Here is a 72,089-nt window from a genome sequence, read left to right as displayed (position 1 = left end):
TCATCTCATCAAAGCGAATGTTCCAACTCCGAGATGCTTGCACCAGCCCATAAATCGAGCGTTGGAGCTTGCACACTTTGTCAGCATTCTTAGGATCGACAAAACCTTCCGGCTGTATCATATACAATTCTTCCTTAAGGAAACCATTAAGGAATGCCGTTTTGACGTCCATTTGCCATATTTCGTAATTATAGAATGCGGCAATTGCTAACATGATTCGGACGGACTTCAGCTTTGCTACCAGTGAGAAAGTCTCATCGTAGTCAACCCCTTGAACTTGTCGATAACCCTTAGCGACAAGCCGAGCTTTATAGATGGTCACATTACCATCCGCGTCTGTCTTCCTCTTAAAGATCCATTTATTTTCTATGTCTCGCCGTTCAACGGGCAAGTCAGTCAAAGTCCATACTTCGTTTTCATACATGGATCCTATCTCGGATTTCATGGCTTCTAGCCATTTGTCGGAATCTGGTCCCGCCATCGCTTCTTCATAGTTCGAAGGTTCACCGTTGTCTAACAACATGATTTCCAAGACAGGGTTGCCGTACCACTCTGGTGCGGAACGTGTCCTTGTGGACCTTCGGATTTCAGTAGGGGCTTGATCAGAAGTATCTTGATCATTTCCATTAACTTCCTCTCTAGTCGGTGCAGGCACCTCAGGAACATTTTCTTGAGTTGCGCCATTTTCCGGTTCAAGAGGTAATACTTCATCAAGCTCTACTTTCCTCCCACTTACTTCTTTCGAGAGAAACTCTTTCTCCAGAAAGGACCCATTCTTGGCAACAAAGATCTTGCCTTCGGATCTGAGGTAGAAGGTGTACCCAATAGTTTCTTTTGGGTATCCTATGAAGACGCATTTTTCCGACTTGGGTTCGAGCTTTTCAGGTTGAAGTTTCTTGACATAAGCATCGCATCCCCAAACTTTTAGAAACGACAGCTTAGGTTTCTTCCCAAACCACAATTCATACGGTGTCGTCTCAACGGATTTCGACGGAGCCTTATTTAAAGTGAATGCGGCAGTCTCTAAAGCATAGCCCCAAAAAGAAAGCGGTAAATCGGTAAGAGACATCATAGATCGCACCATATCTAACAGAGTGCGATTACGACGTTCGGACACACCATTACGCTGAGGTGTTCCAGGCGGCGTGAGTTGTGAAACTATTCCACATTTTCTTAAGTGTGCCCCAAACTCGTGACTCAAGTATTCTCCTCCACGATCTGATCGTAGAAACTTGATTTTCCTGTCACGTTGATTTTCAACCTCACTCTGAAATTCCTTGAACTTTTCAAAGGTTTCAGACTTGTGTTTCATTAAGTAGATATACCCATACCTACTTAAATCATCAGTGAGGGTGAGAACATAACGATAGCCACCGCGAGCCTCAACACTCATTGGACCGCACACATCAGTATGTATGATTTCCAATAAGTCGGTTGCTCGCTCCATTGTTCCTGAGAACGGAGTCTTGGTCATTTTACCCATAAGGCATGGTTCGCACGTGTCAAATGATTCATAATCAAGAGACTCTAAAAGTCCATCAGCATGGAGCTTCTTCATGCGTTTGACACCTATGTGACCAAGGCGGAAGTGCCACAAGTATGTGGGACTATCATTATCAACCTTACTTCTTTTGGTACTCACATTATGAACATGTGTAGCATCACGTTCGAGATTCATAAAGAATAAACCATTCACCATAGGAGCATGACCATAAAACATATCTCTCATAAAAATGGAACAACCATTATTCTCAGATTTAAAAGAGTAGCCATCTCGAATTAAACGAGATCCCGATACAATGTTCATGCTCAAAGCTGGCACTAAATAACAATTATTAAGGTTTAAAACTAATCCCGAAGGGAGATGCAGAGGTAGCGTGCCGACGGCGATCACATTGACCTTGGAACCATTCCCGACGCGCATCGTCACCTCGTCCTTTGCCAGTTTCCGCTTATTCCGCAGCCCCTGCTTTGAGTTACAAATGTGAGCAACTGCACCGGTATCAAATACCCAGGAGCTACTACGGGCACTAGTAAGGTACACATCAATTACATGTATATCACATATACCTTTTGTTTTGCCGGCCTTCTTATCCGCTAAGTACTTAGGGCAGTTCCGCTTCCAGTGACCGCTTCCCTTGCAATAAAAGCACTCAGTCTCGGGCTTGGGTCCATTCTTTGGCTTCTTCCCGGCAGCTTGCTTGCCGGGCGCGGCAACCTCCTTGCCGTCCTTCTTGAAGTTCTTTTTACCCTTGCCTTTCTTGAACTTAGTGGTTTTATTGACCATCAACACTTGATGTTCCTTTCCTGACTTCTACCTCTGCTGATTTCAGCATAGCAAATACTTCAGGAATGGTCTTTTCCATCCCCTGCATATTGAAGTTCATCACAAAGCTCTTGTAGCTTGGTGGAAGCGACTGGAGGATTCTGTCAATGACCGCATCATCCGGGAGATTAACTCCCAGCTGAGTCAAGCGGTTATGCAACCCAGACATAGTGAGTATGTGCTCACTGACAGAACTGTTTTCCTCCATCTTACAGCTAAAGAATTTGTCGGAGACTTCATATCTCTCGACCCGGGCATGAGCTTGGAAAACCATTTTCAGCTCTTCGAACATCTCATATGCTCCATGTCTCTCAAAACGCTTTTGGAGCCCCGGCTCTAGGCTGTAAAGCATGCCGCACTGAACGAGGGAGTAGTCATCGAAACGTGCCTGCCAAGCGTTCATAACATCTTGTTCTGCAGGGAGAACGGGTGCGTCACCAAGCGGTGCTTGTAGGACATAATCTTTCTTGGCAGCTATGAGGATGATCCTCAGGTTCCGGACCCAGTCCGTATAGTTGCTGCCATCGTCTTTCAGCTTAGTTTTCTCTAGGAACGCGTTGAAGTTGAGGACTACGTTGGCCATTTGATCTACAAGACATATTGCAAAGATTTTAGACTAAGTTCATGATAATTAAGTTCAACTAATCAAATTATTAGTGAACTCCCACTTAGATTAGACATCCCTCTAGTCATCTAAGTATTACATGATCCGAGTTAAACTAGACCGTGTCCGATCATCACGTGAGACGGACTAGTCAACATCGGTGAACATCTTCATGTTGATCGTATCTTCTATACGACTCATGCTCGACCTTTCGGTCTTCTGTGTTCCGAGGCCATGTCTGTACATGCTAGGCTCGTCAAGTCAACCTAAGTGTTTGCATGTGTAAATCTGTCTTACACCCGTTGTATGTGAACGTCTGAATAAAACACCCGATCATCACGTGGTGTTTTGAAACAGCGAACTGTCGCAACGGTGCACAGTTAGGGGGAACACTTCTTGAAATTATTGTGAGGGATCATCTTATTTACTACCGTCGTTCTAAGTAAACAAGATGCAAAACATGATAAACATCACATGCAATCAAATAATAAACGTGACATGATATGGCCAATATCACATAGCTCCTTTGATCTCCATCTTGGGGCTCCATGATCATCTTGTCACCGGCTTGACACCATGATCTCCATCATCATGATCTCCATCATCGTGTCTCCATGAAGTTGCTCGCCAACTATTACTTCTACTACTATGGCTAACGCGTTTAGCAATAAAGTAAAGTAATTTACATGGCGTTTCTTGATGACACGCAGGTCATATAAAAGAATAAAGACAACTCCTATGGCTCCTGCCGGTTGTCATACTCATCGACATGCAAGTCGTGAATCCTATTACAATAGCATGAACATCTCATACATCACATATAGATCATTCATCATTCATCACAACTTTGGCCATATCATATCACAAACCACTTGCTGCAAAAACAAGTTAGACGTCCTCTAATTGTTGTTGCAAGTTTTACGTGGCTGAATTAGGGTTCTAGCAAGAACGTTTTCTTACCTACGTTAAAGCCACAACGTGATTTGTCAACTTCTATTTACCCTTCATAAGGACCCTGTTCATCGATTCCGCTCCAACTAAAGTAGGAGAGACAGACACCCGCCAGCCACCTTATGCAACTAGTGCATGTTAGTCGGTGGAACCGGTCTCACGTAAGCGTACGTGTAAGGTTGGTCCGGGCCGCTTCATCCCACAATACCGCTGAAGCAAGAAAGGACTAGTAACGGCAAGAAAGTTGACAAATCTACGCCCACAACAAATTGTGTTCTACTCGCGCAAGAAGAACTACGCATAGACCTAGCTCATGATGCCACTGTTGGGGAACGTTGCAGAAAACAAAAATTTTCCTACTCGTTTCACCAAGATCATCTAGGAGTTCATCTAGCAACGAGTGATTAGATGCATCTACATACCTTTGTAGATCGCGAGCGGAAGCGTTCAAAAGAACGGTGATGATGTAGTCGTACTCGACGTGATCCAAATCACCGATGACCAGCGCCGAACGGACGGCACCTCCGCGTTCAACACACGTACGGAACAGCCACGTCTCCTCCTTCTTGATCCAGCAAGGGAGGGAGGAGAGGTTGAGGGAGATGGCACCAGCAGCAGCACGACGGCGTGGTGTTGATGGAGCTGCAGTACTCCGGCAGAGCTTCGCTAAGCACTATGGAGGTTGAGGAGGTGTTGGGGAGGGAGAAGGAGGCAACCAAAGGCCGAGGCGTTCAGGTATGAAGTCCCTCCTCTCCCCCACTATATATAGGGGTGCCAAGGGGGGTGGCCGGCCCTAGGAGATCCAATCTCCTAGGGGGCGGCGGCCAAGGGGGGTTTCCCTCCCCCCCAAGGCACCTAGGAGGTGCCTTACCCTCCTAGGACTCTTCCCCCTTAAACCCTAGGCGCATGGGCCTATGTGGGGCTGGTGCCCTTGGCCCATTAGGCCAAGGCGCACCCCCTTACAGCCCATGTGGCCCCCCGGGACAGGTGGACCCACCCGGTGGACCCCCGGGACCCTTCCGGTGGTCCCGGTACAATACCGATAACCCCGAAACTTGTCCCGATGCCCGAAACAGGACTTCCCATATATAAATCTTTACCTCCGGACCATTCCGGAACTCCTCGTGACGTCCGGGATCTCATCCGGGACTCCGAACAACATTCGGGTTACTGCATATACATATCCCTACAACCCTAGCGTAACTGAACCTTAAGTGTGTAGACCCTACGGGTTCGGGAGACAAGCAGACATGACCGAGACGACTCTCCGGTCAATAACCAACAGCGGGATCTGGATACCCATGTTGGCTCCCACATGCTCCACGATGATCTCATCGGATGAACCACGATGTCGAGGATTCAATCAACCCCGTACGCTATTCCCTTTGTCTATCGATATGTTACTTGCCCGAGATTCGATCGTCGGTATCCCAATACCTCGTTCAATCTCGTTACCGGCAAGTCACTTTACTCGTACCGTAATGCATGATCCCGTGACCAGACACTTGGTCACTCTGAGCTCATTATGATGATGCATTACCGAGTGGGCCCAGTGATACCTCTCCGTCATACGGAGTGACAAATCCCAGTCTTGATCCATGTCACCCAACAGACACTTTCGGAGATACCCGTAGTCTACCTTTATAGTCACCCAGTTACGTTGTGACGTTTGGCATACCCAAAGCACTCCTACGGTATCCGGGAGTTACACGATCTCATGGTCTAAGGAAAAGATACTTTGACATTGCAAAACTCTAGCAAACGAACTATACGATCTTGTGCTATGTTTAGGATTGGGTCTTGTCCATCACATCATTCTCCCAATGATGTGATCTCGTTATCAATGACATCCAGTGTCCATAGTCAGGAAACCATGACTATCTGTTGATCAACGAGCTAGTCAACTAGAGGCTCACTAGGGACATGTTGGTGTCTGTTATTCACACATGCATTACGATTTCCGGATAACACAATTATAGCATGAATAAAGACAATTATCATGAACAAGGAAATATAATAATAATGCTTTTATTATTGCCTCTAGGGCATATTTCCAACAGTCTCCCACTTGCACTAGAGTCAATAATCTAGTTACATTGTGATGAATCGAACACCCATGGAATTCTGGTGTTGATCATGTTTTGCTCTAGGGAGAGGTTTAGTCAACGGATCTGCTACATTCAGGTCCGTATGTACTTTACAAATCTCTATGTCTCCATCTTGAACATTTTCACGAATGGAGTTGAAGCGACGCTTGATGTGCCTTGTCTTCTTGTGAAACCTGGGCTCCTTGGCAAGTGCAATAGCTCCAGAGTTGTCACAGAAGAGCTTGATCGGCCCCGACGCATTGGGTATGACTCCTAGGTCGGTGATGAACTCCTTCACCCATATTGCTTCATGTGCTGCCTCCGAGGCTGCCATGTACTCCGCTTCACATGTAGATCCCGCCACGACGCTTTGCTTGCAACTGCACCAGCTCACTGCCCCACCATTCAAAATATACACGTATCCGGTTTGTGACTTAGAGTCATCCAGATCTGTGTCGAAGCTAGCGTCGACGTAACCCTTTACGACGAGCTCTTCGTCACCTCCATAAACGAGAAACATTTCCTTAGTCCTTTTCAGGTACTTCAGGATATTCTTGACCGCTGTCCAGTGTTCCTTGCCGGGATTACTTTGGTACCTTCCTACCAAACTTACGGCAAGGTTTACATCAGGTCTGGTACACAGCATGGCATACATAATAGAACCTATGGCTGAGGCATAGGGGATGACGCTCATCTCTTCTATATCTTCTGCCGTGGTCGGACATTGAGCTGAGCTCAATTTCATACCTTGCAACACAGGCAAGAACCCCTTCTTGGATTGATCCATATTGAACTTCTTCAATATCTTATCAAGGTATGTGCTTTGTGAAAGACCTATGAGGCGTCTTGATCTATCTCTATAGATTTTGATGCCTAATATATAAGCAGCTTCTCCAAGGTCCTTCATTGAAAAACTTTTATTCAAGTAGGCCTTGATGCTGTCCAAGAGTTCTATATCATTTCCCATCAAAAGTATGTCATCTACATATAATATGAGAAATGCTACAGAGCTCCCACTCACTTTCTTGTAAACGCAGGCTTCTCCATAAGTCTGTGTAAACCCAAACGCTTTGATCATCTCATCAAAGCGAATGTTCCAACTCCGAGATGCTTGCACCAGCCCATAAATCGAGCGTTGGAGCTTGCACACTTTGTCAGCATTCTTAGGATCGACAAAACCTTCCGGCTGCATCATATACAATTCTTCCTTAAGGAAACCATTAAGGAATGCCGTTTTGACGTCCATTTGCCATATTTCGTAATCATAGAATGCGGCAATTGCTAACATGATTCGGACGGACTTCAGCTTCGCTACCGGTGAGAAAGTCTCATCGTAGTCAACCCCTTGAACTTGTCGATAACCCTTAGCGACAAGCCGAGCTTTATAGATGGTCACATTACCATCCGCGTCTGTCTTCCTCTTAAAGATCCATTTATTTTCTATGGCTCGCCGCTCAACGGGCAAGTCAGTCAAAGTCCATACTTTGTTTTCATACATGGATCCTATCTCGGATTTCATGGCTTCTAGCCATTTGTCGGAATCCGGTCCCGCCATCGCTTCTTCATAGTTCGAAGGTTCACCGTTGTCTAACAACATGATTTCCAAGACAGGGTTGCCGTACCACTCTGGTGCGGAACGTGTCCTTGTGGACCTTCGAATTTCAGTAGGGGCTTGATCAGAAGTATCTTGATCATTATCATTAACTTCCTCTCTAGTCGGTGCAGGCACCTCAGGAACATTTTCTTGAGTTGCGCCATTTTCCGGTTCAAGAGGTAATACTTCATCAAGCTCTACTTTCCTCCCACTTACTTCTTTCGAGAGAAACTCTTTCTCCAGAAAGGACCCATTCTTGGCAACAAAGATCTTGCCTTCGGATCTGAGGTAGAAGGTGTACCCAATAGTTTCTTTTGGGTACCCTATGAAGACGCATTTTTCCGATTTGGGTTCGAGCTTTTCAGGTTGAAGTTTCTTGACATAAGCATCGCATCCCCAAACTTTTAGAAACGACAGCTTAGGTTTCTTCCCAAACCATAATTCATACGGTGTCGTCTCAACGGATTTCGACGGAGCCCTATTTAAAGTGAATGCGGCAGTCTCTAAAGCATAGCCCCAAAAAGAAAGCGGTAAATCGGTAAGAGACATCATAGATCGCACCATATCTAACAGAGTGCGATTACGACGTTCGGACACACCATTACGCTGAGGTGTTCCAGGCGGCGTGAGTTGTGAAACTATTCCACATTTTCTTAAGTGTGCCCCAAACTCGTGACTCAAGTATTCTCCTCCACGATCTGATCGTAGAAACTTGATTTTCCTGTCACGTTGATTTTCAACCTCACTCTGAAATTCCTTGAACTTTTCAAAGGTTTCAGACTTGTGTTTCATTAAGTAGATATACCCATACCTACTTAAATCATCAGTGAGGGTGAGAACATAACGATAGCCACCGCGAGCCTCAACACTCATCGGACCGCACACATCAGTATGTATGATTTCCAATAAGTCGGTTGCTCGCTCCATTGTTCCTGAGAACGGAGTCTTGGTCATTTTACCCATAAGGCATGGTTCGCACGTGTCAAATGATTCATAATCAAGAGACTCTAAAAGTCCATCAGCATGGAGCTTCTTCATGCGTTTAACACCTATGTGACCAAGGCGGCAGTGCCACAAGTATGTGGGACTATCATTATCAACCTTACTTCTTTTGGTACTCACATTATGAATATGTGTAGCATCACGTTCGAGATTCATAAGGAATAAACCATTCACCATAGGAGCATGACCATAAAACATATCTCTCATAAAAATGGAACAACCATTATTCTCAGATTTAAAAGAGTAGCCATCTCGAATTAAACGAGATCCCGATACAATGTTCATGCTCAAAGCTGGCACTAAATAACAATTATTAAGGTTTAAAACTAATCCCGAAGGGAGATGCAGAGGTAGCGTGCCGACGGCGATCACATTGACCTTGGAACCATTCCCGACGCGCATCGTCACCTCGTCCTTTGCCAGTTTCCGCTTATTCCGCAGCCCCTGCTTTGAGTTACAAATGTGAGCAACTGCACCGGTATCAAATACCCAGGAGCTACTACGGGCACTAGTAAGGTACACATCAATTACATGTATATCACATATACCTTTTGTTTTGCCGGCCTTCTTATCCGCTAAGTACTTAGGGCAGTTCCGCTTCCAGTGACCGCTTCCCTTGCAATAAAAGCACTCAGTCTCGGGCTTGGGTCCATTCTTTGGCTTCTTCCCAGCAGCTTGCTTGCCGGGCGCGGCAACCTCCTTGCCGTCCTTCTTGAAGTTCTTTTTACCCTTGCCTTTCTTGAACTTAGTGGTTTTATTGACCATCAACACTTGATGTTCCTTTCCTGACTTCTACCTCTGCTGATTTCAGCATAGCAAATACTTCAGGAATGGTCTTTTCCATCCCCTGCATATTGAAGTTCATCACAAAGCTCTTGTAGCTTGGTGGAAGCGACTGGAGGATTCTGTCAATGACCGCATCATCCGGGAGATTAACTCCCAGCTGAGTCAAGCGGTTATGCAACCCAGACATAGTGAGTATGTGCTCACTGACAGAACTGTTTTCCTCCATCTTACAGCTAAAGAATTTGTCGGAGACTTCATATCTCTCGACCCGGGCATGAGCTTGGAAAACCATTTTCAGCTCTTCGAACATCTCATATGCTCCATGTCTCTCAAAACGCTTTTGGAGCCCCGGCTCTAGGCTGTAAAGCATGCCGCACTGAACGAGGGAGTAGTCATCGAAACGTGCCTGCCAAGCGTTCATAACATCTTGTTCTGCAGGGAGAACGGGTGCGTCACCAAGCGGTGCTTGTAGGACATAATCTTTCTTGGCAGCTATGAGGATGATCCTCAGGTTCCGGACCCAGTCCGTATAGTTGCTGCCATCGTCTTTCAGCTTAGTTTTCTCTAGGAACGCGTTGAAGTTGAGGACTACGTTGGCCATTTGATCTACAAGACATATTGCAAAGATTTTAGACTAAGTTCATGATAATTAAGTTCAACTAATCAAATTATTAGTGAACTCCCACTTAGATTAGACATCCCTCTGGTCATCTAAGTATTACATGATCCGAGTTAAACTAGACCGTGTCCGATCATCACGTGAGACGGACTAGTCAACATCGGTGAACATCTTCATGTTGATCGTATCTTCTATACGACTCATGCTCGACCTTTCGGTCTTCTGTGTTCCGAGGCCATGTCTGTACATGCTAGGCTCGTCAAGTCAACCTAAGTGTTTGCATGTGTAAATCTGTCTTACACCCGTTGTATGTGAACGTCTGAATAAAACACCCGATCATCACGTGGTGTTTTGAAACAGCGAACTGTCGCAACGGTGCACAGTTAGGGGGAACACTTCTTGAAATTATTGTGAGGGATCATCTTATTTACTACCGTCGTTCTAAGTAAACAAGATGCAAAACATGATAAACATCACATGCAATCAAATAATAAACGTGACATGATATGGCCAATATCACATAGCTCCTTTGATCTCCATCTTGGGGCTCCATGATCATCTTGTCACCGGCTTGACACCATGATCTCCATCATCATGATCTCCATCATCGTGTCTCCATGAAGTTGCTCGCCAACTATTACTTCTACTACTATGGCTAACGCGTTTAGCAATAAAGTAAAGTAATTTACATGGCGTTTCTTGATGACACGCAGGTCATATAAAAGAATAAAGACAACTCCTATGGCTCCTGCCGGTTGTCATACTCATCGACATGCAAGTCGTGAATCCTATTACAATAGCATGAACATCTCATACATCACATATAGATCATTCATCATTCATCACAACTTTGGCCATATCATATCACAAACCACTTGCTGCAAAAACAAGTTAGACGTCCTCTAATTGTTGTTGCAAGTTTTACGTGGCTGAATTAGGGTTCTAGCAAGAACGTTTTCTTACCTACGTTAAAGCCACAACGTGATTTGTCAACTTCTATTTACCCTTCATAAGGACCCTGTTCATCGATTCCGCTCCAACTAAAGTAGGAGAGACAGACACCCGCCAGCCACCTTATGCAACTAGTGCATGTTAGTCGGTGGAACCGGTCTCACGTAAGCGTACGTGTAAGGTTGGTCCGGGCCGCTTCATCCCACAATACCGCTGAAGCAAGAAAGGACTAGTAACGGCAAGAAAGTTGACAAATCTACGCCCACAACAAATTGTGTTCTACTCGCGCAAGAAGAACTACGCATAGACCTAGCTCATGATGCCACTGTTGGGGAACGTTGCAGAAAACAAAAATTTTCCTACTCGTTTCACCAAGATCATCTAGGAGTTCATCTAGCAACGAGTGATTAGATGCATCTACATACCTTTGTAGATCGCGAGCGGAAGCGTTCAAAAGAACGGTGATGATGTAGTCGTACTCGACGTGATCCAAATCACCGATGACCAGCGCCGAACGGACGGCACCTCCGCGTTCAACACACGTACGGAACAGCCACGTCTCCTCCTTCTTGATCCAGCAAGGGAGGGAGGAGAGGTTGAGGGAGATGGCACCAGCAGCAGCACGACGGCGTGGTGTTGATGGAGCTGCAGTACTCCGGCAGAGCTTCGCTAAGCACTATGGAGGTTGAGGAGGTGTTGGGGAGGGAGAAGGAGGCAACCAAAGGCCGAGGCGTTCAGGTATGAAGTCCCTCCTCTCCCCCACTATATATAGGGGTGCCAAGGGGGGGTGGCCGGCCCTAGGAGATCCAATCTCCTAGGGGTGCGGCGGCCAAGGGGGGTTTCCCTCCCCCCCAAGGCACCTAGGAGGTGCCTTACCCTCCTAGGACTCTTCCCCCTTAAACCCTAGGCGCATGGGCCTATGTGGGGCTGGTGCCCTTGGCCCATTAGGCCAAGGCGCACCCCCTTACAGCCCATGTGGCCCCCCGGGACAGGTGGACCCACCCGGTGGACCCCCGGGACCCTTCCGGTGGTCCCGGTACAATACCGATAACCCCGAAACTTGTCCCGATGCCCGAAACAGGACTTCCCATATATAAATCTTTACCTCCGGACCATTCCGGAACTCCTCGTGACGTCCGGGATCTCATCCGGGACTCCGAACAACATTCGGGTTACTGCATATACATATCCCTACAACCCTAGCGTAACCGAACCTTAAGTGTGTAGACCCTACGGGTTCGGGAGACAAGCAGACATGACCGAGACGACTCTCCGGTCAATAACCAACAGCGGGATCTGGATACCCATGTTGGCTCCCACATGCTCCACGATGATCTCATCGGATGAACCACGATGTCGAGGATTCAATCAACCCCGTACGCTATTCCCTTTGTCTATCGATATGTTACTTGCCCGAGATTCGATCGTCGGTATCCCAATACCTCGTTCAATCTCGTTACCGGCAAGTCACTTTACTCGTACCGTAATGCATGATCCCGTGACCAGACACTTGGTCACTCTGAGCTCATTATGATGATGCATTACCGAGTGGGCCCAGTGATACCTCTCCGTCATACGGAGTGACAAATCCCAGTCTTGATCCATGTCACCCAACAGACACTTTCGGAGATACCCGTAGTCTACCTTTATAGTCACCCAGTTACGTTGTGACGTTTGGCATACCCAAAGCACTCCTACAGTATCCGGGAGTTACACGATCTCATGGTCTAAGGAAAAGATACTTTGACATTGCAAAACTCTAGCAAACGAACTATACGATCTTGTGCTATGTTTAGGATTGGGTCTCGTCCATCACATCATTCTCCCAATGATGTGATCTCGTTATCAATGACATCCAGTGTCCATAGTCAGGAAACCATGACTATCTGTTGATCAACGAGCTAGTCAACTAGAGGCTCACTAGGGACATGTTGGTGTCTGTTATTCACACATGCATTATGATTTCCGGATAACACAATTATAGCATGAATAAAGACAATTATCATGAACAAGGAAATATAATAATAATGCTTTTATTATTGCCTCTAGGGCATATTTCCAACAATCTCCACGGAGAGCCCCGAACCTGGGTAAATTCGCCGGCGTGCATGTCTTAGCCTTATCCCGTTTCCAGGCACCAGCGATGTCTTATTGACTCCCACAATGATAAGCCATCCGTTGGCATATGTCGCACCTACCACCCGACATTTGGCGCCCACCATGGGGCCAGGTGCACCGTCGTCCGGAGACCTGTTCTGGACGGGAACCCTCTTCCTCCCTCGCGAGCGTAGCCAGCCCGGCACGCCCGATGGCGCTTGCCCCGACGCGCTGCAAGGTGTCGACGACGCCTGCATAGCGAGCTGCCTCGCCGATCTTCTCGGTGAGGCTCGCATCTCCGACGAGCCCGCGTCCAAAGCGGGCACCGGCTGCCTCGAGAGCCGCCTCGTCAGCCTCCTCGACCAACTCCACGTCTCCGGCGAGCCCGCTGTGGATTTGGAGTCGGTTGGCTCCACCGACCCGATGCTTGTCGACTCCGACACCTTATCGCTCAACGCTTTCCCCACCAACGTGGTGGTCTTCGACGACCCTCTCCCTCGAGCCTACAGTGGCGGCAGTACCGTCACCGAGGTGCTAGTCATCAGCCACGGAGTCGCCTCTGGCGAGAGCACCCACAACGCCCTGCAAGCGGCGCTCCAGGATTTGTCCGCCCCCATCCCGGCCGACGCCGACGCCGAGGCGCTGGAGGCACGCCACCTTGCCCTCATCATGGAGGGTCAGAAGTTAGCCACCATGAGGCGCCTCACTGAGGTTCACCAGCGCGAGGTCGACCGCGCCGCCTTCGGCACGCCACCTCCCGACGGGCCGAGCCAGGCTGGCGTCGTCCAGAAACGCGGCGCAGCCATCGCCGACATGCTGGGGGTAGAACGCCCAGTCTACGCCACGCCTCTCGAGAACCTACGCGCCGCCCAGTCGGTCGTAGACGAGCTGAACGGAGTAGGGGCCGACGAGCTCCCCTACATGACCAGATGAATCCAGCAGCTGATCAACGCAGCCACAAAGCGACACGAAGCCGGCGTCCGCGCCAAAAGCCCTCCCCCGCGCCGAGAGCACGGCGCAACGTCACGAACGGCGACTGCGGGCGATGCCCGCACAAGGCAAGAAAAGGAGCCGGCTGCTAGCCGCAGTCGGACTCGAGTCACCATCGAGCGCAACGCAGAAGGCCGCCCTCGAGTTGTGGAGCGACGGGGCGACTTGCCTCCTCCTCCACCTCGTGGGGAGAGATATCCCACCTCGCCGCCTGTCATGCATCCGACTCTCAGCGGCCGACTAGGTCGCCGCGAAGGAGTCGGCGAAAACGATGCCCGCCATCGGGTCGACCGCCTTGCGTGATCCCTGGCGTTAGAAGAAGATGATGATGTCGGCCCACCTTGCTTCGGCCCCCGCATCCGCGACGAGCCCTTCCCCAAAGGGTTCTTGCTCCCAAGAGACACGCCCAAGTACAACGGCTCGGTGAAGCCGGAGGATTGGCTGATCGACTACTCCACCGCAGTCCGCATAGCAAACGGCAACAGGCGTGCTGCCGTGAAATATGTTCCCCTGATGCTCCAAGGCATGGCGCGCACCTGGCTCAACAGCCTCAAGCCTTACAACATCAACAGCTAGCTCGACTTCACGGAAGCCTTCATCCGCAACTTCACCAGCACCTACAAGCGGGCTCCCGGGCCCTGACAGCTCTCCTTGTGCGTACAAGGACCCAACGAGTCAAGTCGCGACTATCTCACGCGTTGGGCCGAGCTCTGAAACTCCTGCGAAGGGGTGCACAAGGTTCAAGCCATAGAATACTTCACGGCCGGGTGCCGAGAAGGCACCCTCCTCAAGCACCGACTCCTCTGCGACGAGCCGACTACCCTCGACGAGCTGCTTGTCATCGCGGACAAGTACGCCACGGCCGACTCCTCCATGAAGACCGAGCTCCGAGTAGACGCCTCCGGGAAGGTGCTCGCGCCGGCTCCCAAGACACCGGCTGGAGACTCCAACCGACGCCCGTACCAGAACGACAACAAGCGCAAGGCTCCTATGCCGGCTTCCACCAGTCAGCAAGTGGCCACAGTCGAAGACGAACAACCCGAAGGGCGGCCCGCGCCGAAGAAGTAGAAGGGCGGCAGGCTGGCCTGGCAGCCGGCTTTCTCCTACGAGCAAGCCCTTGATGCCCCCTGCAAGTTCCACAGCGGCGCGAAGGCCTCCAACCACACCACTCGGAAATGCCATTGGCTCATGCGAATTTCCAAGGGCGAGGGGCTGGTGCCGCCTCCGCCTGCTGGTCAGCCGCCTCCGGCTCCTCAACAGCCGGCCGCTCGGCCAGCAGTCAGAGCTGTTCACGACGAGTTCCCTGATGAGCACGCCGCCTACGTCGTCTTTACAAGCCAGCCTGAAGACCGGCAAAGCCGACACCGACAACACCAAGAAGTCAACGCGGTCGCCTCCAACAACCCCGAGTTCATGCACTGGTCGGAGAAGCCTATCAGTTGGAGCCGGGCCGATCACCCAGAGGTGATGCCGTCGCCCGGCTCTTATGCATTGGTTTTGGATGCCACTCTCACGACAGACAGGCGAGCCGCCCGATTCTCCCGCGTGCTGATAGATGGCGGAAGCAGCATCAACATACTGTACCGTGACACCATGGAGAAGCTGAATATCAAGGCAAAGCAGCTCATGTTGAGTCGAACTGTGTTCCACGGCATCGTACCCGGCCTGTCTTGTGCACCAATTGGGAAGATCATGATAGATGTTCTCTTCAGAGACAAGGGTCATTTTCGCCGAGAAGCAATATGGTCTGAAGTGGTGGATCTAGAGAGCCCGTACCATGCACTGCTTGGCTGACCTGCTCTGGCCAAGTTCATGGCTATGCCCCACTATGCCTACCTCAAGATGAAGATGCCGAGTTCCAAGGGCGTCATCACCATGTCTGGAGACTACAAGAAGTCCGCTGAGTGTGCGGCTGCCAGCAGCCGGCTGGCCGAGTCCCTTGTGATTGCTGAAGAAAAGAAGATGTTGGACTGAGTCGTGGCCATGGTCGACAAGCAGCCGACCCTGTTCCCTGGCCCCAAGGAATATGATGCTCAGGGTTCCTTCCAGCCGGCCAAAGAAACAAAGAAGATACCTCTGGATCTGGAGCACCCGGAGAGGTAAGCTGTCATGGGAACTGGCCTTGACAGCAAATAGGAAAGCGAGCTCGTCGATTTCCTCCGTGAGAATCGGGACATCTTCGCATGGTCTTCCAAAGACATGCCGGGTGTCCCGAAGGATTTTGCCGAGCACAAGCTACATGTCCGATCAGACGCCAAGCCGGTCAAGCAGCCCTTACGCCGCCTGTCAGAAGAAAAGAGAAGAGTAGTTGGAGAAGGAATAGCCCGGCTTCTGGCAGCCGGCTTCATTATGGAAGTTTTCTTCCCTGAGTGGCTTGCCAACCCGGTCCTGGTGTTGAAGAAGAACAAACAGTGGCGCATGTGCATTGACTACACGAGCCTCAACAAAGCCTGCCCCAAGGATCCTTTTGCCCTGCCAAGGATTGATCAAATGATAGACTCCACAGCCAGATGCGAGCTGTTGAGTTTTTTGGATGCTTACTCGGGCTACCACCAGATAAAATTGGACCCAGCTGACCGTCTGAAGACCGCCTTCATCACACCATTCGGAGCTTTTTGCTACCTGACTATGACATTGGGCTTGAGAAATGCCGGTGCCACTTTTTAGCGTTGCATGCAGAAATGCCTCCTCAAGCAACTCGGCAGAAATGCCCACGTCTATGTAGACGATATTGTGGTGAAGACGGAGAAGCGTGGCACCCTGCTGGAAGACCTCAAGGAGACATTTGAAAACTTGCGCCGATTTCAGATCAAGATCAATCCTGAGAAATGCGTGTTCGGAGTACCAGCCGGCCAGCTCCTGGGCTTCCCGGTCTCTGAACGCGGCATCGAATGCAACCCAGTGAAGATCAAGGCCATAGAGAGAATGGAGATTCCCACCAAGCTGAGAGACGTCCAGAAATTTACCGGATGCTTGGCCTCCCTCAACTGCTTCATTAGCCGGCTCGGAGAGAAGGCTCTCCTCCTCTACCGACTCATGAAGAAGTCCACTCACTTCGAGTGGAACGACCAAGCAGATCAAGCTTTCCACGAGTTAAAGAAGATGCTGTCCACGCCGCATGTCTTGGCGGCACCGACTGAGAAAGAGCCCATGCTCCTTTACATTGCCGCCACTAGCCGGGTGGTCAGTACTGTCATCGTGGTTCAACACCCAGAAGAAGGCCGAGTTCAGCTAGTCTAGAGGCCGGTCTATTATCTGAGTGAAGTATTGTCCACCTCGAAGCAGAACTACCCACACTATCAGAAGATGTGCTATGGCGTGTACTTCACCGCCAAGAAGCTCAAGCCCTATTTTCAAGAGCACCCCATCACGGTTGTATGTACTGCCCCGCTGGCCGAGATCATAAGCAGCCGGGATGCATCCGGTCGGGTGGCAAAATGGGCCATTGCGCTGGCTCCTTACACGATCTTCTACCAACCCCGCACCGCCATCAAGTCCCAGGCATTGGCCGACTTCCTCGTCGACTGGGCCGAGACCTAGTACCTGCCGCCTGCGCCCGACTCCACTCATTGGCAGATGCACTTTGATGGATCCAAGATGCGCACCGGCTTAGGAGCCGACATCGTCCTCACCTCTCCCAAGGGCGACAAGCTCAGATACACATTGCAAATTCATTTTGCCGCCTCCAACAATGTGGCCAAGTACGAGGCGCTCATACACGGGCTCCGACTAGCCAAAGAACTCGGCATTCGCCGGATCCTGTGTTATGGTGACTCGGACTTGGTAGTCCAACAATCATCCGGCGACTGGGACGCCAAGGACGCAAATATGGCGAGCTACCGATTCCTTGTTCAGCAACTCAGCGAATATTTTGAAGGGTGCGAGTTCCTCCACGTACCACGGGCCGACAATGAGCAAGCAGATGCCCTGGCACGAATAGGCTCCACCCGGCAAGCTATACCAACCGGCGTCTCTCTCCAACGCCTCCTTAAGCCATCTGTCAAGCCGTCTTTAGAGTCCGATTCCATCTTCGTGCCGCCCGACCCCGACGCAGTCAGAGCCGGCTTGGGGCGCCAAGCAGGCGGCTCGGGGACTTCGACAGGCGGCTCGGGAACTGCTATAGCCGCACCCGGCCCAGGGACTTCAGAACTCGGCCCGGGGACTACTGCAGCCGGCCCGGGGACTGCATCGACGCAACAGGCGGTGGCCGACTCCAACTCTTCACCACCCAGCCCACCCGCCCTGGTTGCAGTAGCCGTTTTGACAACAGAAGAAGTCACAGCTCCATCATGGGCCCAGCCCATCCTCAATTTCTTGATTAACAAAGAGTTGTTGACTGACGAGATCTCGGCAAGACAAGTCCAACGCCGAGCTGGAGCATACACAATAGTGAACCGAGAGCTTGTTAGGCACAGTGTCACTAGAGTCTTCCAGCGCTGCATCGAGCCAGAGAAGGGCATAGCAATCCTCAAGGATATACACCAAGGCAAATGCGGCCACCACGCAGCCTCAAGATCACTCGTCGCCAAAGCTTTCCGCCATGGTTTCTTTTGGCCGACTGCTTTGGATGACGCCAAGGAACTAGTCAAACACTACAAAGGGTGCCAAGTCTTCGGCTCCAAGCAACACCTGCCAGCTTCTGCACTCAAGACCATTCCCCTCACTTGGCCCTTTGTCGTTTGGGGATTGGACATGGTGGGCCCATTCAAGACGGCACGCGGCGGCATGACTCATTTGCTTGTCGCCGTGGACAAGTTTACCAAGTGGATTGAAGCAAAGCTGATCAAGAAGCTGAATGGGCCGACTGCCGTGGCATTCATTGCCGACATCACAACCCAGTATGGCATACCACATAGCATCATCACCGACAACGGCACGAATTTTGCCAAGGGAGCATTGGCACGTTTCTGCGCGACACAGGGCATCCGACTGGACTTAGCATCCGTTGCCCACCCGCAGTCAAATGGCCAAGTCGAGCGAGCAAACGGCCTCATCCTCTCCGGCATCAAGCCTCGACTGCTCGTGCCACTGGAATGTTCGGCCGGCTGTTGGCTCGACGAGCTACCAGCCGTCCTCTAGAGCTTGCACACTACTCCAAACAAGTCAACTGGCTTCACCCCTTTCTTCCTTGTATATGGTGCCGAGGCTGTCATCCCAACTGACATTGAGTTCGACTCACCTCGGTCACCATGTACACGGAGGCGAAGGCGAAGGAAGCGCGAGAAGACGGCGTTGATCTGCCGGAAGAGGGCCGGCTGTTAGCCTCAGCCGGTCCGCCATTTACCAGCAGGGTCTACGCTGTTACCACAGCCGAAAGGTCAAGCCGAGATCCTTCCAAGAGGGCGACCTTGTGCTCCGGCTGATCCAGCGAACAGACGGCCAGCACAAGCTCTCGGCCCCTTGGGAAGGCCCATTCGTCATTAGCCGAGCTCTAGGCAATGACTCCTACTACTTGATCGACGCACAGAAGCCGAAGGCATGCAAGAGGGATGACTCCGGCAAGGATTCGGAATGACCATGGAATGCCAATCTCCTCCGAAGATTTTACAGTTAAAATGCAGTATGTACCACGCTACCTTTTGTACTAAGTATGAGACAACGGGCTCCCCGAGGAGTACTCGGGGACTACCCTCTTTTATCTATGAATGATGAGTATCATCCCCATATTTATGTCATCACATTCATTATCTCGTCCGGCACCGGGTTCGATCAGTCGGCCCGGGGACTTGCCGCCTTGGGTTGTATTTAAGTTCTACCTGCAGTCAGACAAGTAGTGTGCCGGCACCCAAGCCCTCTCTTGTTGAAAGTCGCAGCTCGAAGAATCGACTGTCCGACTAACAAGAGCCAAAGGCAGGAAAGGATGCCCACATGAAAAACGGCTAAGGACTAAACGAACTTATATAACTCAAGCCGGCTCCCCCCCCCCCGTTGCCAACCGGCTGCCAGAGCAGCCGGACGGCCGACTTCCTTTCTTACTTTGCTACAATCTAAGAAAGCTCGAGTACTTGCCCTCCCAGATGGCCGAGTCCTTACCCGGCCACAGACTGCAGAGCAGCTGTCCGACTGGGAAGGCGGCAAGCAAGGGAGGGCGGCAAAGGAAAACAGCCAAAAGATGAAAAGCAAATAGGAATGGAAGCCAAGCACATGCATAATTATATTTACACAAAAGGCCTTCGAAAGGCCGGTATTCAACGTAGTTTGAATACACCCCCAGTTGGTGGAACTGCGCAAATTTAATAAAAAGTTGTTCAAGAAGTAACGAGCAGGAAAGTAAAGGCGGCAAGTCAGGCCAAGGGAGCAACAAGCGTGTCGGGCAGGATGGTGGAGACGGCAGTGTCGGCTGGAGGAGTGGCCGACTGGCAAGTCTCGGCTTGGTCACCGCCTGCGGCAGGCGGCGTTCTCGCGCGCGCCTCGTTGCTAGAGGCACGGTCAGGCTGAGGCTGGCCGGTCGCCCCACCGTCCGGCACGGCATCTTCACCATCCTCCTCCTCCTCCTCTTCGCCCTCGTCGCTGGAGTCAATCTCCTCTGCCGAGTCCTCTCCTTCTGCCGGCTTCAGCCTGAACCACTCCTCCGGCTGAGTGACACCGTCTTCGTTCACCTCAGGAGCAAAGGCACTGGTGTCGGTGAAGTCGGCGATCACCGAGGCGCGCTGGATAATAGCTGGCCGCACCGCCTCCAGCTCCTCGTCAGCCTCCTGCCGCCAGGTGCGCAGCTGGTCCAAGCTCAGCCCAGGATACCAGGCCCGGATGAACTCCAGTGCTCGTCGAGCCCCGCACCAAGCGGCAGAAGCCTTCCAAGCCTCAAAGCGGCCGACTGCTACCTCCAGCCAGTCGGCAGTCCGACTGGGGGTGCGGGGAATTACCTTGCTGGGCCAGAGGATGGTCAGCACTTGCGCTCTGGCACGCTGAAGACGGCGGAGCATGCGGTAGGCCGGCTCAAGCCGGGCTTGAATCGCCAGAAGCTGATCTTCAAGCGTCCGGTTGGCACCTGGCGCGATCTCGGCCCCGGCCTGACGTCGGGCCTCGCGGTGGGCTTCGATGGCTTGGTTGGCGGCAACAGAGTAGCCGGGGAAGTATTCTGCATGAAGAAGAAAGAAGTAGAACAAGTCAGAAGACAGATTAGATGACCGGGGCGAGCAAAGGGACGAAGAGGAAGGTGGCCTACCGTCGACCAAATCTTCAACCCGGCCGTAGCCCTCACTCAGCGCCTGCCTCGCCTCGGCCCAGCTCGCCGCCTCCGTCTCGTACTCGGCCTTGAGGGCGGCCTCGCTGTCCTGCGCCGTCTTCAAGGCCACCTTGTGGCTCTCCTCCTGGTCGGCCAGCTTCTTGGCCAGGCGATCATGCTCCTGGGCCAAGGCGCTGCACTCGGTCTCCTTGGCGCGAAGGGTAGTCTGAGCTACGCCGAGCTGCTCCCTCAAGTCGGCATTGGACCCTGCAGACGTGAAGAAAAAGAAGATAAGGAAGAAGTCATCAGAAAAGATCCGGCCCGACTACTCAGCAGTCGGCCCGAATCTCGGGGACTACACCCAGTGGGTGCGCTGACGCGCCCCCACATGAGATAGAAAAATGAAACACTTACTCCGGCTCTCCGTCAGATCGGCGGCCTTCTGGCTCATCTCCCGGGCCTGGGAGTTGAAGGCAGCAGCATGGAGGTTGTGATAGTCCTGCGGATAGGATGAAGGTGCAAACAAGAACAAGCCATTAAAATCAAAGCCTCCTGAGAAGTTCCAAGCTGCCTGCTCAGTAGCCGACTCGGAACTCGGGGACTACACCCAGTGGGTGCGCTGACGCGCCCCCACGGAAGAAATCAAGAAAACTTACCCGGATGGCCGACCGCGTCACGAGAAACTCTTGGGTGCACTGCTTCAGCGAGGCGGCCCGGGATTGAAGCCGGCTCCGGATATCCTGCGCTGCTACATTCAGCACGGCCGTCCCACCGCCCGGCGTCCATCCCGGCGAGCTGACGCTGGCCGTCTCCAGGTCATGGGACAACGAGCTGGAGCCCGCGGCCCTCTGCGGCTCCGGCTCGGAAGTCGCCTTCCCTGCGCGCTGGCGAGTCGGTGAGAGGACTACGAGATCCGCCCCCACGGCCGGCTCGCCTCCAGCCGGCTATACAGGCGGCGCTTCAGGCTGGCCGCCTTGGCCCATCCCGGCCGACGGTGGCGGCACTACTTCACCCTCCGGGATGACTATGTCGCCCTCCCACTCCATCGCCGGCTGGTTGCGGCCGGCTTTCTCCGGCGGGGGCACCGGGATGTCGGGGGCCACGGTACGGAGGGGGCTGATGAGTTGCGGAGGCTGGTCACGCAGGGCCTCCGCCGCCCTCTCCGCAGCCGCGGCCTCCGCCTGAGCCTTGGCCGCCTCGTCGGCCTGCGTCTCTGCCGACTCCGCCGTCGTCTCCTGGGCCGCCCTGGCGGCGGCCGCCCTCTGCTCCTCCGCCTCCCGCTCCTCCCGCACCTCCCGCGTGTTTCGCTCCGTCGCCGCCTGGAGCTCGGCTCGGGGGTCCACGCGGCGGGAGCCTGAAGATCCTCCCGCCCCTCCGACTATGGAGGCGGCCGAAGTCCGCTCGAGAGTGAGTGGGGCCCTGTTCAGTAAATCAAGAAAGGATCAGAAGGATGCCAACTGAAGAAAATAAAGAAGAAAGGCATGTGAGAATTAAATACTTATGCCGAAACCGCCTGCGGCTGCTTCACCGCCTTGCGGAAGCGGGCTGCCTTCGCGGCCGCCTCGTCCCGCTTAGTCGCTGCTGCAGTACCCTTGGGTTTCTTCGGCCGGCTGCCGAAGAGAGTCGGCGCTGCCCGACGTTTCCGTGCGCCGCCTCGGGCAGCCGGCCCGGCGGATGAGCCCGCGCCTTGATGGTCGGCCGCCGGCTGGCGACACGGAATCGGCTCAGGATCGTCATCGTCCGGCCAGTCCTCGAAGGTGGCGGAGAGCCCGGAGCCGCCTTCCTCGCTGCCTCCCCCACGGCGTCGTCGTCCATAGCGGTCGCTCCCAGGTCGGGGTCGTCAAAGTCGTCCGCCGCACGGTCGGGAGCGAACTCGTGTTCCGCCCCCGCGGTCCCGGCCGGCTGATGAAGGAGGGGATTCTGATTAAAAGAAAAAAGCCGACCGGTCGGAAACCGGCCAGAGAAAACTCGGCAACAAGGAAAGAAGGAAAGAAAGAAGGTTTACCATGGGCGGTGGATCGGCGCGAGAATACGACGCCTTGCCATACTACCACTCCTCAGTGAGCTTGCAGTTGGCGATGTAGTTCACCATGTAAGATACCTCGTCGTGAGGCATCTCCCTGGTGCTAAGCCGTCTTGGGTCGAAGCGGCCGCTCATTAGGCAAATCAGATGAGGGCGGCCTTGGAGCGGGAGCACCCGACGCTCCACGAAGGCGGCAATCAGATCGGGCCCGGTCAGGCTCTCCGACTGGATCAACACCCGAAGCGGGGCCACGACACCAGCCCCAGCCGGCGTCAACGACCTGGCCCGGTAGGACCACGACGGCTGCCTCCCAGCCGGCAGGCCGGCTATGTAAGCCGGCAGATTGACGTAGTCACCCTGCGGGACGATGTTCTTCACGTAGAGGTAGGATTTTTGCCAAAGCTTCACCGATTGGATCAGCGCCATGGCCGGGAACGGGTTGTCGACTGTCGGTGTCAAAACCGGCGGATCTCGGGTAGGGGGTCCCGAACTGTGCATCTAGGCGGATGGTAACATGAGACAAGGGACACGATGTTTTATCTAGGTTCGGGCCCTCTCGATGGAGGTAAAACCCTACGTCCTGCTTGATTAATATTGATGATATGGGTAGTACAAGAGTGGATCTACCACGAGATCAAGGAGGCTAAACCCTAGAAGCTAGCCTACGGTATGATTGTTGTAATGGAGGTTATGTCCTACGGACTAAAGCCCTCCGGTTTATATAGACACGGGAGAGGGCTAGGGTTACACAGAGTCGGTTACAATGGTAGGAGATCTACATATCCGTATCGCCAAGCTTGCCTTCCACGCCAAGGAAAGTCCCATCCGGACACGGGACGGAGTCTTCAATCTTGTATCTTCGTAGTCTTGGAGTCCGGCGGACGATGATAGTTCGGCTGTCCGGACACCCCCTAGTCCAGGACTCCCTCAGTAGCCCCCGAACCAGGCTTCAATGACGATAAGTCCAGCGCGTATATAGTCTTCGGCGTTGCAAGGCGGGTTCTCCTTTTAAGTTCCATGCACCTGCCGAACAGTGTCCGGCTTCCTCATCAATGTTTTGCTTCTTGGCTTCCACGCCCAATAATGGCCTTCTTCCACGCGTCGCATGAATGCGAAAAGTCAGGGTATCTTTTATGTTTCACCCCCCGGCCATGCAAATAATCTGCCTATAAGAGATGCAAAAATCCAGATCCAAATCACATCATCTTCCTTCCGCGAATACTCATCGGAGCGCCTTTGACCAAAAATCCATTCTATCATGGACCGTCGACGCGGCTCCTCTTCTCACGCTCCCAGCCCTCTGCCAGGAGATTGGAGGAGATGCTCTCTTCCGCACAGCGAGCTGGTGAAGCTCCAAGCGGGGGGATATCTCCCACCGGCCTTCATGGTTCCGGTTCGAGCCGGGATGGCCACCTATCAAGGTGGGAAGCAAGCGGAGGCTACCCCAACTCCCAACAAAGGGGAACGGGTATGCTTCGTCCCCTATCTGATAAGGGGGCTCGGATTTCCTATACATCCGTTCCTCCGCGGGCTCCTGGAGTTCTACGGACTCCAGCTCCATCACCTTACACCCGCCTCTATCCTGCATATCGCGGGTTACGTAGCTCTTTGCGAGCTATTTCTGGGCATTGAGCCCCATTTTGCACTGTGGAAGAGGTTGTTTTGCCTCGCACCCCGTTCTCACGAGGGATCCATATATCAAGTGGGCGGCGCTGAAATATGGCGCATTGCCGGGACCGGATATCCATCCGGAACCCCTAAGAAGGCGTCCAAAGACTGGCCTTCGGAATGGTTTTACATAGAAGACGCTCCGCTGCCGGACCCTGTTCGGATCGGCCTCCCGGAGTTCTGCACTGCTCCTCTGAAGAAATGCCTTAGCTGGCACCCGCGGAGCCCCAACTGGAGGAAGACAAGAGCGTCCATTATCTGATGGGCCGAATAAGATTGCTGGCCCATTCCGGGTTGACCATGATTGAAGTCATGGCGACATGCATTATGCGGGGGGTGCAGCCACTGCAATACAGGGGCCACCCCATGTGGGATTTCAACGGGGAAGACGATGCCACCCGCCATGGCCGCAAAGGACCGGATTCGACCGAGGATCTGGTGCAGATCCTGTCCGGCCTGTACAAGGGGGAGAAGGAGGACTTCCTTCGGACGAACCCCTTGAATGGGTTTTCCATGAATAACCCTCGGCGTTGGGTAAGCGAACACTTTAAGGGCCCGACCCATGCTTTCAAAGTTTAAGCTTCTTACATTATGTCTTCGACGCAGGAACTGCGCCGGATTATGGAGGACATGGTAAGTCCAGCTTCGCAACCCGAGGATCCAGAGAGATCCCAGGATCCGGCCTCTGAAGAGGATCCGGATATCAAGGTGGAGCTAATTGACGGGGTGTTCCACCAGCTGAGCATGGATAAAGCTTTAGTCGCCATTACGGCGGACTACCCCGGATTGTATCCGACTTTCCAGGTGATTGTGACCGAGGTCCCGACACCATTGTTTCTTCATCGTTCGTCTCTAATCTTCGCATACGACGGTGTTTTGTAGGAAGCGCCTCCAGGGCGGGAAGCCGAGCCCGTGGCGGCTGACCAACAAAGGCCAGTCCGGACCAGCAGGCGGAAAAGGAGCGCAGCACAGACTGAAATGTCGCCGCAAAGGTATAGCTCGTTGAGGCAGTCCTGGACTAGGGGGTGTCCGGACAGCTGGACTATCATCGTCCGCCGGACTCCAAGACTATGAAGATACAAGATTGAAGACTCCGTCCCGTGTCCGGATGGGACTTTCCATGGCGTGGAAGGCAAGCTTGGCGATACGGATATGTAGATCTTCTACCATTGTAACCGACTCTGTGTAACCCTAGCCTCCTCCGGTGTCTATATAAACCGGAGGGCTTTAGTCCATAGGACACAACATACATTACAACAATCATACCATAGGCTAGCTTTAGGGTTTAGCCTCCTTGATCTCGTGGTAGATCCACTCTTGTACTACCCATATCATCAATATTAATCAAGCAGGACGTAGGGTTTTACCTCCATCGAGAGGGCCCGAACCTGGGTAAAACATTGTGTCCCTCGTCTCCTGTTACCATCCGCCTAGACGCACAGTTCGGGACCCCCTACCCGAGATCCGCCGGTTTTGACACCGACATTGGTGCTTTCATTGAGAGTTCCTCTGTGTCGTCGCCGATAGGAAGGATGCCTCCACCCGTCTTCAAAGACGATGTTTTTGCCAAAGGGGCCTTGGCCGCCGGCCAAACTATTCGGCTAGGTGGTTTTCTTATGACCGCCTGCCCGGCCACTGCTTCGGCAATGACTTCTCAAGTCGTCAGAAGCAATCTTCGCGTCAGCTCGAAATCTGCCGAACAGTTGGATCCAATAGAGCTCTCGTCTGTTAACAAGCTCTTGGATCGCATCGCCGCCCTGGGAGTCGCTACGGACTACAATCAGATTGGGCTTAAAACCGATCTGAGAGAGATTAACTCTCCCCAGGCCACCCACCACGTCACAGTGGTAGAGGAGCAATACGGCAACTCTTCACCTATATTGAAAACCACTCACGTCCGGATTCCCGAACCCTCCATGCCGGATTTCCGCGGAGGGGCGGACTTCGATCCAGCATTGAACTTAAAACCATGCATCGCTCCGGACTCGCTGGATCGTGTCCAGCAACCCAAGCTTCTGAATTCGGAAACTCCTCGGCCTTTGAGCCCCAAGATGGGCAGGGATCTGGATTTTAGTCCACCTACCCGCCCAGACATATGCGATCTATCTCTAATACGGCAAGAGCCTGCTGAAACAGTACATCACTACTGGGCCAGATTCCTCCTGGTTGTGGACAGGATAAAGGACTGCCGAGAGGAAAACGCTTCACCGATCTGGCATCCATAGTACGAAAGTACTGTGCGATGGAGAGTTTCCGGAAAACCGAAAACCAATTTCGGGATAATCCGGCCCCAACCCCAGTCCGCAACAAAAGGGTGCCTCACACTCAGGCCCCAGATGCAAAAACAAAAAAGCAAAAACCCAATAAGGGGCACGGAACCGTACTGGAGGGATGGCTCAATGGACCCTGTAAGCTTCATAGTACAGAGGGAGCCGTCCCAACACATAGCCTTCGAGCATGTTGGATACTACGGCAGGTGGCCAAAAGTGGCGAGGAGCTTTTAGCCCCCGAAAACCGCTCCAACAATACCGGTACGGTATCAACAGTCTTCGAGACCTTCGCATCAAACAATATGCGAAAACAAACAATCCGCGGACTCGCCGAAGTCTACCAAGTAGCAACAGCAAATCCATGGAGTGACACAGCCATCACCTTCAACGCTAGCGACGAACCTAAATTCTGAACAGCTCGAGCACCAGCCGCACTGGTGCTTAGTCCCATAGTGGACGGCTTTCGGCTTACAAAGGTCCTCATGGATGGCGGCAGCGGACTAAACCTCATATATGAGGAAACTCTTCAAAAAATGGAAATAGACTGGAGCCGTATTGAGCGAAGCAGCACAACCTTTAGAGGAATAATCCCCAGCTAAGAAGCGCGCTGCACCGGAAAAATCACACTCGATGTGGTGTTCGGCTCGCCGGACAATTATAGATCCGAAGAAGTCACGTTCCAAGTGGCCCCGTTCAACAGCGGATATCACGCTATATTAGGACGGGAGGCATTCACAATTTTTCAAGCAGTACCTCATTACGGGTACATGAAGCTCAAAAAGCCTCGGCCCGGCGGAATAATCACTCTCGCTAGTGATCCGGACACAGCACTTCGCGCCGAAAACAAGATAGCCGCACTAGCCCTGGAGGCACTATCCGAAGCCTTAGCAGCAGAAGAACTCACCGCGCTGCACTCTACGGTGAACAGGACGATGTGATACTCGATAAAAGATCCAAGTCCACCTCCTTCAAACCAGCAGATGAAATAATAAAATTCCAGGTCCATCCAACGGACCCAACAAAGACGGCCTCCATTGGGGCACAATTGAACCCCGAAGTAGACGCCGCACTGCGTGAATTCCTTCGGGAAAATTGGGACATCTTCGCCTGGCATCCTTCGGATATGCCCGGAATCCCACGCAGGTTGGCAGAACACAGCCTAAACATCCTTAAAGGATTTAAGCCAGTCAAACAGGCTCTTCGACGATATCCCGAACCCAAAAGACAGGCAATGGGAGAAGAGCTAGCCAAACTATTGGAAGCCGGATTCATCAGAGATATCAAACATCCGGATTGGCTAGCAAATCTGGTAATGGTACCAAAGAAGGACAAATCCTGGCGCCTCTGTGTCGATTTTAAAGACCTCAATAAGGCTTGCCCAAAGGACCCCTTCCCTCTCCCCCGCATCGACCAAATTATCGATGCTACCGCAGGGCACGATTTGTTGTGCTTCCTCGACGCATACTCTGGCTATCATCAAATCAAGATGGCTGAAGCAGAACAAGCCACAACGGCATTCATCACTCCATACGGACTATTCTGCTTCAACACGATGCCCTTCGGACTTAAAAATGTCGGCGCAACATATCAGCGCATGATTCAAACATGTCTGGCTACCTAGATCGGCAAAACAGTCGAGGCATACGTAGACGACGTAGTCGTCAAAACAAAACACGTTGAAACTCTAGTAGACGATTTGAGGCTCACATTCGACAACCTCAGAGCATATGACATCAAGCCGAATCCGGAAAAATGCGTTTTCGGCGTACCAGCAGGAAAGCTGCTGGGCTTCATCATATCCGGTAGAGGAATTGAAGCAAACCCGGCTAAAATCCGAGCTCTATCACAATTGGATATTCCAAAAGACCTCAAACAGATACAAAAATTAACAGGATGCGTGGCAGCTTTAAGCCGCTTTATCTCCCGTCTAGGAGAAAAGGCATTGCCCCTCTATCGCCTCCTCAGACGCACCGAACACTTCGAGTGGACGGATGCTGCCACTGCCGGACTCGAAGAAATAAAGGCCATATTGGCAACAAATCCGGTCCTGGCTGCGCCCAATCTAGGCGAACCAATGTTATTATACATCGCAGCAACGCATCAAGTCGTAAGCGCGGTACTCGTTGTCGAACGAGAGACAGAAGGGCATAAATTCCCTCTTCAAAAACCAGTGTATTATGTATCCACTATGTTAACTCCCTGCAAATCCCATTACCCACACTATCAGAAGATAGCGTATGCGGTGTTCATGGCATCCCAGAAGCTCCGACACTACTTTCAAGAGTGTTCGATAATAGTGGCCTCCGAAGTACCACTCAATGACATCATAAGTAACCGTGATGCAACGGGCAGGATAGCAAAATGGGCCATTGAGCTCTTACCATTCGATATAATTTACAAACCCCGGCGAGCCATAAAGTCACAAGTTTTGGCTGACTTCGTCGCTGAATGGACCGAAGCCGAACTCCCTAAAGAGTACGGCGCATACTCCAATTGGGTTATGCACTTCGACGGCTCTAAAATGTTGGCCAGACTAGGGGCTGGCGTCGTATTGACGTCCCCAACTGGGGACACAGTCCGGTATGTACTTCAAATAATGTACACCGACTCCAACAACGCAGCCGAATACGAGGCCCTGTTACATGGTCTCCGGATGGCAGTCTCCATGGGAATTCAACGCCTAGAGGTGCGCAGGGATTCAAACCTTGCAATATCCCAAATAAATGGAGACTTTGACGCCAAGGATCCGAAAATGGCAGCATATCGCAACGCTATCCTAAAAATGTCAGCTCGGTTTGAAGGACTCGAATTCCATCACATAGCCCGAGATAATAACCACGCGGCCAACGTACTGGCACGCATCGGTGCAAAACGTGATGCCGTCCCTCCAAATATCTTCCTGGAACGGCTCTTCAAGCCATCCGTACTATGGGAAGAGGAGCCCGGAAGCGACAAACCGGAAAAAACCGCGCCAATCGGCGATTCAGCCGATGACATAACACCTTCAGCCCACGACATAATGGCAGTAATCGCCCCGTGGACAGAACCATTCCTAGCCTACTTGCTTACGCAGGAACTTCCCGAAGACCAAAATGAGGCCCGCTGCATAGTCCGGCGGTCGAAAGCCTACAAGGTCCATGAGGGAGAACTTTATAAGAAAAGTACAACCGGAGTCCTTCAAAGGTGTATCTCCGAAGAGGAAGGGCGAAACCTCCTGGCTGAAATCCATGCCGGACTAGGCGGACACCACGCAGCAGCCCGGGCCCTTGTAGGAAAGGCATTCCGTACAGGATTTTATTGGCCGACGGCCCGGGCAGATGCCCAGGACTTAGTCCAAAGATGCGTTGGTTGTCAGCTCTTTGCTAATCAGAGCCATATGCCGCCCACCGCCCTCAAAACCATACCCATTAACTGGCCGTTCGCGGTCTGGGGGCTTGATATGGTTGGACCCCTTAAAGGGGGAACCCACAAGCAAAGGTACCTATTGGTCATGGTGGATAAATTCACCAAATGGATAGAGGCCAAACCGGTCAAGATGGCAGAGTCCAGACCAGTGATAGACTTTATATCCGGGGTAGTACACCGTTACGGAGTCCCCCACAGCATCATCACCGACAACGGCACGAACTTCACAGCCGACGAGGTTAAGTCATGGTGCAAAAATATGGGCATCAAGCTCGACTACGCTTCAGTCTATCACCCTCAAACCAACGGTCAAGTGGAACGAGCAAATGGTCTGATAATGAGCGGCATTAAACCCAGACTAGTGCGGTCACTTACTAAATCTGACACGCACTGGGTCGAGGAGCTCGACTCCGTACTCTGGGGGCTGCGGACAACGCCTAACCGCACTACCGGATTCACACCGTTCTTTATGGTCTACGACGCAGAGGCAGTCCTGCCCTGCGACATTATTCATGACTCACCTCGAGTGCGCATGTACGAAGAAAGAGAGGCCGAGTTGGATTGGCAGGACAGCTTGGACACATTGGAGGAAGAATGCGACGTCGCCAAGGCTCGTTCCGCATTCTATCAGCAGCAGGCCTCAAGATACCAAAGCAGAGAAGTATGGGCCAAGACTTACAATGTTGGTGAACTAGTTCTACGCCTGCCGGACAAGAAAAAGGACAAGCTCAAGCCCAAATGGGAGGGCCCCTTCATTATCGATCAAGTCCTGACCGGCGGAGCATACCGTCTACGAAATGCGTCGGATAACCGACTCGAGCCGAACCCATGGAACGCAGCCCGCCTCCGAAGATTCTATGCCTAGCGCCGGACTAAGAGTTCGTCCCCTTCCTCCGTCCAAATTTTTACACTTCGGCTGTCTTTTGTTTCTCTTTTCATTACCTTTTTACTACAAAGCCCGTAAGGGCCTACTTTCGCATTGTTCGCATACACTTGATGTGCCATCCGCACTCATTATACCTGGGGGCTTCTTTTACAGAAGCTCAATTATAAGGGTCTCATGCCCAGCACATGTGTCAAGCTTCCACATGTACCTTTTACTCACCATTATATGCATCGGTATGACTTAAGTTTTGGCCAAGCTGGGTTGCCTGGCTCCTGTGCTTACCCCTACGTTCCTGATTGTTCGGCTAGGCGGTAAAGGGAGCACCTCTGCGATTGTTACTGCCGGGTCAGCCGGATGTGTACCTCAGACTGGGTGAAGCCGAAAGCTAGCGTTCTTAAGGGAATATTCGGTCGGTGATTGTCAGGACCCCGACTCAATGTCACATCGATCTAGCCTGTAACACCTCATATCACTTTGCGGCCTCACGCACGGTATCCCCACGGGTGTCGCCTTACCTTTGCCCGGGACCGTTTGCGCCTTTTGGCACACGTATATGATAGTGTCGCTAGCATCCATATGAAAAGGAGCCCGGGCTGACATGGCTAGTTGTAAACCCAAAGTGGCACAGACTTACAGGGACAGGCATCCATGACCCAGCAACGAACGTGTCGGTCATCAGCAAGTGGGTCCGGGCTATAGCACTGGGCTAGCAGGACTCCGGTAAACCGGGCTATAGCGGGCTAACAGGACTCCGGTACTCAATGCGTGACATTTCCCCGAAGGGACAGACACAGGAACGAAGAAGGACACATGCCGGCCAGCCTAAGTGTTCCGGAGCAGTAGCAAGCTACCATGGCTCAGTGGTAACACTAGGAGACATTTCCCGGTAAGAGAGGCTACTAAAGATAAACAACTAGATAGTCAGATCCCACACATACCAAGCATTTCAATCATACACACAATATGCTCGATATGTGCAAATACAACAAGGCATCACAACATGACTCTACGACACAAGTACTTTATTTAAGGCTCAGAGAGCCATACATAACATACACATAAGTACGGGTCACACGACCCAGCATTCAAGTCATTCAGTCATACAAACCAGCAGCGGAAGTAACTTGTCTGAGTACAGACAGCTAGTAAAATAAAAGAGGCTTGGAAAGCCTAGCTATACTACGTGGTCCTTCACAAGCTCAGGATCACCACCTGGGCCTTAGCCTACTCATTGATGTCAACGTCTACGAAGAACCCATCAGAAGGGGTTGCAGCGTCTTCTGTAAAAATGTAAATTATATCAACATGAGTACAAAGGCACTCAGCAAGACTTACATCAGATCCTACATACATGCACATTATCAAGAAGGGTTGGTGGGGTTATTGCAGCAAGCCAGCTTTGACTCTTGGCTAGGCTATCCTACGAGAATCCAACTTGAAATGGTTTTGCGCACACGAGTCCACTACTCACCACTTCAATACACTACCGAGGATCCACCTCCGTCTTCCTACGGAAGCGCCATCCTCGGCACTCACACTTATCTTGAGGCTTTTAGTAGTTTCCATTTACTTATCTATGAACTATATAGGCAACGAAGTAGTCCTTTACCGCGGACGCGGCTATTCGAATAGATCATGTTAACCCTGCAGGGGTGTACTTCTTCATACACGCTCTCACCACTTACCGTCGTTTACACGACATGTACTCAGCAACCTTCAAGCGGAAGCCCAACGTGGGTGTCGGCCACGACCTACCTAAACACCTAAGTCTCTAGTCCAGGTTTATCGCCTATTTGGGTTCCATCCATGAGGAGATCCGGCCGAAGTTTCGCTCACGGCCCCAAACGATGTGAACGGGGTTCCCGAGATACCAAACGGGCATCCGGTACACCCGGCCACGTACCTACCGCACAGCCCACCCCTATGGTCAGCGCTGTCCACGGCCTCCAGTAGGCTACAAACACCAGAAACTACTTGCAACTCCTGGATAGAGGACTAGGGTGAATAAGAAGTCGAGAGGGTCCATTGGTTTCGGGCCCAATGCATGGTAGTAGCTGAATCTTAAATCACACATACAGATCTCAGTGCTTAAGGACGGCTTCAATGAAACAACCCACCATGTACTCCTACATGGCCTCTCATCGATACCTTTACCAAATCGTGTTCACCACATCACTCTCATTACTGACATGATCATTTCACTCTAGCCCATCACCCAGATGAACTAGACCTGACACGACTCTAAGCATAGCAGGCATAGCAAGGTAGGAACAACACATACATATGGTTCAAACAACTCCTACACATGCTAGTGGGTTTCATCTAGTTACTGTGGCAATGACAGGTCATGCAGAGGAAATGGGTTCAACTACCGTAGCACACAGCAATTTGAAACGCGTTGTCTTAATGCAATAAAAGAGAGCAAGAGCGAGAACATGGGGTTGTATCGATATGATCAAATGGTTGGTTGCTTGCCTGATGGTTCGATGCACTGATATGGTTCTTCGCTAGGGTAATCACGGTACTCCTCGGAGGTAGGACCTGCCGCAAAGAACACCGATACACAACCATCACCAAACAATGTGCGACAATATGATGCATGCATGAACATGGCAATATGAGTGTGTTGGGCTAATGCAACTAAGACCAGAAGGGTTTGAACCAATTTGAACCAAAGATTCAAATTTCAAACTCATACATGGCCCTTTAAAGTGTTTTATCTTGTTCTGCATTAAACATCAAGTTAACTTGTTTAATCATGCATGAAAATAGTACAGATGGATAGATTGGATTTTTCTGATCATTTTTCATATATAACTTGTTTGATTTGGAGTTACAGATTAAAAGTTATGAATTTTTGAAGTTTAAACTATATTCTGGAATTTCCTATATTAGAATAAATCCAGAAATTAATTTATTGCGTCAGCCATGCGTCAGAATGACGTCAGGGTCAACAGAGACGTCCAGGTCAAACCTGACTGTGGGTCCAGGGTGTCAGGGTAATTAGTTTAGTTAAAGTTTAATTAAAACTAAACCTATTTAGTTAACAGGGCTGGGCCCCACCTGTCATTGACTCATCGGAGTCAACCAGGGCCCACCCGTGGTCAAAGTCAAAGCCAGCGGTGCCGGCGTTTAGCCGCCGGCGAGCCCGACGCGGCGGCGGAAGTGGTTTTGGCCGTTTCGGCAACCAAACGAGCCGCGGAGGGTGGCTATGGGTAGCTGGGAACATGCCGCAGCTTCTGGTGGAGTCCGTTGGGGTCGGGGTGGCCGGAGTTGGCGTCGGCGGCGACTTTGGCAGCCACCAGAGTTTGGGTGAAAGCGAACTCGGGCTAGGGTGTGCGGTGAGGTGCGGGGAGTGCACGGTTGGACCCAACGCGGCGTGGGGAGTGCGTTGGACACCGTGGAGTGGCTACACGGCTCGGGAACGAGAGAGGGAGGGTAGGAGGGGTAGCTAGGCTCACAGCACACCCGTAGAGGCCACCGGCGGGGTCGGGGACGAGCTGAGGTGGCGACGGCGTTGAAGGGGATCTCCGGCGATGGCGAGCTCGGGCGAGGTCGGTGCGGTGGTCTTGGGCCGCATGAGCACACGGGGCTCGGCTAGCTCGATGAAGTGGACAGTGGCGTAGCTCCTGGACATGGCGGCACGGCGTGGGGTTGACGGAGGGCGCGGCTACGGCGAGGGGGTGGCGGCGATGGCGTCGGCCATGGCGTGGGAGAGCGAGGGAGAGGAGTTGGGGAAGAATGGAGGTGTCCTGGGGGTTCACGGCTCGACGTGGAGTTCATCCATCCAGCAACGAGGCGAGGAGGTGAAGCAAGGCGACGGCCAGCTGCGTGGCGCACGCTACGGCCGCCGTCGGGCACCTGCCTGCCTGCCTGGCCGGCAAGCAGCTCGCTGGCGCGGCGCTGGGCTGGGCCGGCAGGTGGGCCGGGTGCTGGGCGCCAGGTAAGTTTCTGTTATTCCCTGTTTTCTGTTTTTTTTAATTCCTCTGCAACTTTGTTGAATTATTAAAAATACTTAGGCAACTCCTAAAATCACCAAACTACTCCTGGTCCATAGTTGGATTATTTCCAACATGAAACATTTTAGTTTGGAGATATTTGAGCATTTGAAATATTTTATATAATTTTAAATGCCCAAATTCAAATATTTATGATTTAATTCAAAGACCCCAGGATGACCTAGGAAAATGTGCATCACTTCTGGTAGAGGTTCTGAACCAAGACAAAAATGATGGGCATTTTAGAAGGGCATTTCAGGTTCATTGAAAAAGTTTTTAGTAAACCCTAGTTGGTTTCAGAGGGGCCTGGGGGTTCTGTCATCCCCATTTCAAGTTTCTGATGGAAAAAAATAGACATGATGCAACACTCTAATGCATAAACTAGCTAGGGTGTGACAACTCACCCCCACTCAAAAGAATCTCGTCCCGAGATTTGGGTTCCTCCGGAAAGAAGGCGGGATACTCGAGTCGAAGACGATCCTCCCTTTCCCAAGTTGCTTCCTCCTCAGAATGGTGCGACCATTGAACTTTGAGAAACTTGATATTATGACGTCGAGTGGTATGCTCGGCCTGATCAAGGATACGAATGGGGTACTCTCGATACGTGAGATTATCTTGGAGATCAAGCGTTTCGTGGTCCACTCCACGAATAGGATCTGAGAAGCAACGCCTGAGTTGAGAAACGTGGAAGACATCGTGGACTCTGGAGAGATGCGGAGGTAGTTCCAACTGGTAGGCAACTTTTCCTCGTTTAGCGAGAATACGAAAAGGTCCAATGTAACGAGGGGCCAATTTGCCTTTGATACCAAAACGATGGGTTCCCTTCAGAGGAGTAACCCGAAGGTATGCCTTCTTGTCAACCTCGAAAGTCATAGCCTTATGTTTTCGGTCATATTGACTCTTTTGACGAGATTGGGCTGTTTTCAACTTTTCACGAACGATGCGAACTTGCTCTTCTGCTTCCTGGATCATATCCGGGCCAAAGAATTGTCTTTCCCCGGTTTCTGACCAATTAAGGGGTGTTCGACACCGTCGTCCATAGAGAACTTCAAAAGGGGCTTTGCCCAAGCTGGATTGATAGCTGTTGTTATAAGCAAATTCGGCAAATGGAAGGCATTTCTCCCACTCCATTCCGAATGAGATAACAGAAGCTCGAAGCATGTCTTCTAGAATCTGGTTGACGCGTTCTACTTGACCACTTGATTGAGGGTGAAAGGCGGTGCTAAAGGAAAGGCGGGTTCCCATAGCATTTTGGAAACTTTCCCAAAATCGAGAGGTGAAGAGACTTCCTCGATCCGAGTTAATTTCCAACGAAACACCATGGAGAGACACTATTCGGGAGATGTACAAGTCTGCTAACTGACTAGCAGTTATACTCTCACGAACAGGTAAGAAATGGGCTACTTTGGAAAGACGATCGACAATGACGAAGATAGCATTATTCCCTCTCTTGGTCCTGGGAAAACCGGTAATGAAATCCATACCAATTTTATCCCATTTCCATTCAGGAATAGCTACGGGTTGAAGGGTGCCAGCAGGCCGTTGATGCTCTGCTTTTACACGACGGCAGACGTCGCAATCAGCAATATACTGAGCAATTTCTCTCTTCATCCTAGTCCACCAGAACCTCTGGCGTAGATCCTGATACATCTTAGTGCTACCGGGATGAATGGTGAGAGGAGATTCATGAGCTTCCTTAAGGATCAATCGCCTTAGGTTTCACACCTTGGGAACCACTAGCCGATTCCCGAAGTATACGACCCCTTGATCATCAATGGAGAAACAATTCGCAACTCCTTTCTTGATGTTTCTCTTGATGCGGGAAATTCCCGGATCTACTTTCTGTGCTTTGATGATCTGATCCATAATGGTAGGTTTTGCCACCAAGGTGGAAAGGAATCCTTGAGGAACAATGTGGAGATTAAGTTTCCGAAATTCCTCATGGAGAAGTGGTTGACTTTGTTGTAACATCAGGTTGTTACAATAAGATTTGCGACTTAGCGCATCAGCCATGACGTTGGCTTTCCCTGGGGTGTAAGTTATTCCTAAGTCGAAATCTGTAATCAACTCGACCCAACGTATTTGCCTGAGATTCAAATCCGGTTGGGTGAAGATGTACTTCAGACTTTGGTGATCAGTGTAAATTTCGCAACGATTACCGAGGAGGTAATGTCGCCATGTTTTGAGTGCATGGACTACAGCTGCAAGCTCTAGATCATGAGTAGGGTAGTTTTCCTCATGTGGGTGCAATTGCCGTGAAGCGTAAGCAATTACGTGTCGATCTTGCATGAGAATACAGCCTAGTCCTTGTCGCGAGGCGTCGCAGTAGATAACAAAGTCCTTAGAGAAATCTGGCGGTACCAGTACGGGAGCAGATATCAGGCGTCTTTTCAGTTCCTGAAAGCTGTGCTCACATTGTGGAGTCCATTCGAACTTTTTATCTTTCTTGAGGAGTTTGGTTAGATGTTTAGCAACTTTGGAGAAGTTCTCGACAAAGCGACGACAATAGCTCGCTAGGCCAAGGAAACTCCAAACTTGCTTGACCGATTCAGGTGGAGTCCAATTAAGGACGGCTTGAACTCGCTCAGGGTTAACAGCAATACCTTTACCAGATATTACATGACCCAGATAGGTCACTTCTGACAACCAAAATTCACATTTAGAAAATTTGGCATAAAGGCGATGCTCTCGAAGTTTCTTCAACACTAGCCTTAGATGTTCGGCATGTTCTTCCTTGTTCTTGGAGTAGATGAGTATATCATCGAGGTAAACCACGACGAATTTATCCAAATACTCCATGAAGATTGAGTTCATTAACCGAGAAAAGGTGGCTAGAGCATTGGTTAAACCGAAGGACATGACGGTGTACTCGTATTGGCCATAACGAGTAACAAAGGCCGTTTTAGGAATGTCCCCGTTCCTGATATTGATTTGATGGTAGCCCAACCTCAAATCCATTTTGGAGAAGATTGAGGATCCAGCGAGCTGATCATACAGATCGTTGATCCTGGGGAGCAGATATTTGTTCTTGATTGTGACCAAATTGACAGGTCGATAATCTACAACCATCCGGTCCGTACCATCCTTCTTCTTGACGAAGAGGACGGGGCAAGCCCACGGAGATGAACTAGGTCGGATGAAACCCTTTTTCAAGGACTCATCGAGTTGTTTCTTAAGCTCGGCTAGTTCTAGTGGTGCCATCTTATAGGGTCTTCTAGCAATCGGGACGGTTCCTAGAATGAGATCTATTACGAACTCAACATCCCTGTCAGGTGGAACACCTGGAAATTCCTCTGGGAAGACATCCGGAAAGTCACGGACTACCGGAACGTCCTCAAGGTCTGGCAAAGGGCTGGCGTTAAGAGAATATAATTGTTGCTTGGCTATTCGGGTCAAGACATTGACTATCTTCCCCGAAGGATGGGTGAGTTGAACAGTCCTAGAGAAGCAATCAATTTTGGCATGATGGGCTGACATCTAGTCCATACCCAAAATGATATTAATATCCGAAGATTTGAGGGCTATCAAAGATGCAAGGAAAACAAGTCTGTCGACTTGGATTTCATTCCCATGGCTTACTCTAGAGGTTTGCCATCTAGAACCAAGAGTAGAAATTTCCATGGTGGAAGGCATGTCACAGAATGCGATGTTATGCAAGCGAGCATAGTTCTCGGATATAAATGAATGAGATGCTCCTGTATCAAAAAGAACAGATGCTGGGTGGCAATTAACAAGGAGCGTACCGAGAACGACGTTGGGATCCTCTTGAGCTTCTTCGGCAGAGATATAGTTGACATGGCCACGTGCAGCGGTGGCCGGCTTGGCGTAGAACACTTTCCCTGTCGGCTTGCCACGGCCAACAGCTTTAGCAGATTGGTTGGGATTGGTTTGGGGGCACTCGCGCATATAGTGGCCCGATTCCCCACACTTGAAACAAGTCACAGAACTGGTACGTGGAGGAGCACTGTTGGTTGGACCACCATAGGGCTTGGCTGGTGCAAACGGTTGAACGGGGCGAGGCGCCTGGAAGGATGGCCTCGGTGTGAACCTGGGTGGCAGGGCAGTGTTAGGCACCCACACGCGGCGCTTCTGAGGACCAGCACCGGATGAGGAACCCATGTCACGGCCATGCTTGCATGTTGCGTCATAATCGGTCTGACCAGTCTCAGCACTGATGGCCTTGTTAACAAGCTTCTGAAAAGATGTGCACTCATGCAGACGGAGGTCGCGGCGAAGCTCAGGACTAAGTCCCTTACGGAACCTTGCTTGCTTCTTGGCATCAGTAGAAACTTCCTCAGTTGCATATCGTGCGAGGTTACCGAACTCCCTGCTGTAAGCATCCACAGAGAGTCGGCCTTGAGTGAAGCTGCAAAATTCCTCACGTTTACGGTCCATGAGACCCTCCGGAATGTGATGTTCACGGAAAGCCTCGCTGAATTCAGCCCAAGTAGTGACATGATCCGCTGGGCGCATAGCTCCATAATTTTCCCACCAGAGACTGGCGGGGCCTTCAAGATGATATGCAGCAAAGGTGACCTTGTCAGCCTCAGCTACTAGCGCAGAATGCAGTTTGTGAGAGATACTGCGAAGCCAGTCATCAGCGTCGAGAGGCTCGACGGAGTGGTGGAACATGGGTGGGTGTAACTTGATGAAATCACTGAGTGACACCAAGTTATTTCTCTGATGGTGTGCTGTGTTCTGTTCAATACGCTCCAACAAACGGTTGGTCTCCCGCTTGTTTCTCTCGGCTTCCAGCATAACTTCGGCTAGGGAAGGAGGGTGAGGCAGGTTTGCATTCCCGACTCTACTGCCTTCGACCTGCTCTGGCGGAGCAGGGTTGTTGCGGGTGTTAACCATCCTAGGAAAAACAAGACAAGGGTTTAGTCCAGGATGATAAGATTTCGACATAGAATACAGAATGTAGGGAATAACTCGGAATGCAAGATGATCATCCGTATGACAAGATAGATACAGAAACTGCTTCTTTTATTCCATCGTCATACACACCATACAAGGTTTAGTACAAGACCAAACAAGGTACTATACGGTGAGAGGAAGATTACATCTCATCGGAGGCATCCCAAGCTCCTATACATTATTTTTCTACACCTCCGGAAGGCGGTACAAACTAGGTCATATCCCACGAGTCGCGCGGGACGATAGACGACACCGCTAGTACGAACTAGTGATACTACCACTAACTCAGACCGATCCGTAGTAGTCCTCGTAGAAGTCACCTCCATAGCCTGGAAGCTCAACATGATCATCCGGAAACAGACGATCTCGCGGAGCTTGTGGACCATAGGGGCTAGAATGAGGTCTTGGACCAACAAACGGTGGCCTGCGGGGACCACGAGGTGGGGTGATGCCTCCTACATCACGCCAACCCATCACGTCTGGCAGAGCAGATCTCACAGGATAGAGATCGCGCATATCCGAATATCCAGCTTGCACAGCCGGTGCAAACCGAGTCAAAGTGGCCCAATGGTCAGCACGGGTATTGAAAAGCTCTAGCCTCAAGGCCCGATTTTCATGGTCCTTATCCTCGAGCATCTCAGCAGTGGTGCGAGTCCATGAATCCTCCTGAGTGGGGTCAACATAGATAGCCTGGAGATACCCTTGTGCTCCCGGAAGTGATGCTGGCATATACCGGAAATCAGAGTCCCGAAATAGGCCAGTCCTGACTCGCATGATGGTCATCATAGAGTAGGCGGCATCCTGCACAGCCATCTCGATAGTAACCCCGAGTCCATAAGAGCAGTGAAGGGGCTCGGTGGATCCAGGATAAGATGGAAATATCCTGACAGTGCAAAGATATTGGCTTTGATTAAAGTCTCGAAATTGCTCTTCGACCGTGTACTCAGGATACCAACGGTATCCAGCCTCAGTCATTACCCTGACCAACATAGCGGTATGGCCGGGTACATCTAGGCATCGAGTCAGGCGAACCACTTGATTTTGGTCGTGAGTGGCCATCTGAAAGCACAACCATGATGCAAAGGCATTAGAATTTCTAGCAAAATTTCGACAGCATAACAGCTGTAAATGCTCAAAAAGGATTTTGAGACATTTGACAAGGATTTCATACACACTCAACAACATCATATCAAGGTTCTGGGTCCATCTTAGCAACATAATGTGGTGGTAGAACTGAACTAGGCTTGTATCCATCAAACCTATAAGGTACTACTGATTAGTAACACGTGAACCTGATAGAGAGAAAGATCCTAATTCCTTAACCCCCGGTGGAAGAATAGACTGACTCAGATCAGAATGTCATAAGATAAAGGAGTAAAAAGACCCTTACGTTCCAACCCACAAACAATTCCCCTACATATAACTAAAGAATTTCTAGACTCAACATCGACCAGTTTGGCTTGGAGAACCTACAGGCAGTCCGGCTCTGATGCCAACGCTGTCAGGACCCCGACTCAATGTCACATCGATCTAGCCTGTAACACCTCATATCACTTTGCGGCCTCACGCACGGTATCCCCACGGGTGTCGCCTTACCTTTGCCCGGGACCGTTTGCGCCTTTTGGCACACGTATATGATAGTGTCGCTAGCATCCATATGAAAAGGAGCCCGGGCTGACATGGCTAGTTGTAAACCCAAAGTGGCACAGACTTACAGGGACAGGCATCCATGACCCAGCAACGAACGTGTCGGTCATCAGCAAGTGGGTCCGGGCTGTAGCACTGGGCTAGCAGGACTCCGGTAAACCGGGCTGTAGCGGGCTAACAGGACTCCGGTACTCAATGCGTGACATTTCCCCGAAGGGACAGACACAGGAACGAAGAAGGACACATGCCGGCCAGCCTAAGTGTTCCGGAGCAGTAGCAAGCTACCATGGCTCAGTGGTAACACTAGGAGACATTTCCCGGTAAGAGAGGCTACTAAAGATAAACAACTAGATAGTCAGATCCCACACATACCAAGCATTTCAATCATACACACAATATGCTCGATATGTGCAAATACAACAAGGCATCACAACATGACTCTACGACACAAGTACTTTATTTAAGGCTCAGAGAGCCATACATAACATACACATAAGTACGGGTCACACGACCCAGCATTCAAGTCATTCAGTCATACAAACCAGCAGCGGAAGTAACTTGTCTGAGTACAGACAGCTAGTAAAATAAAAGAGGCTTGGAAAGCCTAGCTATACTACGTGGTCCTTCACAAGCTCAGGATCACCACCTGGGCCTTAGCCTACTCATTGATGTCAACGTCTACGAAGAACCCATCAGAAGGGGTTGCAGCGTCTTCTGTAAAAATGTAAATTATAGCAACATGAGTACAAAGGTACTCAGCAAGACTTACATCAGATCCTACATACATGCACATTATCAAGAAGGGTTGGTGGGGTTATTGCAGCAAGCCAGCTTTGACTCTTGGCTAGGCTATCCTACGAGAATCCAACTTGAAATGGTTTTGCGCACACGAGTCCACTACTCACCACTTCAATACACTACCGAGGATCCACCTCCGTCTTCCTACGGAAGCGCCATCCTCGGCACTCACACTTATCTTGAGGCTTTTAGTAGTTTCCATTTACTTGTCTATGAACTGTATAGGCAACCAAGTAGTCCTTTACCGCGGACGCGGCTATTCGAATAGATCATGTTAACCCTGCAGGGGTGTACTTCTTCATACACGCTCTCACCACTTACCGTCGTTTACACGACATGTACTCGACAACCTTCAAGCGGAAGCCCAACGTGGGTGTCGGCCACGACCTACCTAAACACCTAAGTCTCTAGTCCAGGTTTATCGCCTATTTGGGTTCCATCCATGAGGAGATCCGGCCGAAGTTTCGCTCACGGCCCCAAACGATGTGAACAGGGTTCCCGAGATACCAAACGGGCATCCGGTACACCCGGCCACGTACCTACCGCATCACAGTCCACCCCTATGGTCAGCGCTGTCCACGGCCTCCAGTAGGCTACAAACACCAGAAACTACTTGCAACTCCTGGATAGAGGACTAGGGTGAATAAGAAGTCGAGAGGGTCCATTGGTTTCGGGCCCAATGCATGGTAGTAGCTGAATCTTAAATCACACATACAGATCTCAGTGCTTAAGGACGGCTTCAATGAAACAACCCACCATGTACTCCTACATGGCCTCTCATCGATACCTTTACCAAATCGTGTTCACCACATCACTCTCATTACCGACATGATCATTTCACTCTAGCCCATCACCCAGATGAACCAGACCTGACACGACTCTAAGCATAGCAGGCATAGCAAGGTAGGAACAACACATACATATGGCTCAAAAATCTCCTACACATGCTAGTGGGTTTCATCTAGTTACTGTGGCAATAACAGGTCATGCAGAGGAAATGGGTTCAACTACCGTAGCACACAGCAGTTTGAAACACGTTGTCTTAATGCAATAAAAGAGAGCAAGAGCGAGAACATGGGGTTGTATCGATATGATCAAATGGTTGGTTGCTTGCCTTATGGTTCGATGCACTGATATGGTTCTTCGCTAGGGTAATCACGGTACTCCTCGGAGGTAGGACATGCTGCAAAGAACACCGATACACAACCATCACCAAACAATGTGCGACAATATGATGCATGCATGAACATGGCAATATGAGTGTGTTGGGCTAATGCAACTAAGACCAGAAGGGTTTGAACCAATTTGAACCAAAGATTCAAATTTCAAACTCATACATGGCCCTTTAAAGTGTTTTATCTTGTTCTGCATTAAACATCAAGTTAACTTGTTTAATCATGCATGAAAATAGTACAGATGGATAGATTGGATTTTTCTGATCATTTTTCATATATAACTTGTTTGATTTGGAGTTACAGATTAAAAGTTATGAATTTTTGAAGTTTAAACTATATTCTGGAATTTCCTATATTAGAATAAATCCAGAAATTAATTTATTGCGTCAGCCATGCATCAGAATGACGTCAGGGTCAACGGAGACGTCCAGGTCAAACCTGACTGTGGGTCCAGGGTGTCAGGGTAATTAGTTTAGTTAAAGTTTAATTAAAACTAAACCTATTTAGTTAACAGGGCTGGGCCCCACCTGTCATTGACTCATCGGAGTCAACCAGGGCCCACCCGTGGTCAAAGTCAAAGCCAGCGGGGCCGGCGTTTAGCCGCCGGCGAGCCGGACGTGGCGGCAGAAGTGGTTTTGGCCGTTTCGGCAACCAAACGAGCCGCGGAGGGTGGCTATGGGTAGCTGGGAACATGCCGCAGCTTCTGGTGGAGTCCGTTGGGGTCGGGGTGGCCGGAGTTGGCGTCGGTGGCGACTTTGGCGGCCACCGGAGTTCGGGTGAAAGCGAACTCGGGCTAGGGTGTGCGGTGAGGTGCGGGGAGTGCACGGTTGGACCCAACGCGGCGTGGGGAGTGCGTTGGACACCGTGGAGTGGCCGGAGGATGGCCGGGAGCACGTCGGCGACGAGATCCGCGGCGGTGCGTGCGGGTGATCTTCGTGCGGTGGCTACACAGCTCGGGAACGAGAGAGGGAGGGTAGGAGGGGTAGCTAGGCTCACAGCGCACCCGTAGAGGCCACCGGCGGGGTTGGGGACGAGCTGAGGCGGCGACGGCGTTGAAGGGGATCTCCGGCGATGGCGAGCTCGGGCGAGGTCGGTGCGGTGGTCTCGGGCCGCACGAGCACACGGGGCTCGGCTAGCTCGATGAAGTGGACAGCGGCGGAGCTCCTGGACACGGCGGCACAGCGTGGGGTTGACGGAGGGCGCGGCTACGGCGAGGGGGTGGCGGCGATGGCGTCGGCCATGGCGTGGGAGAGCGAGGGAGAGGAGTTGGGGAAGAATGGAGGTGTCCTGGGGGTTCATGGCTCGACGTGGAGTTCATCCATCCAGCAACAAGGCGAGGAGGTGAAGCAAGGCGACGGCCAGCTGCGTGGCGCACGCTACGGCCGCCGTCGGGCACCTGCCTGCCTGCCTGGCCGGCAAGCAGCTCGCTGGCGCGGCGCTGGGCTGGGCCGGCAGGTGGGCCGGGTGCTGGGCACCAGGTAAGTTTCTGTTATTCCCTGTTTTCTGTTTTTTTTAATTCCTCTGCAACTTTGTTGAATTATTAAAAATACTTAGGCAACTCCTAAAATCACCAAACTACTCCTGGTCCATAGTTGGATTATTTCCAACATGAAACATTTTAGTTTGGAGATATTTGAGCATTTGAAATATTTTATATAATTTTAAATGCCCAAATTCAAATATTTATGATTTAATTCAAAGACCCCAGGATGACCTAGGAAAATGTGCATCACTTCTGGCAGAGGTTCTGAACCAAGACAAAAATGATGGGCATTTTAGAAGGGCATTTCAGGTTCATTGAAAAAGTTTTTAGTAAACCCTAGTTGGTTTCAGAGGGGGCTGGGGGTTCTGTCATCCCCATTTCAAGTTTCTGATGGAAAAAAATAGACATGATGCAACACTCTAATGCATAAACTAGCTAGGGTGTGACAGTGACTTAAAAGATGATTTTTTACCTACTCATTTATCCGCCCCCAGATGATTTTCTGCTTTTTTCGCAGTCCGGACATGCACTTTAGGGCATGCCTCCCAGGGAAAGGAACCCTTAACGGAACTATTCTCCTTGGAAGATGTTTCTTACTAACCATGTAATATAACATAACTAGTTGGGCACTTGTCTGATAAAGCACTAATGACCCCTACGCCTGGTCTCCATGCATACCTCGGTTGTTTCTTAACCAAAAAGGTATTTGGACACACTCCGGACTCTAGGGTCCCGAGGTCGAAGCGAAAAGGTCGGCAAATACAAACGATCTACAATCCGGCTAGAAGGCATTTCACATGTCACTTTAAGGGAAAGCATACATTGTCAAATTTACTGATTGTATTCCTCCTCAATCCCGTCTAACAGGCTGTCTAACTTACAGTCCCGTTGGGAAAATTTAGCAGCCAACTCTACTTGGCTGTATACTAAACTCACAGGGATCTCCTTCCCATCGGGCCCCACCGGTCCAACTTCGGCCATGTGGTTGGGATCCACCTTCTTGTAACGCGTCTTCACCATGGCCCAAGCCTCTCTGGCACCTTGACGGCACGCCAAAATCTTCCACAAACGGAAGCGCTGCCGCACTCCCTGAAGCTTCTCTGCAAGCTCCCCAAGGCCCTCGGGTAGGGAGAGGGCTGGCCATAAAGCCTGGACGACGCCGCTCATTGCCTGCCGAACTCGTTCGAGCAGTTGCAACAGCTCGGGAAGTTGATCACCCGTTGATATGGGCATCTCCTCTGCAGGGCGACCTGTGAGTATACCTACAAGACATATTATGTCAATTTACTTCCTCGCCGAACTCTTCTTTTCAAAGGAGTTCGCTCAAGCACTTACCATAAATGCCGCGACGAAGCCGCTGATTCTCCTTAATGGAGCTGGACAGCCCGACTCGAGCGCCTTTCAGCTCTTCTCCGAGCTTGGCGTTGGCATCCTGGAGCTTGTTCCTTTCTTGCTGTACCCTATTCAGCACCCTCTCGCCGGCCTTTAGCTGGCGTAGTAATTCTTGCCTGTCCGGATCTTGTCCGGCGGCACCTGCAATGTCACTATTAGACTTGCGCGCACACCGCACAGCGCTTATATTTATTAATAAAAATGTGTTACCAGGAGGGGTCTCTGCGTCTCCTCCTGCGGAAGCAAGTGCGGCCTCAAGTTGGGCCTTGCATTCTTGCAGCTCCTGGGACAGCTGGGCATTCTTCTCTATAAGAGCCTGCGTTTCAAATGATCCTTAAATCAGTTAACATAACTACTTTAAGTCTCGGGGGCTACTGGTGTATATAACCATTAAAATTCACTTACCCGTATGTCTTTCACATACTGCTCCGTGGCTCTGGTAAAACCATCTTGAGCGGCACGGAGGTGCGCGTCCCCTGTGTTAAAGGCGTCCAATGCCTCAGGGGAGAAGCACGCTTCACGAAACACCATCCGGCGGCGCCTATGGTTCATGGCGCTCTCCACCTCAGACTTGGTGGCGGACAGTCTGTCGGTGTCCTCCGTTGGAGGAGGATCCGACCCGCGTCTTGCGCTTGCCTCCCCCTCCAGGCCGGGCGCTGGAGCCTGGCCGGTATAGGTTGGATCGGCAACTTCCGCGCCCGCAGTCCGGCGAGCGCTTTTTCTCCTATAAAGATCATGAGCACTCAGACGCTTCCTAGGAACGTTGCTCTGGAAATTTAAAATACGAGCTATACCTTTGCGGCGACGTTTCAGTCCGTGCCGCGCTCCTTTTCCGCCTGCTGGTCCGGACTGGCCTTTGTTGGTCAGCCGCCGCGGGCTCGGCTTCCCGCCCTGAGGGCACTTCCTGTAAAACACCATCGTTCGCGAAGGTCAGAAATAGGCAAGGAAGAGATAATGGTGTCCGGGCCTCGGTCAAAGTCACCTGGGAAGCCGGATACAGTCCGGGGTAGTCCGCCGTAATGGCGACCAAAGCATTGTCCATGCTGAGCTGGTGAAACACCCCGTCGATCAGCTCCACCTTGATGTCCGGATCCTCTTCGGAGGCCGGATCCAGGGATCTTTCTGGATCCTCAGGTTGCGGAGCGGGACTTACCATGTCCTCCACAGTCCGGCGTAGATCCTGCGCCGAAGACGTAATGTAAGAAGCCTAAACTTCGAAAGCATGGGTTGAGCCCTCGAAGGTGTTCGCTTACCCATCATCTAGGGTTGATCATGGAAAATCCATTCAAAGGGTTCGTTCGAAGGAAGTCCTCCTTCTCCCCCTTGTACAGGCTGGACAAGATCTCCACCAGATCCTCGGTCGAATCCGGCCCTTTGCGGCCATGACGGGTGGCATCGTCTTCCCCGTTGAAATCCCACATGGGGTGGCCTCTGTATTGCAATGGCTGTACCCCCCGCATGATGCATGTCGCCATGACTCCGATCATGGTCAAACCAGAATGGGCCATTAATCTTATTCGGCCCATCAAGTAATGGACGCTCTTGTCTTCCTCCAATCGGGGGCTCCGTGGGCGCCAGCTGAGGCGTTTCTTCAAAGGAGCAGCACTAAACTCTGGGAGGCCGGTCCGGATGGGGTCTGGCAGCGGAGCGTCTCCTATGTAAAACCACTCTGAAGGCTAGTCTTCGAATGCCTTCTTGGAAGTACCGGATGGGTATCCGGTCCCGGCAATGCGCCATATTTCGGCGCCGCCCACTTGATATATGGAACCCTCGTGGGAATGGGGTACGAGGCAGAACAGCCTCTTCCACAATGCAAAATGGGGCTCAATGCCCAGGAATAGCTCGCAAAGAGCTACGTAGCCCGCAATATGCAGGACAGAGGCGGGCGTGAGGTGGTGGAGCTGGAGTCCGTAGAACTCCAGGAGCCCGCGAAGGAACGGATGTATTGGGAATCCGAGTCCCCTTATCAGATAAGGGACGAAGCATACTCGCTCCCCTTTATTGGGGCTTGGGGTAGCCTCCGCTTGCCTCCCACCTTGATAAGTAACCAGTCCGTCTCGGACTGGGACCATGAAGGCCGGAGGGAGATATCCCCCCGCTTGGAGCTTCGCTAGCTCGTTGTGCGAAACAGAGCACCTCCTCCAATCCCCTAGCGGTGGGCTGGGAACGCGAGAAGAGGAGCCGCGTCGACGGTCCATGATCGAATGGATTTTTAGGTCAAGGGCGCTTCAATGAACTATTCACGGGAGGAAGATGGTGTGGTTTGGATCTGGATTTTTGCCTCTTTTGTAGGTGAACGACTCGCACGACTAGGGGGTGAAACATAAAAAGATACCCTGGCTTTTCGCATTCGTGCGACGCGTGGAAAAAGGCCATTATTGGGCGTAGAAGCCGAGAAACACAGTATTTATGATAAAGCCGGACACTGTTCGGGAGGTACATGGAACTTGAAGGGAGAACCCGCCTTGCAACACCGAAGACTATATACGCGCTGGACTTATCGTCATTGAAGCCTGGTTCGGGGGCTACTGAGGGAGTCCTGGACTAGGGGGTGTCCGGACAGCCGGACTATCATCTTCCGCCGGACTCCAAGACTACGAAGATACAAGATTGAAGACTCCGTCCCGTGTCTGGATGGGACTTTCCATGGCGTGGAAGGCAAGCTTGGCGATACAGATATGTAGATCTCCTACCATTGTAACCGACTCTGTGTAACCCTAGCCTCCTCCGGTGTCTATATAAACCGGAGGGCTTTAGTCCGTAGGACACAACATACATTACAACAATCATACCATAGGCTAGCTTTAGGGTTTAGCCTCCTGGATCTCGTGGTAGATCCACTCTTGTTCTACCCATATCATCAATATTAATCAAGCAGGACATAGGGTTTTACCTCCATCGAGAGGGCCCGAACCTGGGTAAAACATCGTGTCCCTCGTCTCCTGTTACCATCCGCCTAGACGCACAGTTCGGGACCCCCTACCCGAGATCCGCCGGTTTTGACACCGACACTCGTATTTAATTATTGAGAGCAACGTTCCTAGGAAGCATTTGAGTGCTCATGATTTTTGTAGGAGAAAAAGCGCCCGCCGGACTGCGGGCGTAGAGGTTGCCAATCCGACCTCTACCAGCCAGGCTCCAGCACCCGGTCTGGAGGGGGAGGCAAGCGCAAGGCGCGGGCCGGATACTCCTCCAACGGAGGATGCCGACAGACTGTCCGCCACCAAGTCTGAGGTGGAGAGCGCCATGAACCACAGGCGCCGCCGGGCAGTATTTCGTGAAGCGTGCTTTTCCCCTGAGGTGTTGAATGCCTTTAACACGGGGGACGCGCACCTCCGTGCTGCTCAAGATGGTTTTACCAGAGCCACGGAGCAGTATGTAAAAGACATACGGGTAAGAGAATTTAATAGTTATATATGCCAGTAGCCCCCGAGACTTAAAGTAGTTATGTTAACTGATTTAAGGATCATTTGAAATGCAGGATCTTACCGAGAAGAATACCCAACTGTCTCAGGAGCTGCAAGAGTGCAAGGCCCAACTTGAGGCCGCACTTGCTGCCGCAGGAGGAAACACAGAGGCCCCTCCTGGTAGCACATTTGTTTTTAAATATAAGCGCTGTGCGGCATGTGCGCAAGTCTAATAATGATATTGCAGGTACTGCTGGACAAGATCCGGACAGGCAGGAACTGCTGCGCCAGCTGAAGGCCGGCGAGAGGGTGCTGAATAGAGTGCAGCAGGAAAGGAACAAGCTCGAAGATGCCCACGCCCAGCTTGGAGAAGAGCTAAAAGGCGGTCGGGTCGAGCTGTCCAGCTCCGTTAAGGAGAATCAGCGGCTTCATTGCGGCATCTATAGTAAGTCCTTGAACGAACTCCTTGAAAAGAAGAGTTCGGCGAGGAAGTCGATTGACAAAATATGTCTTGTAGGTATACTCACAGGTCGCCCTGCGGAGGAGATGCCCGTATCAACGGGTGATCAACTTCCCGAGCTGTTGCAACTGCTCGAACGAGTTCGGCAGGCGATGAGTGGCGTCGTCCAGGCTTTATGGCCAGCCCTCTCCCTGCCCGAGGGCCTTGGGGAGCTTGCGGAGAAGCTTCAGGGAGTGCGGCAGCGCTTCCGTTTATGGAAGATTTCGGCCTGCCGCCAAGTTGCCAGGGAGGCTTGGGCCATGGTGAAGACGCGGGACAAGAGGCGGATCCCAACCACATGGCCGAGGTCGGACCTGTGGGGCCCGATGGGAAGGAGATCCCTATGAGTTTAGTATACGGCCAAGTAGAGTTGGCCGCTAAATTTTCCCAACGGGACTGTAAATTAGACAGCCTGTTAGACGGGATTGAGGAGGAATACAGTCAGTAGATTTGACAATGTATTTTTAAAATGACATGTGAAATGCCTTCTAGCCGGATTGTAGACCATTTGTCTTTGCCGACCTTTTCGCTTCGACCTCGGGACCCTAGTGTCAGGACCCCGACTCAATGCCACATCGATCTAGCATGTAACACCTCATATCACTTTGCGGCCTCACGCACGGTATTCCCACGGGTGTCACCTTACCTTTGCCCGGGACCGTTTGCGCCTTTTGGCACACGTATATGATAGTGTCGCTAGCATCCATATGATAAGGAGCCCGGGCTGACATGGCCAGTCGTAAACCCAAAGTGGCACAAACTTACAGGGACAGGCATCCATGACCCAGCATCGAACGTGTCGGTCATCAGCGAGTGAATCCAGGCTGTAGCACTGGGCTAGCAGGACTCCGGTGAACCGGGCTGTAGCGGGCTAACAGGACTCCGGTATTCATCGCGTGACATTTCCCCGAGGGGACAGACACAGGAACGAAGAAGGACACATGCCGACCAGCCTAAGTGTTCCGGAGCAGTAGCAAGCTACCATGGCTCGGTGGAAACACTAGGAGACATTTCCCGGTAAGAGAGGCTACTAAGGATAAACAACTAGATAGTCAGATCCCACACATACCAAGCATTTCAATAACATGCACACAATATGCTCGATATGTGCAAATACAACATGGAATCACAACATGACTCTACAACTCAAGTATTTTATTCAATAGGCTCCGAGGAGCGAGATATTACAAACAGGGCTCTCATGACCCAACATTCAGAGCAAACAAGTCAAGCACAAGCGGAAGCTTAACATGTCTGAGCACAGACATCTACAAATGAAAAAGGCCGAGAAGCCTGACTATCTACCAGATCCTGCCGAGGGCACAAGATCGTAGCTGAGGTAACAAGCTAAACGTCGAAGTCCAAGCGGAACTACTAGCGAGACTGAAGTCTCTCTGCAAAAACATAAAATAGGCAAACGTGAGTACAAATGTACCCAGCAAGACTTACATCAGAACTATCTACATATGCATCATTATCAACAAAGGGGATGATGGAGTTTGACTACAGCAAGCCAGCTTTGACTCGGTGGCTATCCTGAACTACGACTCCAAGTAACTCTTTTGAGGTGGCGCACACGAGTCCACATATTCACCATATCAATACACCACTATGGATCCGCTCCCGTCTCCCTACGAGATCGCCATCCATAGCACTCACACTTATCTTGCGCATTTTAGAGTATCCACTTTCACTTGTCTATGAACTATGCAAGGGGTCCAAGTTTCCATATCCGAGGAATCTGGCTATTCGAATAGACAATGATAACCCTGCAGGGGTGTACTTCTTCACACACGCTCTCGCCACTTATCGTCCTGTACACGTCATGTACCTCGGCAACCTTCAAGCGGAAGCCGGGCGAGGGAGTCGGCCACGACCTGACTAACCACACAAGACTCTAGCCCAGGTTTATCGCCTATTCGGGTTCCATCCGCAAGGAGATCCGGCCGGGGTGTCACTCACGGCCCCAAACGATGTGTGCAGGGTTCCCGAGCCCACCATCCGGGTGCCACTCAGTACACCAGGCCACGTGTGCCTAGTCTGTCCCAAGCCCACCCTGCCGGGTGCCACTTGGTGGAAAAATAGCACTACCTACAAACACCAGAAACTAGTTGCGACTCCTGGACAGAGATCAAGTCGGTTAATAAGTCAAGAGAGTCAATTAAGGATCCCAATGTGTGGTAGTAGCTGTTCATGGATCACAAACACAGAACTCAGTTCCTGAGGACGGCTGCAATGAGACAACCCACCATGTACTCCTACATTGCCTCTCACCGCTACCTTTACCAAATCGTGTTCACACACTTAGCTCTCAACAGTAGGACATGTTCACACACCTCCGATTCATCTCCGATGAATCAGACCTGACTGAAATCTAAGCAGTAGCAGGCATGACAATCAAGCATGAATGAGTAGGCACATCAGGGCTCAAACAACTCCTACTCATTCTAGTGGGTTTCATCTATTTACTGTGGCAATGACAGGTCATGCAGAGGATAAGGGGTTCAACTACCACATCATGTAACAGTTGAATCGTTGTTGTCCTAATGCAGTAAAAGAGAGCAGAGCGAGAGAGTGGGTTTGTATTGGAATGAACAAGGGGGTTTTGCTTGCCTGGCACTTCTGAAGATAGTATAGTTCTTCATCGGTGTCATCGAACTCATCGTCGGTACCACGTCTATTGAGAGGGGACAAACACCGGCAAACAAGGAAGAACACAATCAATGCAATGCACAATATGATGCATGAACATGACATGGCAATATGCTGTGATTTGAGCTAATGTAACTAGCAACAGATTAAATGAAGTTGGTTTGAATACAAGATTCAAATTCAAACTCCATATGTGATTATTCAAATGCCATTTAATTGATTTGACCTAAACAGTGAACAAAAGTAGCTCTAACATGCATGAAAATGGTACAGATGGATAGATTGGATTTTTCTAATCATTTTTCATATATTATTTATTTCATTTGGAGTTACGGTTGAATTTCTATGAATTTTAGAAGTTTGTACTATTTTCTGGAATTTCCTGTATAAAAATAAATCCAGAAAATTGTTAATTGCGTCAGCATTGCGTCAGGGTGACGTCAGCGGTCAACGGGCGCGGTCCTGGTCAAACCTGACCAGTGGGGTCCACTGGTCAGTGACTGGGGCTGGTTAGAGACACTAACAGGTGGGGCCAGTCAACACCCACGTCAGCACGGTCAAAGCTGACGCGTGGGTCCCACTGGGTTAATCTAAACTAAACAGGAGAATTAATCTAACCTAAACAGGCGCAAGGTCCCACGTGGCAGTGGCTTAAGAGGTTGATTAGAGGGGTCATTAGCAGCTAATGATGGGCCACATAATCTCACCGGAGTTTCACCGGCGGTGACCTCGAACCGCGGCAGAGTTCGGTCAGAACTCGCCAGAGGCGACAGATCGACGCGCCAGGGGCACCAGAAGGTATCCCATGCCCGAGCGCATCTAGGGAGACCAACAGGAGGTGCGGGGGTGACCGGAGTTCGGCCATGTGCGGGATTGGGGCTGCGGCGTGCAAACGCGGGAGCTGAGGCGCTAGCGAGGCACTACGCGATGCGGCAAGCATGTTGGTTAGCACGGGATGACCAAATGGTCGCCAGAGCGACGCCAACGACAAGCTCGAGCGGAGGCGAGCTTCGGCCTCGATGAACACGATGCTACAGTGTGAAAAAGGACAAGGCGTTAGGGGGAAAATGACCGGTGGCTCACAGCGCGTCGATTGAAGTACTCATCGGGCTCGGGGAAGGCCTGCAGGCGACGGAGCGACGACGGGGATCGCCGGATCCCGCGGAAGAAGACGGCGGCGTTCAGGACGAAGCAGGGCTTCCCGACCCGTGCGGCTCGGTGAGGAGGAGTAGGGCGACGGGGCGGTTCTTTTAGACACGACGGGGAGGCGGGGCAGTGGCTCTGGGCGCGGCAGCGGCGAGCGGCGGCGACGGTGGTTCTCGGGTGCGTGCGAGAGGAGAACCAGGGAGGGAGAGAAGCTTGGGGAGAGAGGGGAGAAGTGCAGAGGGTCGAGGGGAGTGCATGGCAGCGCCAGGGAGGGCCAGGGCGAAGCGGCAAGCAGGAGGTGGCCGTCGGTGGCCGTGCACGCGGCGGCCACGCGCCTCTCGTCCTTCTGGCGAGAGGTTGGTGGTGACTGGCACTGTGGTGTGGGCTGGGCCGCACAGTGCTGGACCGCCAGGCTGGACAGGTAAGCGGCCCAGGTAGTTTCCTCTCTCTCTCTCTGTGTTGTTTCTATTAAATTATGTTTTCTATTTTATTCCTCTGTTTTGAATTAGTAAAATACTAATTCATTTCATAAAATCCTGGAAATAATTATGGGTGCTTTCTGAATTATTCCAGTGACCCTTAACAATTTCCAACATTTTTGGAGCAATTAAAATATATATAGCATTTAAATAGCTCCAATTCAAATATGTTTGAATTATTTCAAAGTCCAAATATGTCCTGCAAAAATGTGAAGCATTTTTGGTAGATGCTTCCACCTTGATCCATAAATGATGAACATTTTTAAAGGGTATTTTGAAATCATTGAAAAATATTTTGGTTGAACCTATTTGAATTCCTTTTGATGCTAGGGTTTGAACAATCCCCACTTTAGGTTTAAATGAAATTTAAACATGATGCAGCAACCAAGTTAGTCCAAGAGCATAGCAAGGCTAGGGATGTGACAACTCACCCCCACTAAACAAGAATCTCGACCCGAGATTCAAGACGTGAGGTAAGAAGACGGAGGGGACACAAAGCTAACACGATCTTCACGGTCCAACTATCCTTCTCAAAGATGTTGATTCATTGCTTCATATTGATCTTGACGTCTTTGCTTTCGACATCTTCATCCACGACGATGACGATAGAAAGAAATTCTACGGAACTGATCTCCTCATAGATCGAGCAACTGACGATCAACTCACGGAATGAGACGTAGAAATATCTCTAGAGCTGAGAGGCAAGACATGCATCGGGAAGAATGGAAGAAACAATTTGACGAGGGTTTCAAAGTAGCGAGGAAACAATTACTATGATCCCATAACGGGGCACCTTGGGAGAGGTGACTCGTAGAATCATCCCTTAAGTGGCAAAAAGAATTACCTTTGATTCAAATATCATTGAAACTCTTTATACCAGCCTAGGGAAAATCTCGAGCGATCGTTTGGAGGGGCTCGGTAGAATGGCATACCCGGATTAGAATGGATGGTGTCGATTACCTTGTTGAAATCAACACAAGGACGATTTTAGTAACTGGGGAAAAGCTCAACAGTAGAGAGTGAGTCCACTGTTTGTAAAGTTTTAGCATAACCGAAGAAACTGAGAGCAAGCCCAGTTAGTGCCGATGATAACACCTAGAGCTTGTGCGTGCTCTCAAGAACTTGAGCATTTCCGTATTCATCAAGGTTTTACCAATATCCGTGTCAAAGATCCTGGCAACACAACATGCTACCATGATGAATACCGGTGGGAGATGCAGATGCGAAGGAAGATAACACCTTCTCAGATTTCACCTTGGCGGGGCCAAGGGGACAAAATCTGGATGATCGACCGAGAGACATTTAGCACTCCGCTTCTAATGTTCTCCTTGATGTACCAGCTTAACCCAATACCGGTCAGTATCTGGAACATCAAGTAAAGGTCTGGCTTCGGAAGAGCAAAGGATCCATAAGGAACAACTTCTAAATAAGTCACTCGAAATCCTCATGGTGAAGATGTTCGATTTGCTCAATCAAGATACTACAATGATAGATCTTCCGGCTAGGTGTGTCGGAGAACATCAACCTTGTCGGGACCTACATCATAGATCTTGGAAAGGTTCCAACCATCATATCTGCCTGAGATTCAGGTCTGGTTGGTAACATGATATTCCAGACTCATCAAGTCTAGAAAGGAAAATGAAAGTTTGCAACACAAACCGACGAGATGACATTGCGAGATTCTCAGGAAATGAACTACGATAGCAAGCTCCAAAACATGAGCTGTTTCTGCTACATACATGTGAGCACGCTGTCTTAGACAAGCATGACCACATAGTAGTCTTATAATAAAACACTACCGAGTTCAGGTTGGGAACCATCATCGAGGATATCGAAGTCCTCACATAAGTCCGGATTAGCTCTTATGAAGGAACTCCTTCTCCTTGAACAAATCAGTCAGTGGCTTGGTGTGCTAGGGACACATACAGAATGGAGGTAGCGAACCTATCAAACCATAGCATACTTCGCACGTGCATGACTGACTTGGGATGGTACCAGAGGAAACAAAAACAACTTTCTCAAGCTCACGGCAGCAATTTGCACCAGATGCACGTGAATGAGAGGAAGTCACTTCTTAAATCCAAACATATTCTTCACGAATGGGGCATGAAGATAATGCTTATAAAAGTTTCCAACACTAGGTTGATGTTCAACATGAGTCATGGGGGAGACAAAATGCTACTGATGGGCTCAACAACAACTCATCGGAATTTCCATATCACTGGAGTTCCGCCATCATGTGAACACGGTGGTAGTATTGGTCAGACCAAAAGATGTAATGGTGTATGCTTGAGGGATCAACCACGAGTAAGACAACATTACGAATATCGTTGGTTCTGATTTGATTTGACGATAACCCACACTCAAATCAAGGCTTTGATAAGACAATAGATCCAACAATTAACCACGGGGATCAATCAATGAAGATATCATCTTTCTTCAACACATACACACAAAGATATCCCTTTGGAATGAGCTGAGTCGGACAAGCTTTTATCTTCCAACTCTCCAAGTTATTGTCTAGCTCAACCAACTAGCTCAGGGGTATCCAACACAGAATCTTGGAGAAGGTTGGTTTACAAGAAACCAACTTGATCACGAGCTCAACGCATTGGTCAGGGGGACAACCTGGTGATACTTCCGAGAAGATATTCAGAAAATCATGATCCACCGATATGTTACTAAGCTCGCAAACAATCTTGCTTTTCAGGGCAAGATGATATGATCACAAGAGTGAGGTATTGGCACAATCCTAACTCATTGATTGAGGAGTGCACCGGAAATAAGGACTAGGTAGCACGATCAGTCTTAGAATGATAATTCAATAACTAACACACTAAGAATGAGATTATTGTCCATTAACTACCAAGCAACTGAGTTGCTAGGAGTATTGATTTTGCACATCATGGTTCACTTGTCGGCATTCCGGTTACAATAACACGGAAACCGAGGAATGATCAATGATGGCAAGAAGTATTACTGCGTCAAGAATTCATAAGAGGTGGTGCAACTCTCAAGACACTCTTGACATAAAGATGGTAACACTCCAAGGTACAGCAGAGCAAAAGCTGGTTTGGCATTTTGATCCACGGAATACAACTGCTTTGACCCAATCCTAGAAATGGGTGAGGTACTGGAGTTTGTTTCTCCTAGTCGTTCCCGAATAGAATGGCTTGACGGGCCACAAGAATAATAGGCATCGATAACACGAATGCACAACTAGTCCTGATTATCAATTGATAGACAGAGGTCAGAAACAACTAAGGAGGGACAACTCAAAAGAACATATGATTTTCTGAGTTGTGGGTGCATGGACTAGCATGTCAAACGAGTCAACATATTTCTTCCGGATAACCCATGCAGAAAGGTTGAACTGGCAGAGTCACAATATAGAATGGAGAACTCATCGGGGCCACTCCTATTGTGATCTTTTGATCCAACAAACTTCTGCCATAAGTGGTTCATGGTATTTGGAAGAAGGATATACCACGGACCTCGAGGACTATCGCAAAGGTTACTAATATCCTAAAGGAACGAGCAAACGCTATCAACACGAGGTAAGTAGAATGAATCTTGGGTCAAGAACCCAGGAGTAGAATACCTACTACTAAATGGCATCACGGGATGCTTTCAAGAATGACGGCCAGAATCATCACACTGGGAACACAAAGCATGGCTGGATTACTAGGTGACTCCCTAAAACACCTAGGGTCAAAATACTAACTCCAACATATATGTCGAGGCAATAGAGTACCTCAACTCACTGATTAGTGTGCTTAATCTGGCCCAAAAGGACATCAAGAACGGGAGGAAGGGATTTGCAAATGCATCAGCCTGTTTAGAAACCTGGGATGACTCGGACAGCATAGCGGCTGTAAATGCTCAAAGATTTGAGACATGCTACAAAAATGGTGGCATCGCCACTCATAAGCACAATATCAAGGTTTCGAGATCAACAATTAACATACAGAAGTAGTAGGAACTTAACTGAGGCTTGAAACCAACAATCCTATAAGTCTACGGATTAGTAACACGTGATCCTGATAGAAAGAAGAGAAGGCCTAGTTCTTAACCCCGTAGAGAAGAAGAGGGTGACTCAGATCAGAAGGACATAAGGTAAAGGAGTAAAAAAGAGCCTTACGTTCCATCCCACAATCAATTCCCTTATATAACTAAAGAATTTCTAGACTCAACTTCGACCAGTTTGGCTTGGTAATCCTACAGGCAGTCAAGCTCTGATACCAAAGCTGTCAGGACCCCGACTCAATGCCACATCGATCTAGCATGTAACACCTCATATCACTTTGCGGCCTCACGCACGGTATTCCCACGGGTGTCGCCTTACCTTTGCCCGGGACCGTTTGCGCCTTTTGGCACACGTATATGATAGTGTCGCTAGCATCCATATGATAAGGAGCCCGGGCTGACATGGCCAGTCGTAAACCCAAAGTGGCACAAACTTACAGGGACAGGCATCCATGACCCAGCATCGAACGTGTCGGTCATCAGCGAGTGAATCCAGGCTGTAGCACTGGGCTAGCAGGACTCCGGTGAACCGGGCTGTAGCGGGCTAACAGGACTCCGGTATTCATCGCGTGACATTTCCCCGAGGGGACAGACACAGGAATGAAGAAGGACACATGCCGGCCAGCCTAAGTGTTCCGGAGCAGTAGCAAGCTACCATGGCTCGGTGGAAACACTAGGAGACATTTCCCGGTAAGAGAGGCTACTAAGGATAAACAACTAGATAGTCAGATCCCACACATACCAAGCATTTCAATAACATGCACACAATATGCTCGATATGTGCAAATACAACATGGAATCACAACATGACTCTACAACTCAAGTATTTTATTCAATAGGCTCCGAGGAGCGAGATATTACAAACAGGGGTCTCATGACCCAACATTCAGAGCAAACAAGTCAAGCACAAGCGGAAGCTTAACATGTCTGAGCACAAACATCTACAAATGAAAAAGGCCGAGAAGCCTGACTATCTACCAGATCCTGCCGAGGGCACAAGATCGTAGCTGAGGTAACAAGCTAAACGTCGAAGTCCAAGTGGAACTACTAGCGAGACTGAAGTCTCTCTACAAAAAGCATAAAATAGGCAAACGAGAGTACAAATGTACCCAGCAAGACTTACATCAGAACTATCTACATATGCATCATTATCAACAAAGGGGATGGTGGAGTTTGACTGCAGCAAGCCAGCTTGACTCGGTGGCTATCCTGAACTACGACTCCAAGTAACTCTTTTGAGGTGGCGCACACGAGTCCACATATTCACCATATCAATACACCACTATGGATCCGCTCCCGTCTCCCTACGAGATCGCCATCCATAGCACTCACACTTATCTTGCGCATTTTAGAGTATCCACTTTCACTTGTCTATGAACTATGCAAGGGGTCCAAGTTTCCATATTCGAGGAATCCGGCTATTCGAATAGACAATGATAACCCTGCAGGGGTGTACTTCTTCACACACACTCTCGCCACTTATCGCCCTGTACACGTCATGTACCTCGGCAACCTTCAAGCGGAAGCCGGGCGAGGGAGTTGGCCACGACCTGACTAACCACACAAGACTCTAGCCCAGGTTTATCGCCTATTCGGGTTCCATCCGCAAGGAGATCCGGCCGGGGTGTCGCTCACGGCCCCAAACGATGTGTGCAGGGTTCCCGAGCCCACCATCCGGGTGCCACTCGGTACACCAGGCCACGTGTGCCTAGTCTGTCCCAAGCCCACCCTGCCGGGTGCCACTTGGTAGAAAAATAGCACTACCTACAAACACCAGAAACTAGTTGCGACTCCTAGACAGAGATCAAGTCGGTTAATAAGTCGAGAGAGTCAATTAAGGATCCCAATGTGTGGTAGTAGCTGTTCATGGATCACAAACACAGAACTCAGTTCCTGAGGACGGCTGCAATGATACAACCCACCATGTACTCCTACATGGCCTCTCACCGCTACCTTTACCAAATCGTGTTCACACACTTAGCTCTCAACAGTAGGACATGTTCACACACCTCCGATTCATCTCCGATGAATCAGACCTGACTCAACTCTAAGCAGTAGCAGGCATGACAATCAAGCATGAATGAGTAGGCACATCAGGGCTCAAACAACTCCTAGTCATGCTAGTGGGTTTCATTTATTTACTGTGGCAATGACAGGTCATGCAGAGGATAAGGGGTTCAACTACCGCAGCATGTAACAGTTGAATCGTTGTTGTCCTAATGCAGTAAAAGAGAGCAGAGCGAGAGAGTGGGTTTGTATCGGAATGAACAAGGGGGTTTTGCTTGCCTGGCACTTCTGAAGATAGTATAGTTCTTCATCGGTGTCATCGAACTCATCGTCGGTACCACGTCTATTGAGAGGGGACAAACACCGGCAAACAAGGAAGAACACAATCAATGCAATGCACAATATGATGCATGAACATGACATGGCAATATGCTGTGATTTGAGCTAATGTAACTAGCAACAGATTAAATGCAGTTGGTTTGAATACAAGATTCAAATTCAAACTCCATATGTGATTATTCAAATGCCATTTAATTGATTTGACCTAAACAGTGAACAAAAGTTGCTCTAACATGCATGAAAATGGTACAGATGGATAGATTGGATTTTTCTAATCATTTTTCATATATTATTTATTTCATTTGGAGTTACGGTTGAATTTCTATGAATTTTAGAAGTTTGTACTATTTTCTGTAATTTCCTGTATAAAAATAAATCCAGAAAATTGTTAATTGCGTCAGCATTGCGTCAGGGTGACGTCAGCGGTCAACGGGCGCGGTCCTGGTCAAACCTGACCAGTGGGGTCCACTGGTCAGTGACTGGGGCTGGTTAGAGACACTGACAGGTGGGGCCAGTCAACACCCACGTCGGCACGGTCAAAGCTGACGCGTGGGTCCCACTGGGTTAATCTAAACTAAACAGGAGAATTAATCTAACCTAAACAGGCGCAAGGTCCCACGTGGCAGTGGCTTAAGAGGTTGATTAGAGGGGTCATTAGCAGCTAATGACGGGCCACGTAATCTCACCGGAGTTTCACCGGCAGTGACCTCGAACCGCGGCGGAGTTCGCTCGGAACTCGCCAGAGGCGACGGATCGACGCGCCAGGGGCACCAGAAGGTAGCCCATGCCCGAGCGCATCTAGGGAGACCAACGGGAGGTGCGGGGGTGGCCGGAGTTCGGCCATGTGCGGGATTGGGGCTGCGGCGTGCAAACACGGGAGCTGAGGCGCTAGCGAGGCACTACGCGATGTGGCAAGCATGTTGGTTAGCACGGGATGACCAAATGGTCGCCAGAGCGACGCCGGCGACAAGCTCTAGCGGAGGCGAGCTTCGGCCTCGATGAACACGATGCTACGGTGTGAAAAAGGACAAGGCGTTAGGGGGAAAATGACCGGTGGCTCACAGCGCGTCGATTGAAGTACTCATCGGGCTCGGGGAAGGCCTGCAGGCGACGGAGCGACGACGGGGATCGCCGGATCCCGCAGAAGAAGACGGCGGTGTTCAGGACGAAGCAGGGCTTCCCGACCCGTGCGGCTCGGTGAGGAGGAGTAGGGCGACGGGGCGGTTCTTTTAGACACGATGGGGAGGCGGGGCAGTGGCTCTGGGCGCGGCAGCGGCGAGCGGCGGCGACGGTGGTTCTCGGGTGCGTGCGAGAGGAGAACCAGGGAGGGAGAGAAGCTTGGGGAGAGAGGGGAGAAGTGCAGAGGGTCGAGGGGAGTGCGTGGCAGCGCCAGGGAGGGCCAGGGCGAAGCGGCAAGCAGGAGATGGCCATCGGTGGCCGTGCACGCGGCGGCCACGCGCCTCTCGTCCTTCTGGCGAGAGGTTGGTGGTGACTGGCACTGTGCTGTGGGCTGGGCCGCACAGTGCTGGACCGCCAGGCTGGACAGGTAAGCGGCCCAGGTAGTTTCCTCTCTCTCTCTGTGTTGTTTCTATTAAATTATGTTTTCTATTTTATTCCTCTGTTTTGAATTAGTAAAATACTAATTCATTTCATAAAATCCTGGAAATAATTATGGGTGCTTTCTAAATTATTCCAGTGACCCTTAACAATTTCCAACATTTTTGGAGCAATTAAAATATATATAGCATTTAAATAGCTCCAATTCAAATATGTTTGAATTATTTCAAAGTCCAAATATGTCCTGCAAAAATGTGAACCATTTTTGGTAGATGCTTCCACCTTGATCCATAAATGATGAACATTTTTAAAGGGTATTTTGAAATCATTGAAAAATATTTTGGTTGAACCTATTTGAATTCCTTTTGATGCTAGGGTTTGAACAATCCCCACTTCAGGTTTAAATGAAATTTAAACATGATGCAGCAACCAAGCTAGTCCAAGAGCATAGCAAGGCTAGGGATGTGACACCTAGAGTCCGGAGTGTGTCCGAATACCTTTTTGGTTAAGAAACAACCGGGGTATGCATGGAGACCAGGCGTAGGGGTCATTAGTGCTTTATCAGACAAGTGCCCAACTTGTTATGTTATATTACATGGTTAGTAAGAAACATCTTCCAGGGAGAATAGTTCCGTTAAGGGTTCCTTTCCCTGGAGGCATGCCCTAAAGTGCATGTCTGGACTGCGAAAAAAGCAGAAAAACATCTGGGGGCAGATAAATAGGTATGTAAAAAATCATCTTTCAAGTCACCGACCGAATATTCCCTTAAGAACGCTAGCTTTCGGCTTCACCCAGTCTGAGGTACACATCCGGCTGACCCGGCAGTAACAATCGCAGAGGTGCTCCCTTTACCTCCTAGCCGAACAATCGGGAACGTAGGGGTAAGCACAGGAGCCAGGCAACCCAGCTTGGCCAAAACTTAAGTCGTATCGATGCATATAATGGTGAGTAAAAGGTACATGTGGAAGCTTGACACATGTGCGAGGCATGAAGCCCTTACAATTGAGCTTCTTGAAAAGAAGCCCCCAGGTATAATGAGTGCGGCTGGCACATCAAGTATGTGCGAACAATGCGCAAGTAGGCCCTTAAGGGCTTTTTATGAAAAAGGGTTAAGAGAAGAAAGAGAAACAAAGTGCAGCTGAAGTGTAAAAATTTGGACGGGGGAAGGGGACGAACTCTTAATCCGGCGCTAGGCATAGAATCTTCGGAGGCGGGCTGCGTTCCATGGGTTTGGCTCGAGTCGGTTGTCCGATGCATTTCGTAGACGGTACGCCCCGCCGGTCAGGACTTGGTCAATAATGAAGGGGCCCTCCCATTTGGGCTTGAGCTTGTCCTTTTTCTTGTCCGGCAGGCGTAGAACTAGTTCGCCAACGTTGTATGTCTTGGCCCGTACTTCTCTGCTTTGATATCTTCGAGCCTGCTGCTGATAGAATGCGGAACGAGCCTTGGCGACGTCGCCTTCTTCCTCCAATGTGTCCAAGCTGTCCTGCCGATCCAGCTCGGCTTCTCGTTCTTCGTACATGTGCACTCGAGGTGAGTCATGAATAATGTCGCAGGGCAAAACTGCCTCTGCGCCGTATACCATAAAAAATGGTGTGAACCCGTGTCGGTGTACTAAAGTAGGGGTACCTTAGTACCCCGAACTTGTGCACGGGAAGTCGCAGCGTCCCGCGGCAAGGCTTGCCGGGCGTCCGCCAAGATCCTCCACTATTCCTATTTACTGCCATTCAAGAACAAAGTGTTAGCTGAGAAGACAGAACCCCGGCAAGAGGAGCTTGCCGGGAAGGACAAGACCCCGGCAAGAGGAGCTTGCCGGGAAGGCCAACCAAGGCACTTCAGAAAACTTGCCGCGACGCTCCGCGCGTTCCGGCAAGACCCAGCGAGCGGCAAGCTTGCGGGTGCGACAATGCAACGGCCGCGGCAAGGCGCTTGCCGCGGCAAGGCTGCCACTCTGCACCCGAGCTCCAGCGCATCCGACGACGTGTCGCCACAGGATCGCTCCTGGTGCACGTGGCGGGTAGCTGCGCAGCCGAGCGGTGCGAGGTGGCAAGCGAAGCTGACAAGGAGGCCATCGTGGCGATCGGTGGCGCCCCTAACGGTCGCTTCCTGCACTGTTGGAGCGACCGGACGGGCATTAAATGCCCTTGTCCCCTGCCGTCAGAGTTAGGTAGGGGGGGCACTGTTGATAGTGGTTGTACCAACCTGCGTTTTTACTCTTTTACCCCTCTTTCTACGCTGCCACCTGTCGGTGACCCCTTTAGCCTATAAAAAGGAGGCCCATGCGCACGTAGAAGGGGTTCCGGGGTTCGGGTGGTTCGACTCATTCGAAGCCACAGCACACCCATATTCTTGAGTAAGAACAGAATACAAACACAAAGCAGCAGTAGGAGTTTTATCTCTCCGGAGAGCTCCGAAGCTGGGTAAAATCCCCCGCGTGCTTTCGCCTCAATCTGCTCTGCGTGCGCCCTCCGCTCCCCTGCCGGACCAAGAAGGGGCCCCTGCCCCATAGGTGCTCGTCCCCCACGACATCTCTGGCGCGCCAGGTAGGGGTGCGTCGAGGTCGTGCGTATCTGATCCGGCGTCTGCGTGCGCTACATCAACATCTTCATCGACATGCCGCCGAAGAAGAAGACTTCGGAGGTGGCCGCTCCGTCCGCGACTATCCTACCGCCACCGGAGCAAACGGGCAGTGGGGTGGACGCTGGCGGAGCAGCGGGCGCCGGCGGGGGGACTCACATCGTCACCCGGTCCAAGGACAAGGCCCCGCAAGGTTCAGCGTCTGCACATCCACCGCACCCCTCCCAGGAGGTGCAGGATCGACAACGCCACGGTGCTCCTAGCACCGTACTCGCGTTGGAACAAGGCCCAGCTGGTGGGTCGCGGGACGCTCAAGGCCAACGCGCGCGTCAACACACCGGCACGAGCGCAGTGCGGTCGCCTGGACGAGATGTTGCTCCTTCTAACACTGTTAGAAGTTTGAGCATGTCTCGCACCTCGCGTCGCTCGCCACCGCCACCCAACACTCCAGAGGAAGTGCTGGCCCGAGCCCAGTTGCTTCTAGATTACCCTCCAGCGCCAGACAAGATCGACGACTGGAGGGCCGCCATTCAGAGCCTCATCGGCTTCGCCAACGGCGACAAGCCCCGGCAACCGAGCGCATCGAAGCCCCGGCAAGATGCCCAGGCGCAAGCCGACGCCGACAAGACCGCCGGGGGTGCCACCACTGTGCACTCCCCGCCCTGAAGGCCAAGATCGCCGACTCGCCGGGCCAACCTCGACACCGACTCCACCGCGTCGTTGGACCCGCGAGCTCGCCGCGATCAACGCCAAGTTCTCCAAGAACGACGACATGAAGACGCTCGCACTCGCATCGAGCGTCAAAGAGAAGCGCGGCGTCAATCTGACCAGCGCGTTGGGCCCACTGTCGATATGCATGCGCCAGGGGAACCAGGCGACTTGCCGTACGTGGTAGGTTGCCCTGCGTTCACCCGTGAGCTGCGGCAGGTCCAGTGGCCCAGTACCAAGAACTTCAAGCCAGACGTGCCCGAGAAGTACGATGGCAGGATACATCCGTCAGAGTTCCTCAGCGTCTACACCATCGCGGTGCAGGCTGCCGGAGGGCGAGACGAGAAGATCCTCGCCAACTACTTCCCGCTAGTGTTCAAGCCCAACGTCAGATCTTGGCTCATGCACTTGCCGGACAATTCCATCTCTTCGTGGGCGGACCTGTGCCATCAGTTTGTCGGCGCCTTCACAGGCGGCCACAAACCCCATGGCCAGGAGAGCGATCTTCATCTGCTCGCCCAGAAGGAAGGAGAACCCCTGCGCAAGTATATACAGAGATTCAGTCAGGTGCAGCGCAACATCCCAGATGTCCACCCTGCCGCGGTTATCAGCGCGTTCCATCAGAACGTGCGTAACGGCAGGATGAGGGAGGAGATGGTGATGTGCAAAATCAGAGATGTCAGCGAGTTATATGCTCTGGCCGACAAGTGTGCACGGGCTGAAGAGGGGAGGAGACTCCCCGGAGAGAATGCAGGAGCAGAAGGGTCTGACAGTGAGGATACCTCTCCGGCAAAGAAGAACCGGAGGCAGAATAACAAAAAGAGAAAGGCTAAGGATGTGCTAGTTGTTGAGTAGTCCGGCAACGGAGGCGGTTCCGAGAAGGCCAAAGCTGGCGACTCCGGCGAGGCCGTGGTAGCCGCCGACAAGCAGGACGGCTCCGGCAAGCAGTACTACAAGATCCACCGCACCAAGGGCCACGACCTCCAAGCTTGCAAGAAGGTTGAGCAGATGGCAGAGCTACAGAAAGCTGAATACGAGCGCCGCGATAAGGAGAAGGCCCAGGAAGGTGGCGGAGGATCCGGCAAGAAGCGTCCCGCCCGGGGAGGGCGCCGCGGCAAAGTCAAGCAGCGGCAAGGAGATAGGCCTCCCCGCGGCCGCGACAAGGACGAGGACAAAGATGAAGATGATGAGATGGAGGAGGATGAGACTGACGAGCAGGAGTTTCAGAAGGCAACGGAGGTTTTGTGCGTTGATGGCGGTGCTTCTCTGCACACCTCGCACCGCCAACTCAAACAGTGGGTGCGGGAGGTGAATGCAGCAGAACCGTCCGTCGAGTCGCGCAAACCCCTGAAATGGTCCAGCACGCCCATCATCTTCGATGTTGAGGATCACCCTGATCACATCACTGCGGTCGGGTGCTTGCCGATGTTGGTTTCGCCAACAATCCACAACCTCAAGGTCACGAAGATGCTGGTTGACGGCGGGGCCGGCCTGAATCTGATCTCTTCCGCGGTGCTCAAGAAGCTCCAGATCCCCGACAGCGAGCTCGAAGAGACTGGTACCTTCCAAGGAATCAACCCGGGAAGGAGCAAGCCGAAGGGGAAGATCACACTGCCAGTAACTTTTGGCAGCGAGCTGAATTTCAGGACAGAGAGAGTCACATTTGATGTTGCTGATTTCCCATTGCCCTACAATGGGATACTTGACCGTCCAGCACTTGCCAAGTTCATGGCAGCCTCTCACTACGCCTACAATGTGCTCAAGATGCCTGGTTCGATAAGTGTTATTTCTGTCCATGGCGACAAGAAAGATGCGCTTATCTGTACCGACAAGATCTATCGGGAAGCAGCAACCGCAGCAGAACGCAAACCACTTGCCGCTGAAGCTCCCAGGGGGAAGAAGAAGACCAAGTCCGGCAAGAGGAGCTCTGATGCCCACTCCGGCAAGCGCACCTCTTCGGAGTGCTGCGCTACCGTCGAGGACGCACCATCGAGCTCCACCGGCAAGTGCAAGAAGGCAAAGACAGCTTCACTAGAGACCAAGAAAGTGGCCGCCAAGGAGGACGGCACTGGTGGTACCTTCACCATCAGTGCCACGCTTGACCCTAAATAGGAAAGCGCGCTCGTTGCTTTCCTGCGGGCGAATGTCGATGTGTTTGCATGGCAACCATCTGACATCCCCGGTGTTCCCAGGAAAGTAATTGAGCACCACCTTGCCATCTGCCCTCACGCGCGGCCCGTCAAGCAGAGAGTTAGATAACAAGAAGTGAAGAGACAAGAGTTCATTGCAGAAGAGATCAAGAAATTGGAAGCAGCAGGCCTGGTCCGAGGAGTACTCCATCCAACGTGGTTAGCCAATCCAGTAGTCGTGCGCAAAGCAAATGGGAAGTGGAGGCTTTGTATTGACTTCACTGATGTTAATAAAGCTTGTCCCAAGGATCCATTTCCCTTGCCGCGCATTGACCAGATTGTCGACTCCACGGCAGGATGTGATCTGCTTTCATTCCTTGATGCATACTCAGGATACCATCAGATCTTCATGGCTGAAGAGGATGAAGAGAAAACCGCATTCATTACTCCATGTGGCACGTACTGCTTTGTACGGATGCCTTTCGGACTAAAGAATGCTGGTTCAACATTTGCAAGGGTAGTCAGTCATGCTTTGGAGCCACAGCTGCACAGAAATGTAGAAGCTTACATGGATGACATAGTGGTCAAGAGCAAGGACAAAGAAACTTTGATCCAAGATTTGGACGAGACTTTCACAAATCTGCGCAAGATCAATCTCAAGTTCAATCCCGAGAAGTGCGTGTTTGGAGTCCCTTCCGGCAAGCTCCTCGGATTCTTTGTGTCTCAGCGGGGGATCGAAGCCAATCCCGACAAGATCAAGGCCATCGAGCAAATCGAAGCACCGAAGCGAGTCAAGGACGTACGAAGGCTTGCCGGCTGCGTTGCTGCTCTCAGTAGGTTCATTTCCAAGTCTGCTGAACGCGCCCTGCCGTTTTTCAAAATTTTGAAAAAGGCAGGTCCAATGAAATGGACTCCAGAAGCGGAGGTTGCGCTGCAAGACTTGAAGAAGTATTTGTCCTCCACTCCAATGCTTGTCGCACCTAAGCCACAAGAGAAGTTGCTGCTATATCTGGCGGCAACCAATCAAGTGATTAGTGTTGTGTTAGTAGCGGAGAGGGAGGCGGATGATGAGCCAGCGGCCGCCGCAAGCGAGTCCAGCGACAAGCAGGGGGCTTCCCCGACAAGTTCTGGTTCCGGCAAGGATGGATCTGCGCAGCCACAAGAAGAGAAACAGAAAAGGATGGTGCATCGCCCAGTTTACTTTGTCAGTTCCCTTCTGCAGGGGGCTAGATCAAGGTACTCTGGTGTGCAGAAATTGCTTTTCAGCCTTCTCATGGCCTCGAGGAAGCTGCGCCATTACTTTCAGGCACATGAGATCACAGTAGTCACTCGCTTTCCGTTGAAGAGGATATTGCAGAATCCAGAAGCAACAGGCAGGATTGTCGAGTGGGCACTGGAATTGTCAAGCTTTGGCCTCAAGTTTGAAAGTACTTCAACTATCCAGAGCCAGCATTGGCAGAATTCATAGTAGAATGGACGCCAACACCCGATGAAGAAACTCCGGAGAGGAGCATCCCCGTCAAGGAAGCAAGCAAAGAATGGGTCATGTACTTTGATGGTGCCTTCTCGCTGCAAGGCGCCGGTGCGGGCGTGCTACTTGTCGCACCCACCGGAGAGCACCTCAAGTACGTGGTCCAGATGCACTTTCCCAAGGAACAAGCAACAAACAATACTGCAGAGTATGAAGGCTTGCATGCCGGACTCAGGATCGCGGCAGACCTTGGGATCAAGAAGCTTATTGTCAGGGGTGACTCATAGCTTGTCGTCCGTCAAGTAAACAAAGATTATCAGAGTCCGTTGATGGAAGCCTACATTGATGAAGTGAGGAAGCTGGAAGAGCATTTTGAAGGCCTGCAGATGGAACATGTTCCAAGAGCCCAGAATGACATTGCAGACGGCCTGTCAAAGTGCGCCGCACTCAAGTTACCTGTGGAACCAGGGATTTTTGTGCTCAAGCTGACTCAGCCATCTGTAACACCATCAACTGGACAGGGCAAAAAGAGGAAGTTGGTTATTGGCGACTACTTTCCGGCAGAGCTCCCTGAAGCCGCCGTCAAGAAGGTCCCCAGGATCAACATAAAGAGTGCTGAGGAGCAGTCTGCTCGGACAAGCCCCAGGGCTTGTTTCGTTGAAGCAGACGCTCCCGACAAGCTGTGTCCCGACACGCTTGCCGGGGAGCATCATGCTCCGGCAGGATCCTAGATTCTTGTCGTAGAAGCAGATGTTCCTGCAGCAGCATTTGCGCCTTTAGTCCTTGTCGTCGAGCCACAAGCTCCGGCATGGGCACATCAGATCGTCCATTTCCTTCAGATAGGAGAACTTCCCGAGGAACAAGAAGAAGCGGAAAGAGTAGCCCGACAATCAAGTATGTACCAGTTTGTCGATGACACACTGTACAGAAGAAGATTCAACGGAGTGAAATTGAAGTGCATTTCCCGGGAAGATGGACAGAAGCTGTTGGCGGAGATACATGGAGGCATATGTGGTCACCACATTGGCGCAAGAGCACTTGCCGGCAAGGCCTTCCGGCAAGGTTTCTTCTGGCCAACAGCCCTCTAGGATGCAACTGCACAAGTAACCAAGTGTGAAGCGTGCCAGTTCCACTCCAAGCAAATACATCAACCAACTCAAGCTCTCCAAACAATCCCTTTATCCTGGCCATTTTCGGTCTAGGGGCTCGATATCCTCGGCCCCTTCCCCCGAGCTGTCGGGGGCTTTGAGTACTTGTACGTTGCAATCGACAAGTTCACAAAGTGGCCTGAAGTGGAGGCAGTGAGGAAGGTGACAGCACAGTCAGCAGTCAAGTTCTTGAGGTCAATTGTTTGCCGTTTCGGAATCCCTAACAGGATCATCACCGACAATGGCACGCAATTCACGAGCCGCACCTTCATGCAGTATGTCCAAGATCTTGGCACCAAGATCTGCTTCGCTTCTGTTGCTCACCCAAGAAGCAACGGTCAAGCGGAGAGGGCAAATGCTGAAGTGCTGCGCGGGCTCAAGAACAGAACTTTCGACAGGCTGCGCAAGTGCGGAAGAAATTGGATTGAGGAGCTGCCGGTGGTTCTTTGGTCGATCAGGACGACGCCAAATCGAGCCACTGGCCAGACACCTTTTGCTCTTGTCTATGGAGCAGAAGCAGTTCTCCCCACGGAACTCGTATACGGATCGCCTCGAGTGCTCGCTTATGATGAGCTTGAGCAAGAGCAGCTGCGGCAAGATGACGCGCTGCTCCTCGAGGAAGATCGTCTTCAGGCTGCTGTACGAGCTGCTCGTTACCAGCAAGCTTTGCGTCGCTACCATAGCCGCAAAGTTAATGCCAGAAGCTTCGAGGAAGGCGACCTTGTTCTTCGGCGCGTTCAATCCGCCAAGAATTCCAACAAGTTGACGCCGAAGTGGGAAGGCCCTTATCGGGTGAAACGAGTCACTAGGCCCGGCGCTGTCCGCCTTGAGACTGAAGATGGCTTTCCGGTGAGCAATTCCTGGAACATAGAGCATCTTCGCAAGTTTTACCCATAAGGCGCGGTTGCCGGAATCTGTTCCGACAACCACCTTTTGTACAAGCCTTGCCGCTGTTGCATGTAACCCTTTGTACAAAGCCGGGCGCAGATCCCGTGCATAAATAAAGCCCATATGTGCTTCGCACATCTTGTCAAATTTCATGCATTCTTTCTTTTTTGCATGTTTTATCTGACACTTTGTGCAGCACTTCCCCCGGTAAGCAATAACGAG

This window comes from Triticum aestivum, chromosome 3B (assembly GCF_018294505.1).
Source record: "Triticum aestivum cultivar Chinese Spring chromosome 3B, IWGSC CS RefSeq v2.1, whole genome shotgun sequence".
Classification (NCBI taxonomy): domain Eukaryota; kingdom Viridiplantae; phylum Streptophyta; class Magnoliopsida; order Poales; family Poaceae; genus Triticum; species Triticum aestivum.
Note: the sequence above shows the minus strand (reverse complement) of the source record.